Source organism: Diceros bicornis, chromosome 14 (assembly GCF_020826845.1).
Source record: "Diceros bicornis minor isolate mBicDic1 chromosome 14, mDicBic1.mat.cur, whole genome shotgun sequence".
NCBI lineage: Eukaryota > Metazoa > Chordata > Mammalia > Perissodactyla > Rhinocerotidae > Diceros > Diceros bicornis.
In genome coordinates, this window is record NC_080753.1 from 4364633 (window position 1) to 4436721 (window position 72089).

Here is a 72089-nt window from a genome sequence, read left to right on the forward strand (position 1 = left end):
TGAAAATATTGGAATAGGAACTTCCCTGTGGCTTTCAAAAGTGATGACAGCAAGGTATTCCAGGACCCAGAAGGGATTTGGTGAGAACAGACTGAAGGATTCCTCCCACTCCCATATTCTGGACGTAATCTCTACACCTGCATTCTTCATGAGGGCCTGTGTGGGCACCATTCAGTGCCTATCCTCCATTCAAGTGTTAAACAGGAATTGGTTGTATCACATACGCATCTTCCAACCTGTTTCTCTTGCATGGAATTGTGAAATAGATTTTTATTTTGCCTCTATTTAGTATAGATCAGATGGTATTACTGTACTCAAGCCCTCACTTCATTTTCAAACATCATCACTAATATTCAAAGTAACTAAAATGCCAAGTTAAAAAAGAAATATTAACACACACACATACTATTTTCAATTAAGGTGCCTTTTTACTGCTATTTTAATAGGATATCTTATGCATATCCACAAAATTTGTGGAATTATAGAAGAAAAATAAATAGGAATATTTCTGTAATCTTCCTGAAGCAGGAATTTATATTTTCAATGAACGTATCATGCCTATATTTTTGCATAACTCAGCTCTAATTTGCAAATTTCTTCTTTGTGTGTGTGAGGAAGATCAGCCCTGAGCTAACATCCATGCCCATCTTCCTCCGCTTTATGTGGGACGCCACCACAGCATGGCCTGACAAGCGGTGTGTTAGCGCGCGCCCGGGATCTGAACCCGGGCCACCAGCAGTGGAGCACACGCACTTAACTGCTACACTGCGGGGCCAGCCCCCTAATTTGCAAATTTCTTAATCATATTGTTATACAATAGCTACACTGTACTTAGTGCTTCTTCTCTGCCAGGCACTCTGTTGGTATTTTCCATGGTTTAACTTATATAATGCTTATAAAATCTTATATGGTAGCCAAACTATCGTCACATGTTGCAAATGAAGAAACTAAGATGACAAGTTAAACAACCTGTCAAGGTTTCACAGTTTATAAGTGATAACGTCAGGAATAAAATCCAGGTCTGGCTGACCCAAATTCCAAGTTCTTGATGATTTTGCTCCTACACATGCATCTCATAAGGTGTTATATAAGTACTTATTTTTATTCTCATTGAGTGTCCTTTTGGAGTGGCAATTCAAGTCAATATTCTCCTCACGTATAATTCAACACTGAATTATCAATTCAGGGGCAAGTATAGTATATGTGGGAAAAAAACACAACGTTGATTAATTATCTATCCAATACATTTTCACTTCTTCTTGCTTACTAATATAACATGATTTCAACAAGGATAACAGTGTGCCTAGCTAAAAAGAATACATTTTCCAGTCTTCCTTATGATTATCTACGGTTAAATGAAACAACTCTAAATCATGAAATGTAAGCAGAAGTAGTTGGATGGGATTCTGGAGTGACTTTATAAAGGGCAATTTTTCATCTTACACACACATTTTTAAACCTTTACTCTTCTCTTTCACCTAGCTTGAAACAAGATATGATGTCTGGATATCTGGCAGCCTTTTTGAGAAAATGAGAATGAGTATCAGACCACATGTCAGAGCTTAAAGAGCCTGACTGTCTGCTTTTGGGTTTCTTTTTTTACAAGAAATAATCAATTGCTGTTTTAACACAGTTGAAACTACTGTTTCTGGGTGTCTCAACAGTAACTGAATGAAACTCCTACCTTATGTAGTATATAAAATTTTGTGTTGTTAGTGCCATCAAGTGGACTCTGACTTCTAGCAACCCTAGTGTATAGTAGAGCGGAACCCTGCTCGGTCGTTTTGTGCCGTCCTCTCACCTTCTGGTATTCTGTCAGACAATGCTGCACTGCTATTCATAGGGTTTTCATGGCTAATTTCTCGAGAGTGGCCAGGTCCTTCTTCCTAGTCTGTCTAGACTGGAAGCTCCACTGAAACCTGTCCACCATGGGTGACCTTGCTGGTGTTTGAACTCCTGGTGGCACAGCTTTCAGCATCACAGCAATATCAGTCATCACAGTATGACAACCGACAGGTGGGTTGTGTGGTTCTCTGACCAGGAAACGAACCTGAGCCACAGAGGTGAGAGCCCCAGATCTTAATCACTAGACCTCCAGAGAATATAAAACTAACCCCATAGAAAAGTTATTTTTTCCTAGGGAAATTTGATTCATCTTCATTATTTTAATCCTTAGGCTCTTAGAAGGTAATAGTGTGTGGCAACAGATATTACTTTTTTTTTTTTTTTTTTTTTTTTTTTTTTTTGTGAGGAGATCAGCCCTGAGCTAACATCCGCCAATCCTCCTCTTTTTTTTTGCTGAGGAAGACGGCCCTGGGCTAACATCTGTGCCCATCTTCCTCCACTTTATATGGGACGCCGCCACAGCATGGCTTACCAAGCAGTGCGTCGGTGCAAGCCCGGGATCCGAACCAGCGAACCCCAGGCCGCCGCAGCGGAGCGCGCGCACTTAACCGCTTGCGCCACCGGGCCGGCCCCCAGATATTACTTTTATTGTTGAATAAAAACATTTTTCCCTATGGCTCAAAACTCTTTTGATTTAAAAATTAAAATAATGAAAAAATTGGTTTTGAAAAGAGAGTATGTTGAAAATTAAACTGTTCCAATCTCATTAATATTTCAATTGTATAGTCATTTGAACTGATTCTGATATATATTTTTTTAATTTTACATTTCATGTCTCTAAGATAAAGGATACATTTTTAGATAAAATCTTAAGCAACTCCAAAATCACATCAAGTGATCAAATAAAAACATGGTTAAAATTTATATTATTTATGAAAATATTGAGGGAAGAAAGGACGTGAAGAAAGACAAAAAAAAGAGAGAGAGAAAGAATACATCAGTTAATGTACAAATAAAACCAGCACGACGAAATACTCAACTTTAGTTCTATTCATGTATTTTATAATATTTGCAGAAATAAAATAAGACTGACCTGTTTCAACACTTACTATTTTGCTAAAAAATATTCTATTTCTTGTATAAATTGAAGCAAGGTAAGCTTTTGTACATTGGAATTAATTCTGAAAAGGAGACATGCATTTTCACATCTGTTCTTTTTTCATGATTTTCATTAAAATCATTTAAAAAATCAAAGCTCTAAAAACAGTAGGAAATAACTTTCACAAATAAAAAAAATGCCAATTGAAACATATATTATAGAGAGCAAAATTCCTAAATCTATTTTCTTATAAAAGAAAATAACAAAGTGTAGTGACGATGATTCTGTAAGATGTATGTGCGGTGAGGCTAAGGAGATATGCAAAGGGAAAAGAATATTAAAATAACTGAAATTAGAAAAGTGAATATCAACTATTCTCATTTAGTACCCATATGGATAGAAAAGTTTATCACACCACTCAGAGACTCTCAGTTCTGATTTTCCCTGTGATCTGATTGTCTTTTCTCCCTATTACCATCAAAGAATTAGATGTTTCTCAACAATGAAGTTTCAGAAAGTGGCTTCCTATAGGCATTCAATTCTTTTCTTCCTCTACAGTAATGACTGACAGATGGAAATTGATTGAAAGGTGACTCTGGGGTATAATCCTCCAGGCCCAGTGGTACACCTCCACACTGAATCTCAACATTGAGACTTTTCCAAGACCCTTCCAAGGATACCGTGGATCACCCCAACTGAACTCCAGGGGGCTGAGCTTAATTTATTTTCAATGCTTGGTAGCTCCCAGACTAGAGAAACCGCCTTAGGCCCAGACACAACATGAAGTTGTGGAAAGAAGGAGCAGGAGCCAAGTCAGGGGATCTAGGCTCCTGTTGCATCAACATACCTGTCCTTCTAGGTACAGAAGATGAGCTTCATGCTTTTGATAGTGGGTGGTGCTAATCCCTCTGCCTGGAGTGGCCTTCCTTTCCTCATTCTCTGTTTTTCTGTGAAGTTCTGCATTCTTCTGAAGTCTAACTCAAAAGTCTTCCTCCCGAAGAAGCCTTTCCCAGCCTCCCACGTCATCCTCTGAGTTCCACACTATTTTGCTGGGCTCTCCTATCGGCAATTCTATTAGTCCTTTATAATAGATGTTTGCATATGTATATGGCTACTTAATGACAAAATAAGTCTAATTTTCTCTTGCATCTCCTTTTTTTTTTGAATTTAAGGATTGCACAGTTTGTTATGTGAATGAAAGTATCTTGGCCCAATTTACAAAACCCCTCCGTGTCTACTTTCTTTTATACAAACTGTGAATAATAAATTATGCCCTAGGGAAAATCATCGTTGAGATAATCAAGCATAAATGTGTTTTGGAAGTCATACAGTTTGAGGCTCTATATAATATCAATTGTTAATAAAACAATAACACATTTGGGGATCACAGATAGTATATTACTTAACACTTCCCTGGGCTTTTGTAAAATGAATAGCATGAAGGCAGAATAGGGGCCCTAGAGATTAGGTCCTACCTGCCTTGATAGTCTGTAATTTATAAAATGGGACTTACTATTGATTGGGAGTTGTAGAAATTCCTCCCGGGCCTGATTCACTCTGTCTCCAAAAGTCTAGAAAGCACAGATATACCAGGCTTGTGGGAGAACAGCACAAGTATTTCCCAGTCCAGCTACATTTTAGCTTCTGAAAATGGCTCTGAGAGTGAAATTAGCATATGGCCAATTTGCTGGCTGCCCAGAGGTTCCTGGATCATGCTGATATATCTTTATCTACTCATTAGGATTATGGCCTGAAATTTGGTTTTATTGAGTTTATGCCTATTACTCTTGAAGTATCATAGATAAACAGTTCATTCACATTGTGTTTCCCTTTCTCCTTCTGTGAAACAGATTAATTAACACCATACTAAAAATATGCTTGGTAAATATGTCAACTTATATCCAATTATATGTAATGTGTTCTCAATGGGCAAGAAGTGGGACATGATCTTCTAATTACACATACCTATAATGCTTTCTAAAGATTTTTGTTATTACTAGGGCAACATTTAAACCAGTGCACAGATGATTAATAGACAGTGTGTTTGCTTTTATTGTATTTATGTATTAATAAAATCTCTTTCAGGAAAATTTAATATATGTGTACCCTTAGCATTGAAACCAGCTTGTTGAACAATCTCCTTTTGATGTGATATGAATGAAATTAAATTTTGCCTTCCATTTCCCATTTAAAAATCTACTTTTTTTTTTTTTTGTGAGGAATATCAGCCCTGAGCTAACATCCATGCTAATCCTCCTCTTTTTGCTGAGGAAGACTGGCTCTGAGCTAACATCTATTGCCAATACTCCTCCTTTTTTTTTCCCCCAAAGCCCCAGTAGATAGTTGTATGTCACAGTTGCACATCCTTCTAGTTGCTGTATGTGGGACACGGCCTCAGCATGGCCAGAGAAGCAGTGCGTCAGAGCGCACCCGGGATCCAAACCAGGGCCGCCAGTAGTGGAGCACACGCACTTAACCGCTAAGCCACCCGGCCTGCCCTAAAAATCTATTTGATGAGGAACATCTTCCTTTGCCTCAGATAAAACTTGGGCAGGTCTCAAAGATTCTTTACTCATCTGCTTGCTCTTAAGAAACTGCTAGGTTATGGAAACATTCTCAATTCAGAGATTAAAATACCCAGTCCTGTGCCATAATCAGATTGCAATCTCATACAAAGAAGGGAGTGGGGGAGGGGAGAGTGTGAGGGAAATGGACTCTTACTGCTGAGGGAAAGGAATAATAATAAGTTTATTCTGATATTGGCGTTGGGAAGGTTGTTAAATAAGGTCATAAAGGGAAAAGGCTCTGTGGTCACTGGAATAGTAATTGTCACTTAAGGAGAGACATGATTTTGGGGAGTGTCGCTTGACTGGAGATGTACTGGGAACCGGAGAGCACAGGCTTAGAAACATCAGCAAGACTAGCAACTACTTTCAAATTTTTTAAGGCAGATTACCAGGCTTAGTCAACTGTGGGCACACAGAACAAGACTCTACAGAGGTAGGATTTAACGGTCTAAGGAACACCAGATCCTGGAAAATGAATTCCAGCACAGAGATGAAAAAGACAGTTGGGAGACTGCTGGAGATAAAGAAATATGGAGAAATAGCAGGTAATTGAGATTGGAGGAATTGTAGAGCCATAAAGTCTGCACGTAGAGTTTACTGTTATAAATGCGAACAACTTGCAACATTGGAAAGAGTCCCAAGGCAAAGTTCATGTTCAGTTTACTCTGGGGTTGCAAACACAAGGGCCAAGGTAGAGGAAAAAAGAGGAAATTAAAAAAATATGTATATAATGTACATTTGTTGTTGTTAGTGCCGTGGAGTCAATTCTGACTCCTAAAGACACTGTGCACAGCAGAGCGGAACCCTGCCCGGTCTTTCTACACCATCCTCTCACCTTCTGGCGCAGTATCAGACAATGTTCTGCTGCTATTCGTAGGGTTTTTGTGGCCAATTTTTTCAGAAGTGGGTGGCCAGGTCCGTCTTCCTAGTCTGTCTTAGTCTGGAAGTTCCAATGAAACCTGTCCACGTGGGGTGACCCTGTTGGTATTTGAAATCCTTGTGACAAAGCTTTCAGCATCACAGCAACACACAGCCACCACAATATGACAACCAACAGATGGGTGGTGTGGTTCCCTGACCAGGAAATGAACCCAGGCCACAGCGATGAGAGCACAAGATCTTAATCACTAGACCACCAGGGCTGGCTATAAGATATGTTCATATCCTATATATACATATCTTAATGTCCCTACCATATATATATATGTTTACATAGGCATATGTACATTATTTATATTATATATATTATGTATATTATATATATTTCCATGCACCCATATGTATGTATATTCATATATACATATGTATGTATATTCATATATATGGGTGCATGGAAATTAGGAAAGAGGAAAATAATGAGACTAGATTTAGCAAATATATTCAAAATTCTGGAACTATTGCAATTGTGTTTCAGGTTGTAATCTTATAGAAGGAAGGCAGTATGAATAGGTGGTCAAATATGCTAGACTATGGACACCAGCGGCTGGCAACCCTTAAACAATTAACCTTTTTTTTCTTCCTTTTATAATTTCCATCATAGATCATAAATAATGTTAGTTTACATTAATTATTTACAGCTAATTACAGTGGAGGGGAAAGAGTTAAAACAGCTGGACCTATGATCTTTTCTTCCCTAATTATCAGAGAAATTCTTCTCAGCAAAAGAAAAGAAGGTAGTGACACAGTCTAATCTCTTCCTAAACATGGTCACTGGACCTCTAGTTAAGTGGATTAATGGTATTTGTAAAAAGGATAGTCCTTACTTGTGAAATGCTCTTAATAGTATGTCTCTGGTTTAGGACTGCTCATGGTTAACACACTTAGAATATGTAGATTTATGAAACATAGCTCTTTGGAGAATGTTGCACGAACTGTATACTCATTGGGGTATAAAGTGGTGATATTTCATAAATTAAACACTCCCTGCTCTATGAGATGACTAAGAAAGCGCACTAGAGACCTCGTCATTACTCTAGCCCAGAGGACACATGTCCAATGTGGGAAGAAAGGACCTGATGCCACACATGAAGTTTTAGACCTGCCAGCTTCACCTGTGCCTCTTGAATAAAGCTTGAGACTGTATTTCTGAATGGATGATCTGATATATTTATGTCTACTCAGAATGTGCTATGATCAGCATTGTCCTTCAGCCCAATGCATCAAGATATTTTAGTAAGAAGAATGAAGGGATGGAAAAATATGATGAGAATAAAACACTTCATGGTGGCTACTCATTCTTAGTTTAGACTAGTGAAAGATTCGAGGCAAATTATTGGGAGTAAGTCTTACGAATGGAATTTAGAGCAAAAAACATCTCCTGGGGTGAACGGACTAAATGGATTGATAGTAAATACAAGGCTAAAAGAAATGTATATATATTAATTTGCTGTTGTCAGCAGCTCTGGTAAAATGTAGATCAGAATTGTCCAGTAGAAATACAGTGAGTCAAAAGTGAAAGTCACATTTGTAATTTGAAATTTTCTAGTACCCACATATAGAAGAGTAAAAAGAAACAGGTGAAATTAATTTTAATAATATGATTTATTCAACCCAATATATTTCAACATATTATCCTTTTATAATGTAATCAACATAAAAATCAATAATAAGCTATTTTATATTCTTTATACTAAGATTTTGCAATCCCGAGTGTATTTTACACTTACAGTGTATCTCTATTTGGAGCAGTCACAATTCTAGTGCTCAATAGCTACATATGGCTAGTGGTAAGTATGTTGGATAGAACAGGCCTAAACCTTTGAAGAAAAAGAGAGAGATGAAAGTAAAAGAAAAATCTGAAAGACTAGTTTTTTCTATCATTGAAAAAAGTCTTCTTATGCTTCTTTTGCTAAGAGACTTATATTCACCTGTAAATTAAAATGAATAAGGCCAATGATTACCCAAAAGACAGTACAGACAGCCAAGACCGAATTCATGTAACTATTGAATGGAGTACAGTCTGTTAAACGACTCAGAAATTTTTAGAAATAAATGCCAGAAGACACCTGTTGAATCATTATTGCCCTGGATTCTTAGGTTTAATGATAGAGGAGTGTGGTGCTAATTTAGATACCATTGAATGGAAGGGATGACTTGGGTTGAAGATAGCTCCCAAAGTAGCTGCAAACTTTTGCGAGCAGATGCTTCTGGATGGTAAGTCAGCTGATGTACTGCAGACAGAGTAATAGTTCTAACCCTCAACCACCTGCCTCAGTTGGATATTCCTTCTTAAAGTGCTTGAATGTTATTTGTATAAGTAACTACCTTTTTGATGACTAGAGAGGTACACTAATTTAATACCATTATTAATTTAAACACATTGACATATAGATAAAGCTATGAGGTTGAGGCTAGCACTCCCTAGTCCTATGCACTGTGTATAACTTTGTGCCTGGAAAGCTGGTGTCTACAAAAATTTGTACTATGGTGTGTGGTATATAGTTATGTCCAAAAATCAGTTGAAATCCAAAATTTACTGAAGAATGACTTCTATTCACCTTTATGGCTGCTGAGAACACATGGTGCATGGGAAAATGTCATGACTTTCGGGCAGAAATAGCATTGCAATTTTCACAGAAACGTGTTACGTCAAACATTAATTTCTCTGCCTCAGTTACATGATGTATCAAAGGGTTTGTAAATACACTGACAGAATTAAATCCGACTATGTCAGTGACGATACCTAGGATAAGAAAGTATTTTTGGAAACTTGGTAGCAGCTTATTTGAAGCTTCCATTATATGAAATATCTATGGAAACAGATCAACTGGGAAATGTGAACTAGGCCGTAGAAAATTATATATGAAAACAAATGTCTCATCAATACATGAAAATAGATTTAAATGACTGTGAATGATGGAGGAAAAGAGTGAATGACCTGGTCAAAAAATATCAAAAAGTCTATGGAGGGATATGGTCATAAGTGACATTCTCTTAATAAAGAGAATGCTTATTCTCATTGGATGGTCCAAATTCTGATGGTCATCTGGGAGTTAGTAGACATATTATTTAGGATAAATTATTGCCAAAAGTGTTGTAGAATATCTGTAAAATTTTAATAAGGAGATATTGACCAAGGTCAGATGGTAAACGAGGCAGGAAAAAGTTATAACGGCTGGCCTGCAGTCAGTTTCTTCCATGACTGGTGGGTGAGGGGACGCTTTGGAGGAAGGAAATTGAAGGTGAAGAGGCATATTAGATGAATGAGAATAAAGAAAAAAACAATTCAAGAAGATCTAGGTAAGACTTTTCTGATACTCAACTCTGTTGAGCTCCTTCCTTCATGGATACAACTGTACCCCTGGTTGAAAACAGTTCGACACTTAAGCCCAGTGGGTTACAAATAAAGAACAAGAAGTGGGGAAACGTTGGCTTCTAGAAAGAGTGTAAGGTGTCTTCTCCCTTCCATCCTTTGTTGGAAACATAGGTGAGCTCAAGTGAGTGGTAAGTATTGGGCTCCTATTCTGTGGAATCTGTCATTCTCTTGTTCCTCTTTGTAATATCTCTGTATCACCCACGTGGACAATTTGATAAGACCATCCTCGGCTGCCCTTTACTCTTTGGGAAGAAACCCCATCCTGGGGAAGGTTTGGGTATAGATATGACTCATTTTGCTGTGAATCTTATTGCTTTTCTCCTTCTTTATATCTTCTATCTTGGGCCATGTGTCAATCCAGAGCATCCAGATTCAGGGTGCCCTGAGACCACTCAACCATTTCTGCCAACTGCACTCAGTGTTACTCAGGTTTTGCCGACAAGATTGGGGTATCATGTCTTATTCTAAAAAATAGAGAGATTTTTTGTCTTATATACTTTTTCTGCATATCTCTTTTGCAAATCTGTGACAGGAGTAGGCAAATGATCAGGGATTTTGGTTTTCAGGATTGTGGTTCCTAGCCAAGTATTATTTCATCCTAACTAACATCCACGTTGTGTTTTATTACCACCTATGACACCGTCCGTTTGGGTTGACTGGGCAGCTCAGGGTGAATAAGTGAAGCACCAATTCTATACTTTTGCAAACATTACATCATTTCATGAATATTTGGAAAAGTCAGGGTGAGGGTGCTCCTGGTGTAATATTTCCTTTTCTTGTGGCAAAAAGGATTCATCAATGTAGATACACCTGTTAGCTGGGAATGAAGCCAGTGTCATTGATTTAAGAGTTCAGCATGTGCAGATGCTGCTAGGGGTCTCTCTTGCATCAATTATTATGGGAGTCATGACTTCAAAAAAAAAAAAGCATCGTGTCTCTTAAATCAACTCAGTTGGTGGCAATAAACAGTTGTAAAACTTATCCTTTGAGTAAACAGAGGGTAAGAGACTGTCAATTCTGGTTTTTCATAAGAACATGTCAGTTTGCTATAATAACTATTTAAATCCCTAGATTCATCAGATGTGTCGAGTTAGCATTTGAAACTTACACTTAACAGCAGTCACTTAACTCTAGTGTAGTATGTGAGAGAGGAAAAAAATAAAATTACTTACCCGATTTGTTTCCACAAGAGTTCAGAGTATGTTGTGTTTTGTGACTCTGCTCTTCCTAATAACTTTGAGTTATCTGGAATGGGAATAAGAGCAATTTAGAAGTGGGTAATCGTGTGAGTTACCAAAACGACTACTGTCATTCAGAGAAGAGATATAAATACAAATAATTCAGGTCTAACTTCCACTAATTAATACCAAAAACACTCTTTGAACCTTTTAAATAAAAATGCATTTAAGATGTATAATGTCTCTTATACTCTTTGCAACATTTTTCTTTTTATTCTTTTATTATTTTAAGAATAAGTCAAAACACAATTTCCCTCCCTTTACTCTGTTCTGTCTCTCTCATCGGATGAGAGTTATAAGAAGAGATTTTTACCCCCTCAAATTCAACACTATAAGTACTAACTGATCTTTATCTTACCTAATTCATAGAAATGTTAAAATATAGATAACTGAAACTGATTTAATTTAAATCCCTCTATACTGTGTATTTACTTGTCTGAGGTGTAGCTTTTCCTTAAAGTCTGAATCATGACGATCTGAGTGCTGAATATTTGATACATATTTGCATTCCACTGCATGTTGATCACATTTTAGGTACTGATGGATACAGCCATGAACAAATGAGTCTTAAGTGATTGTTCTCATGGAACTTATGTTTCTCAATTTGGTGGGAGACAGAAAATAAGGATACAAATATTGGATATATTTTCAGGTAGTATGTGATCAATATTATGAAACAAAATAAAGGAGGTAGGAGACAAGGGAATCTCACAGGAGTGCCATTATAGACAGGATGGTAAAGCGAATTTTGAGGAGAGCCCTGAATGAAGCTGATTATCTGAGGAAAATGCATTCCGGATATTGGTAACAGCAAGGGAAAAGTTTTGAGGCAGAAGCACTCTATGTGGTTGAAGTGGAATGAACTCGAGGAAAATCAGAAGACAAAGAAAGGGAGAAGACCAGGAGTGTGATCACGTGGTTCTTTGTAAACCAAGGGAGAGACTTTGAATTCAATTCTGATGTGATGAGAGAACATGGCAGATTTTGAGTAGGAGAGCAAGATAATTAGAAGTGTTGTTAGCCCTTCCATAATATGATAACAGCTATAACTATTATCACACACACAAAAAGCAGAATACAGAGGAAGTTTGTTAGACAAATAATTTTGAGAAATTTTGGCTTATGAAAGGTTTCTTTATAGTAAGGATTCTGAGATCATTTAAAATACTAATATCTTGGAGAGGGAGACTATACATGTAGTTTATTAAAATTGTTGATCATAGGACTCTTCCCTCACAGATTATTCTGTGATTTTGGGGGATACATAATCTTCTACATTTACTCTCTCTTCTCTAAAGGGCATTGAAAAACATATACATGTGTAATCAAACTCTCTTTGGGATATGTATGAGGAATATAACACTATCCAAAGTCCTAGAAGACGTCAATAAAAATTACATTTTACAGATGGCTCTGATCAAATACATTTTGGAAAGTGGAAATATAAGGATCTCTTTAAAGAAATTATAGAAAAGTCTTGTACATACACATAAAAATGATTGGGATCCCAAATCAATTAGATTAGCTCTCTGTACCCTGAATTTTATTTGAAAATATTTAGCTTTCAACTTTTACTTGTTTCACCTAAAGATAATATCTCTCTGTCCAATGCCTTACATGATATGAATAAGAACCCATGACACCAGGACTTAACTGATTCACCCAAAAACATTGAAACATCATTAATTATAAATTAGAATAATTAGAAATGTTAATTAATAAATTAAACTTTGACAAGGTACACTAGTGGAAGGCAAACATTATATTTGTCCTTTCTTCCAATCATACAAACGTGTAAATTTTTTATAGCAAAAATGATGAAGGAATAACCTGAAAAAGCAAAGATGGGGCAGTATGGTCTTATAATAATAAAAACAAAACATTTTATTAAATAATAATACAACAGTGCAGTAAATCTCTCATGCTATATCCCTGTGCAATCTTTGCTCCTCCTTTGTATATTAAAGTGCCGAGTAATTATATTCTCCAATATTCAAATATAACTTAATAATAAGTTATCATATTTAAATAGCATTTCTTAAATGTATTTAACATATTTAAATTAATTCTCTTATTTTAACCACCTTGTAAAGTTGGGAAAGCACTTCAAGTTATTCTCATATTGAGGAGAAAACAGAAGTAACAAATAAAATAATGTATATTTTAATTCTAATGTAAAATATACTTAGGCTGAAATGTAAAATTCTTCACCATCTAGTTAGAACCTTCTTTTTCCAGCTCCATCACCATTCTTTGCTAAGGAGTACATGGTCTTGTACATGATTTTGTTCTTTCCCTGACATTCAACACATGCTCATGCCTCGGGCTTCCGTGAATTCAGCCACGTTGTTTCTTTTCCTAGAACGCCTTCTTTTCCTGGGAAAATCTTACTCATCTTTAAGCTGATTTATCATCAACTTTCCTTCAAGTAGAATTTATCACTCATTCACACATTCTGATGAGATTTGAAAATGAAATTTACTTTCTGATTCATTTATTTAAAATTACTTATCAAATACCTTATAAACGCCAGTCGCAGTGTTGGAGATAGAATGGTTAACAAAATAGGCACAAATCCTGCACTACGAGGTCTTCATATTCAGATTACATACTTTGTGCACTGGGTTATGATGTGTTCTTTACCCATGCCTCTACGTGGAGGTGTTGAGGGTATCTCACGGTTAGAGGGCTAGAGTTTCTTGATCATCTTTGTATCTCCAACACCAAGCATGGTACTTGTCAAGTAATAGCTACCTAATACATTTTTAAAATTTTTAAATGAATATTTAGTCGCTTTCCCAGTCACACATATCTCAGAAATAGCAGAGTGAGAAGCAAAACCTAGATTTCTAAGTCCTATACTCTTTCCACTGTACTGTAAGGACTCTAGTGGGAATTCATTAGCGATAACAGTCATTCCAGTAATCTACTTTTGATACAAGAATATTTTTGAGTTCACTGGGTGAAACTCACCAAAGATTTTCAAACAACTAATTTAGCACTAAGTATAAAATAGGCACATAAGTCAGGAGCTGCCATTATCTTCTTTTGCTTAAAGCTTATTGGTAATGATCCTATAAATTGAGGCTATGTTCTTTGGAGTCAATTGGTTTCATTCGTTCCCTGGTCCCAGAGGGAGGTCAGACACTCCTCTTTTGGCCATGGAGGGCACTAGATCTAATCTAATAGTGTGGATCAATAAGCAAACAGTATTAATTATTCCTATAAAAATTTAATATCCATCTTGCCTAAAAAATTGCACAATTCCAAAAAAATGTCAATACGTGTGTCTCCCATTTGAAAATAGCACATGATGATAAGGATAAGGATAATGAAAATAGTTTGAAAGCTTTTTACGTAAATAGGAAGCGCTGAAACTGGTATTACAAGCAAGTGATGAGTGAACCCTAGAGAGACTGAGTATTACATCTGAGCTACATTCATATACCTGTGGTATTTGCTTATGCTAGTTTTTGTTGAGCTACATAACAAAAATTTCAAACATGTATCCAAGATGACAATGAAGTTTGTCTTTCTAGTGAACAGATTAAGATCAAAAGTTGCAAGGAAAACTTGTCTGCCAATCAAATTAACAATAGATACAATTGGAGAGAGGCTCAAGATAAATATCAGTTGGAAAAACAAAAGTTTTTTGATACCAGAATGGTTTAGAAAATTGCTAACATTGACGATAAGGAAAAATGGTATCTTTTTAAAAATCTTAAGTTCTTCTGCTGTAATTTACTGAAAATATTTAGTTTACACAAAAATCATGATTGACGGTACATGGATAAATTTTTTTCAGGTTAGTATGGCTTTTACAAGTAACATTCACCTACTTCCTTTCAGGTGCCAGGCAAACTACGTAAAAGAGATTTCATAGCAACCTCCTCCCCTTTCAGTACAAAATCTCTAGTCCTTGAACTTCACCTGCCCCGCTACACATTGATCTTGTTACTCATTTTCTTGTTCCATCTTGAATTTAATGCACAATGCTGTCTCCCAATTAAGTCAAGTCTCTCTATAACTGTGGCATTAATCTCTAGACGATGCCTTAGATAATTGAATAGTCCTTCCCCACACTGACCTCCCAGCTTCCTTTTCCTTAAGAGTGGCTTTCCTAACAGTCTTTTTCAAGTCTTTCTCAGGACACACAGATATTTCTACCTGCCTTTGCTTTCAACATATGTATTGACTTGACAATATAAAATTTTCATTAGAAGCAAAAAAAGGAAAGATAATCCTAAAAATCTTGCCCATTAGTGTGTTGTGAATAAATATAAAGGGGATTATAAAAATGGCAGAAAGTAAGAGGCAGAGAGAATTACAGTAAATCAGTACAGGTCAGTAGAGTGAGGGAGGATATATCACAGACTCACTCAAATTGAGCATAAGTGTCTGGCACACTGTTAGAGATTTGCTTTACGCTAAACTTTTGTGGAATTGAATTTCCTGGAAGTCTGATATCACAGTATTTTCTTCAAAGTTATTTTGTATTTTCTGTGATTTATTTTTATATATCTTCAATATCAAGTCTATGGTCAAATATCTAAATGTGGCACTTAATTGTATGATCTTAGGCAGTTTATTAAACATCTCAATAAAATGTGAATAATGGTAAATTACTTCATAGGGATTTCATTAGGAATAAATAGAATAATATGTGTAAATCCTAAGAAAAGTACATAGAAGTATTTAATACTTGTTAATCTATTATTTTAAAATATATTATCATGAATGTTATCAGTATTATTACATTATTATTATTGTTATGACACATTTTTAAGAAAAATTGCTAGACCGCCTCACATAAATAGTATTGCTCTTTAGGTTAATTTGTATCATATAAAGGTACATTCTCTACACCATTTTTTACTATTGTAAGGTACCCGGTTCCCTTGTTTAATGTTTATAGGATATCTCTCCATCCTATCCACTTTGCCGGTAGCCAACTTATTCGTTCCTTAGTGTTAGAACAGGATCTCAATAAATCTTAACAAAAAGATGTGGAAATTAAGATTAATAAACAATGTTTAGTCAGCTCTTACTATATACCGATACTTATCCTAAAACATTTTATATTTTTCTCTTTTCTTTACTTAAAACTATCCTATCCTGCTTTCAACCTTTTTTATTTATGAAAACTTAGACATGAGGAGGTTAAATAAATTTCTCATTGCACTGCTGTTGATAATCCAGAGATCCAGAATGTGAGCTCATGATCAGTCTCCAAGATTCTTTAAGTATTTTGCTATGCATCCTCTTTCACTGTGTTTATACTAATTTCTTAATTATAATAACCAAAGTTATTATTTTCAAATGTTCATGCCATAACAAAAACAAGGAAGCAACCATACAAAGAAACCAAGGAACATTTGATTTATGCGTGTATACTTTCCTAGTGTTTATTCAGAATTAATTTCCTCTGATATTCTGCCTGAGAACTAACTGAGCAAGAGGCAGCTGTCCAAAACCCGTATTCCGCAAGTTTGGCAGATGTTATTAATGATACAGTAAACAAAAAGAAAGGAAAGTGCAAATCAAAGATTGATATTAAAACCCAGTAAAATAAAAATACTTATGTTACAAGTTTAATTTTGTGTTTTTTGTGGTTGAATAATGTTTGGAATTAATGAAATTAACCTTTTAGAATCTAGACTTAGATTCTAAACCTAAGTTTACACTGAATGACTCCCTTCTGTAAGTTTTGTTTGGTTATTTAACCATTGTCAGAAAGTCAAAATGACTTCAGGATAGTTCAACTGAAAGGGACTTCTATTTGAACTGGTTACTCCAATGTCTTTGAACTAGTACCTCAAATGTCTTTGAAATTACAACAAAGGGTCATGTAAGACCTACATTTAAATGATGGTAGAGTCTCATGCCTTCTCCTGCATTCTTACTAACTTCTCTCTGACGGTATATATGGGGAGATATTCAGACCTACAAAGAGACAAGTAAATTAGAAAAGAGGGAAGAAATAGACTTTTATCACTTACTATTGTTTATTTTCTCATCAAGCATTTTTAATATTTAAGAAATTAGAATGCAGCTATTAAAGCAGTCCTTAGGTTTTTCAGATTTTATATTCCTATATGCTTAACTAAACTACGTGAATGCTGGTTTGCCTGTTTGTCTGCATCTATCTATTTGTATTATAGTCATTTTAGGAAGAGCAAAACTTTTGTCTTTTGGCATATGTTAATTCATTTTAGATTTTATCATTACCTACTAAGTAGGCAAGATAAAAATAAAATTGAAATTGGCAATTTCTCAAGAGTAAAAATATGTTAAATTATTAGGAATATTACTTTCATTTATTATTTTTCTGTTTCATGATTTTTTAAGACATTTTGAATGGTGGGAAGAAACTACATATATATACAGAAATGTAAATATGAATGTATTTATATTAATATACAAAATATATAGAGAGAAGTATGTGTATATATGGAGAGAGAGAGGGAGATGATATATACATAGACAGAGATGCTGTCTGTATCCATATATCTATATCTATCTATCAGTAGAGAGAAAGGGAGAGAGAGTGAGAAAATAGTAAGCTAGATTATCCTCTAGTGCCTGGAATAGATCCTCAATGAGTAGATATTTAGAAACCTGCGGTGTAATATAGGTTTCCAGCCGTACAGAAACAAGGAAACACATCAGTAATAAAGAAGAAATAAAGAGAAGAAAAAGTAGTTCCCCGAAGGGCAACAAAACATGAATTTTAACAAAAGTGGAAATTATGACTTAGAGAATTAATATCATAATATATGGCCTAATTTATATTTATACAATAAATAATTTACACTCAGTTCATTGGGAAAAATCAATCAAATAACAAATAATTTGAAATAATTTGATTGGAGCCTTTCAAGGAAGCTTAGAAGAGCAAGTTAGGCCTGATTTCAGTGCTGCAGAATTCATTTTGCTTACAGCTGTCACTTAACTACCAGAGTTTGTTTCTGACAAAGAATGATAGAAAAGCCTCTTTTACGATAGATTTTCTGGTGGATTGACATTTTTATCATTTATTTTCCCATGTAAACTTATAGTGAGGTATTTGCTTCATCAGAGTCAGCAGGGAAAATGAGCAGAGTGACCATGGACTAAATATTCTGGACTCCCAGCTCTCCACTGCTGCTGCAGAGGTGAGTCATTTAAAGTGGATGTTGACAGTGGACATAGCCTGTGCTATGTTCTTTAGATAAATCTCTCACCCAGTAGCTACATTTTATACCTAAATGTTGAAGGGCTTGCACACCTAGGGACAGCTGTTTGTTTTAAATACACCGGTGACCGAATAGCTAGAGGCCACAACAGCTGTCCTGTAGACTAAAATATCTCAAGGCAGAAAAGCTACTTATATGGCTGGAGGGCTCGACCACACACAAAATAGGCCGCTCTAGCAGTAGTTTCCAAGCCCGGTGAAAAAGACGAATTAAGAATAAAAGACCATGCACAACACTCTTCTTTGTAAACATTTGATTGTAAAAAAGAAACACTTATAAGTTGAAAACTTCTTTGTCTTAGATAAGAATTAGTTCATATCTTGCTATGTTCAGTCAGTCTTATCTTGAGAATACGTCTTATACTAACACAGGTACTTTTCCCCCACATACATTTATGGCACACCTTCTCCATATACTGTTGGGTATAAAGTCAAACAATAGAATCTATTTTTTATTTAGAATTCCTGCAGAAGCTTGAGTCTTGAAAGCACTTCTCATGAGGATAATATAATCCTCAGATCGCTGAAAAGGGACCACAGCTGAAGTGTGTTCATATTCCAGAGAAGAAGCTGTGCCACGGCCCAGCTTTCCCCGGGATCTATGACTACACACCCAACGATAAAACAATTAAAGATAATGCACCAAACAGAGGTATAAAGACATGTTAATGTTAGTGATCCCTAGAGGAACTCAAACAGAAACCAACCGTTGCAGGACACATCAGTTTACTGGCAACAGAAAAGGTGTGGGAGACAATGAAGCAGAGAATATTCTCAGAGACCGGTGCTCCAGTTACACTGGTTAAGTCTCTTTTGAGAAGGAATAGTTTATTTTTTTTGGTGTTTCCTAATAGTTTAACTTACAGTTTCTTCTATTTTTTCTTTCCCAGAAAGATCTCTCATCCAATTCTGATCATTCTTAAGTCTCCAAAAGCTACATATCCTACTACATAGTTGAGTGTTACGGAAGAATACAGAGGTGAAGTGTCATTTCCATCACGTCATATCCAGGGTACATACTGTCACCAGGTCTTACCACACATGATTTGTCGCTGTTGAGGGAGACCTTGAACACCTGGCTGAGATAATATCTGTCAAGTTTCTCCTCTGTAAAGTTACTGTTTTTGACCCACTTTTCATACTCTGCTCTCTGGAGGGAAGTCGCCATGTACAGTATACACTTAAGAAATGGAGAGTTATGCTCCACCTCCTTGAGGACAGAACATCTACGTAAATTATTTGAAATCCTTCTGCAAAGGAGATCTTTCATTTATTTATTTATTCAGTAATTTATATCAATAGGAACTCGTGGATATTTATTTAAAGGTTAGGTTATACTCCAATACTGCATTATTTATTTTGTTGCTCGAATTTTTGCAGCTTTGGCCATTAGGAGTTCTTCCTGTTGGCTCTTGTGTCCCTTTGACATACCTCTATTACTGTGTGTTTTTAAAAGTTTTTCTAAGAACTTCTTTACTTTCTGGAACTACAAGATGCTCCAGGCTTATCTTATATATTTCCTTCCCCAGTCCTAGAATAAGCCATTTTTTTAAGAAGCCTTGGTTCCTTTTATTTAAGAATGAGATTTAAAAAATAAGATCTGGGTGTTTTGTGTGCTCATTGCTACTGTGGTATTGTTGCTTCTAGATGAAAGAGCAAGGACATCCATATGTGCATACTAACCCCAGGCATATTTCTATACGTAAGCACTTGTATCTATACTAAGCTAAATGTGAGTTTATACTGATATGTCCAACTCTAATCCGTCACCACATGAATCATTCCAACCCCTTACTCTTGCTTATGCGTGAACTTCCATTCCACCAGTAAGAAACATGGCTTCTGCTATCCACCATTCGCTTACGTAAAGGTCTCGTTCCTATATACACGAGTATTGGGATCAGAATTGTCCACCAACACCCTGTGGAAAGAACTGTGTCAACCAGAGGAAAGTGTCTGTGTTCAGCTCCGTTTGCCTTTGGTTTGACAGACTCCACTCATTCCAAAGTTGCTCAGGCCAGCATCTTATTCTCCCACCCACTTCAGTGAAGTTGTCTCATATATCTGTAATACCATTAGACGGTTTTGTCACATTCTTCATTTCACCTTGGGATTCCTTGCTCTCCTATTTTTTTTTCATTTGCGTGCATTATGTTTACCCTTTGTGTTGTTAATTTCAAGGGGTATTTACAACTGCATAATATCATGTGCCTACAATTATAGTATCATATAGAACAGCTTCATTGCCCTACGATATCCCCTGCCCTTCATCTACTCCACCTCTCCACCCTCCCCTTGAACACTTGTGATCATAGTTATTTTAAATTATCTGCCAGATAATTCTAAAATCTGTCGTATTTGAGACTGATTTTGATGTTGCTTTTTCCACTCAGTTTGTGTTTTTCTTGCCTTTTAGCGTGTTTTGTAATTTTTGTTGAAACTTGGACCTGCCATATAAGGTAATAGGAACTGAGGTAAATGGGCCTTTAGTGTAAAGTTTTATGTGAATCTGGCTATGAGTTGAATTTTGTTTAATATTTCCTGTGGCTGTAAGTGCCAAAGGCTTCCAGTTTCTCTGCCCTTGTTTTATTTTTCTGTCCCCTCAAGTCTTCAGACGTCCCCAAGGACACTTCCTAGATGAGAATGTGCCTCTTCCACTTGTGTCCACTGTTGTTACACTGGAACCCTGTTGGTGTATTGGTCTTGTGTTGAGTGCAAGAAGCATCCTATCGTCTTGTGATTAAATCTCAGTCTTTTAGTGGGATTGTGTCTGGGTAGTGACGTTTTACAAGTGTTTCTGAGTTCCATCCCTCCCCCTCTTAAGTGAGACAGGAAGGCTAGAAAGTTCTGGATTCAGGGAAAAGCCTTTCTTCAGGTGGGATAAGACTCTAGTAAAGTATCTTTCCCTACAGAGTTGGCCGTTTTTATGGAGGACACTCTGGGCTTATTCACAACATTTACGTCTTCAATTCTACCAGAGCCAAGAGGAGGTCTTTCTTGTCTCTTCGGTGTGAAAACCTCACAGAGTTCCTGTAGGTTGAAGCCATAAAACCATGAGAGCCCCTAAAGACTGTAGCCTCCGGGAGATTCTCGCTCTCAAGGTAGTTCATATTCAGCCTCCAGTCTTTCATCCAAATTATCATTTAAGTATTTCTATCAGTTTATGTTTCCAGAAGTTTCTGCTCCATCTAAGCAGATCTCTGTTGTAACTTTTTGCCTCATCCAGATTTCTGGATGGTCTTTTAGCCTGAGACTTCATTTTTCTGATGGGTCCTAGAAAATTTGTTGATTTTTAGTTTGTTTAACTTTTTTCTTGTTATAAGGACAGGTATGTTGACTTCCAAGTTGCCTTGTAAAATTATAAATCAGATGGTATCTCTCCCATAAACTTAGCATATGACCCAACCACCTCCACCCCACCTCTTAAACTGAAATTATGACTTTTGCTCACATACACATCTATATACCTATGTTTATAATGGTTTTCTTAGTGATCACCCCAAACCAGAAAAAATCCAAATATCCTTCAAGTGGTGAATTGATTAAAAACTGAAACAAACAAATAAAGGAAACAAAAATGACTATGTTACATCCATACAATCAAATGTCCTTCAGCAATAAAAAAAGAGAGAAACACTGATACATAAGACAAAAAATGCATTATGATAAATTAAAGAAGCCATACTCAAAAGTCAACATACAGTATGATTTCTTTTATATGATATTGTGTTATAGGCAAAAACTCTAGGGGCAAAAAACTGAATAGTGATTTCTAATGGTTTTGTGTTGGGGGAGGATTTGAATTAAGGGTGCCTGAAGCAATTGTTGGGGGTGTCAGGTGTGTTCTACATTTTGACTGTGTTGGTGTCACATGACTGTACGCTTTGTCAAACATTCAGAAATATACGCTAGAAAAGTTAATTTTATTATATGTAAATTTTACCCTAATATTATATCTTTTTAAAAAATGAAAAACAGAAGCCACTCTATTTTACATTATAAAAGTTCAAGCCAAAAACTTCCTTTCCTAACACTGATTAATTCTGAATCTTATGTGTGTCATCTCAAACACAAAGGCTTAAGTGGTGGGGAGTCTTTTTATTTGCATTTCATTGATTTTTCAAACATAAAATTGACTCAGTAAAATTTTTGCTTCCATGCTGACTTTAGAATATAATCTCTGCCTAAAAGACAACCCTTCTGGAAACAAATCACTAAATCATAGTTTGAGTTCTATGATAACCTTGAAATGATCATATGGGAAAGGCATTTTTCCTGCTTCTGGTGATTGGGAACAGCAGCGACAAGTCATGATGGGTAAAGAGAAAATAGTCCATGAAAGTGGTTGGATGTTTCTGCAAAAATAAAAGATTTGCAAATATATAGAGTAGAATTTATTGTGAATTTGGCTGCTGCAAATGAGTTCAGAATTCCTGCAATGCAGAATGTTATGAAGGACAGCATAGACGTCATGCCTGGAGAAGTAATGAGTCAGGACCATGACAGTCATCAAGTATATCCTCCTTATCCTTTTTCTGTGGACTATTTTGCTTTCCTCATTATCCTTTTGCCACCACTATGGCTAACACAACGATAGAAAGAATTTTGTTTTTGAGGACAAAAAGGCTGTTCCCCCCACACATACACGGCTGGTGACTTAATTACCATATGATCTACTCCAATACTAGTGTTTGGGGAAAAAAAGGTTATATAAGCTAGTTTAACAAATCCAGTTAAACAAGTTGGGGCTAAAGGAAATTATATATTATTACAAGTTAAATACCACAAAATTCCTAAAAGTAGCAATTAAATTTATTTCTCATTAAAATATTTAAAATCATTTTTATAAGCAAACTTGTAGACTCTGAAATTAGGTCTGAAGTTAAAAAGCATGAAAACTTTTACTCTAATGTCAAATAGCATCTCTGTTGCATTTAAATATAATTGCAAAAGATATTAGCATTTTATGGAAAAATGTCTCTGAATTCTCTATTATTTTTATAGCAATTAAATATTTTTAAAGAACAAATTGAGGTTTTTAAAACTTGTAAAACTTAGTTTAGAATCAGTATTAGGTTTCATCAACCCTTTTCAAAATTTTATTTTGATAGCTTTTGGAAATTCTTCAGATGTTTATCAATCTGCCTTTTAATTTTGTTACTTCAAATCAGTTTTCAACTACCATCTCAAGCTATATAAAAACAATAAGATGTTGTAACTGATTGTGGAATAAATTGCAGCTGTTTCCTTTATAAAATTTGTATATAAATGAAATAAATATCTTTCAATATCAAGGTAGTCCATTAAGGTTTAATTGTTTACTTTCAAATTGCCTTCCAGTAACTAATCTTTTCTGTTATTTGTATCAACTTTAATAATAGGTATGCTATAGAGAAAAATGTCTAATCTTTAAAAGTGTTTTTATCTAATAATCATGTTTTCAGATTACCTCCACTAAGTAAACATATCAATAATGAGCAAAAATTAAAAAAAAATGTATTTTTAGATATATGTATCAAGTGTTCTCTGCCCTCAGGTGCAGCTTGTAGTTGTCAGTGGGCTAGGCAGCAAAAAATGTGAATGATGCTATAGCAATTGAAATTTGGCTTTCACGATTAAATGTTTGTCAGCAGAGTTGTTGGGGCTGTTTTAAAAAGCCAATAAAGAGAATTAGGAAGGCTGGATTAAATTCCATCATAGCCAACCAAATATGCAGAATAATAAAGAGCTTAATGAAAGCTACTGTGGGTGTGTGATAATTTTCAATAATTGTGCTAGGCAGTTGGTTCCCAACACAGACTACAAACTATATAAGCCCAGGACAGAGATTACGTGTAGGCTGTCACACTGTCTTTCTTGATCATTATTAGGAGTTTGAATCTTTCTTCTACATTCACGATAAAGTATCTTTACAGTTCTGAAATGAAAGCTTTAATAGAAATTTATTTTTTTTTCTTTTTCTTAGTGTTTTTACTTGGAAAAATATAAAGACTGTCACTTAAAAAAAAATCACTAAATCCAAAAATGTTGTAGCAAAAAAGGAACAATCAATACACTTCTTCCTTTTTGGAAGTCAATAGAGTTACAGAAAAATAATCTGGGTTGCTGTGGTTTTCTCTAAACTATTTATTGAACAGTCTAATATAAGAATATTATAAATAAGTGATAATATTTAGTATCCCTCAAAATAACTTGTTCATATGATTTTTTTTAATTGAAGCATTTCAGGTGGGATTCAAATTAAATAAGGCCAATTGCATATACATTTATCTCTTCTACCTTTTCCCTAAGATGTCATTCAATAATTTTATAGAAAAGGAAAGTATATGTGTTTACAATAGCAAAAACAATTGGAAAAGGAAAAAAATCAGAGGAGATTTCAACATATTGCAGGAACACTACATGAAGATAGAGGAGTGCCAACTGATAAAATAAGTTGGCAGAAGCTGCAGCGTAGAATACTTACACAGTTTTCCTGGAGGAGAAGTCAGTGATCCTGCCCAAAGTAAACCTGGAAAGGCTTTGAATTTGGAAACACCAGGAATGACAGAGGTAAGTCATGAGGTTGAAAGCCTGGGAAATTAAATTGAAGCTACACGAAGCAGTTAAACTATCAACTTTCCTCTCTCACTTTGTGTTGAGAATGCCAAAGGGCTGTAAATTGACATTTTTTCTTAAAGAAATTGAATGCATCCAGAGCAAAGACTTCCACTTTCTGCCCAGCAAAGCAGCAAGCTCCAAGACCAGACACAGAAAATGAAGAATGACATTGGATAGATCCTGCCCACACATATAGAATTCCTCCCCTCAAATTCGAGGCGTTGTTCTCAAATATGAATGGACTGTTCTGGATCAACGAAAGTTAGGGAAAATGCACAAAATGAAAAAAGGTAAAAAAAGTGATTTAAAAAATAAAATCTATGACTGAAAGAAATAGAAATAATTCCAGGAGCATAATAGAATTTTTAGAGATACTCTTATTCAAAGAGTCCACAAGGAGACATTAAGGTCATAAGTGCAAATAGTGTCATAAAAACGTAATAGTAAAAGCATTAGAAAAATACTTTAAAATACTTGTGTATATATATGTATACATATACATACATTTAAATTAACAGGTAGACTTCCAGTTTCAGTTCTAATATGTAAAAAACTCGGAAATTGTCAGAACGTAACAACAAGAAGAAAGCTAGACAAACTAAAAATCAACAGCTTTTCTTAGACTATAAGAAAATTAAGGTCGTAAGACAAAACCCCATCTAGATATCTGAAGAGATAGGTGAATCCAGAGACCAAAAGCTAGATCTTAGAAAAGATTGACAAAATTCATAAAGTGGTAAAATTTGCAAACTTCTGACCAGACTAACCAAGGTGAAAAAATGAGAAAAGACATAGCTTATCAATATCAGAAATAAAAGAGACGACATCACCACTGATCCCATGGACATTAAAAAGATAATAAGGGAGTGTACTCATTGTCAACAAACTTGACAACTTGAATGAAATGGCCCAGTTCCTTGAATGATGCAAACTTCAGAGCTCATGCCGGAGAAATATATAATCTGAATAGGTCTAAATCTATTAAAACAATTGAACCAATAGTTAATGACCTTCCAAAAAACAAAGCACCGTACAGTACAGATGGTTTCACCGGTGAATTTTACCAAACACTTCAAGAATAAATGGTGCTAATTATCCACAAAATCATCCAGGAAATATAAGCAGAAGGAACATTTTCTCATTCATTTTATGAGGCCAAAGTTACCCTAACATCAAAGCTAGACAAAGACATTACAAGAAAGGAAAAGTACAGACCAATATCTCTAGTGAATATAGATACAAAAGTCCTCAACAAAATATTAACAAACTGGATTCAACAATGTATCAATAGAATATATTTTATGACCAAATGCGATTTATTCCAAGTATGCAAGTCTGATTCAACATTCATAAATGATCTAATATAATTCACCACATCAACAGGCTAAAGAAGAGAGATCATACAATCATATCAATTGATGCAGAAAAAGCATTTGACAAACTCCTACACCCATTCATGATAAAAATTCTTAGCAAACCAGTAATATAGGGGAACTTCCTCAACTTAATTAAGAACATCTATGAGAAAATCTACAGCTAACAACATATTTAATGGTGAGAAATTGGATGCTTTTCCCCTAAAATTGGAGACAAAGCAAAAAAATCCCCTTATATCATTTCTATTCAATACACTGGAAGTCTTAGCTAGTGCAATGAGACAAGAAAAGAAATAAATGTATACAGATTGGGAAGAAAAACATAAAGCTATTGTTGTGTGTAACAGACATGATTGTCTATGTAGAATATCTCAGAGATGTGATTAAATAAAAAAGAAAACTCCTGAAAATAATATAACAAGTTCACAGGATACAAGGTTAATATACAAAATCAATTGCTTTTTTATATACCAGCAATGATCAATGATTTGAATTAAGAACACGTTACCATTTATAATAGCACTAAAAAAAGAAATATTTATATACAAATCTAACAAAATATGTACAGGGACTATATGTTGAAAACCATAAAACTCTTGAAAGTAATAAAAAAAATCTATGTAAACGGAGAGATCATATGTGTTTGTAGATTGGAAGACTTCATATTCTTAAAATGTCACTTTTCCCTAATTTCATCTGTAGATTGCACCTAATCCCAAAAAATATCCCAGTAAATAATTTTAGACATCAATAAACTTATAACGTTTATATGCAAAAGCAAAAGACTCAGAGTAGCCAACACAATACTAAGGAGGAATAAAGGTGGAGGACGGACACTACCTGACTTCAAGATTTGCTGCAAAGCTACAGTAAACAAGAGAACGTGGTATTGATGAAAGAATGGACACACAGACAATGGAACAGAGTAGAGAGCTCAGAAATAGAACCACACAAATATAGTCTACTGATCTTTGCCTGAGATCAAATCAAAGCCAATCCAATAGAGAAATGATACCTTCTGGTGCTAAAGCAATTGGTGCTCAATGGTGCTAAAACAATTGGACCTACATATGAAAAAAAAAAGAATCTAGACACAGACCTTACACCTGTCACAAAAATTAACTCAAAATGGATCCTAGACCTAGATGCATAACTTAAAGTTATAAAACTTTCAGAAAAAAAGCAGAAGAGAAAATCATGAAGACCTTGGGTTTGACGATGAAATATTAGAAACAACACCAAAAGCACTATCCAAGAAAGAAAAAATTGGTAAGTCGAGATTCATTAAAATTTATTACTCCATCTCTGTGAAAGGCACTCTTAAGAGAGTGAACAGATAAACCACAGACTAAGAGAAAGTATTTCAAAATACATATCTAATAAAGGACATGTATCAAAAATTTTAGAACTCCTAAATTTAAATAGTAGGAAAAATCCCAATTAAAAAATGGACAACAGATCTGATTAGACACCTCACCAGAGAATGCACACAAATGGCAACAAAGCATGTGAAAAGGTGCTCAACTAATTTGTCATTACTGAATTGCAAATTAAAATAGCAATGATATTATATATATATATATATATTAGATTGGCTGAAATTAAAAAAAAAATGACAATACTAAATGCTAGTGAGTGTACAGACCAACAGCAACTCTCATTCACTGCTGGTGGTAATGCAGAATAGTACGGCCACTTTCAAAGACAGTACGACAGTTTCTACCAAAGACAAACATACTACTACCAAGTGATCCAACCATCACGCTCTGCCGTCCTTACAAATTAAGTTTAAAATATATGTCCACACTAAAACCTACAGGCAAATGTTCCTAGCAGCTTTATTGATAGTTGTCAAAAACTGGAAAGAACCAAGAAATCTTTCAATAGGTGAATAGATAAACAAATCATGGTACATTCATATAATGAAATATTATTCTGCAATAAAAGGAAATAATCTATCAAACCACAAAATAACATGGAAGAACTTTAAATATAAAGGTCATCAAAACCAAGACAAGTCTCAGAAACTCTCACAGCCAAGAGGACCGTAAAGAGATATGACAACTAAATATGAGGTTAGTCCTGGATGGGATCCTGGGACAGAAAAAGAACATTTGGTGAAAACCAAAGAAATGTAAATATATTATGGTTTTTAGTTAACTAAAAAAAATCACTCTATGATTCTAATAATATGACATTCTGGAAACGGAAAAACTATAGAGACAGTAAAAAGATCATTGGTTCTCAGGGGCTCTGGGAGCGGGTGAGGTAAAGCACAGGAGATTGTCAGGGCAGCAAAACTCTTCTGTACGATAATGTGCATTATGCCTTTGTCAAAACCCATAGAACTTTACAGCACAAAGATTTAATCTTGTTGTACGCAAATGGAAAAAAAATCCATCTGGGTGGCTGAAGGATTCCTAGAAAGGAATTGTAGATTGTGACAAAAGAAATTAACTATATTATAAATATATGAAACAACCACAGTGTAGGAGCGAGAGAGAAAATACGCTGACTGAAGTCACTTTGGAAATGAGTAGAGCCCCTAAGATTACAGGAAAAACTAACTGCACACAAGTAAGGTACAAACGCAAGCACTGTCGATAGTATGTTCCCTCCAATAGTACGTGATGAAGTTGATCAAATTGTTTCCCACGGAGGTGAGGATGACAAGTCTGATACGATTTATATATATATATATACACACCAGACTTGAACAGTTACATAAATGGATGGCAGATGGTGGGAGCTAGGATTCTTACTGTTGGAGATGGAATTTACTGATAAGCAAGGAGAGGCCAGAATGATCTATATGGTAATGGATTAGAGTTGGAGACAGCATAAACTCATGTTTAATGTAATATAAATGCAGATATTTACTTACAGAAAGATTTAGATATGTGTATACATATGAATTAGTATATGCGCGCATATATTTCCTTTCTCTTTTAGCTGAGAGGGCCTAGAAGCACTGACAATCTAGTGACAATGAGCATACCTAGTACCTAGATCTTGGTTTCTAACAACGTTCTCTCAGAAAAGAAACTGAGGCTCCTTGGAGAAATGGCTGATTCCGGAACTGGGTCTGGAAATATGCAAGATGAGCCTGGAGCATCTCATTATGCCAGAAAGTAAGGAAGTGCTAAAAAAGTATCCTTGATGGAGGTATGTCAACAGGACACAGGAGGCAAGTGAAAGAGCTGCCAGTGGCCACAGCTGGAACTATTCATCCATAAAATGAATTTTCATTAAATTATAATCCAAAGTATAAATCAAATATTCATTAGTCCATCTGATGTAAATAAATGATTAAAACAATTAATAAATGGAGGGGAAAAGACACATCTCCCATGCAGAAGAATGCCAAATAATTTATGTAGATAATCTGTCCTCAGGAGAAGAGGTAGCATAAATCAACACATCCTAAATGCTATCTGTGCATAGTTACGTCCTTCCAAAGAGTATGGTAAACAGAAGGGGAAAAAAAGAAACTTCACAGTGGAGAAACCAGAGAACCACTACCTCACCCAGGTACTCAAGGTCAACATCAGCAGTCATAAATCATGTTGATAGTATGTACTCTTGAGATGATGTGATGAAAATACACCTTATCTCTGTGTCCTTCTCTCAAATACCTATAATTCCAGTCTAATCATGAGAAAAACATCAGGCAAATTCCAACAAAGGGACATTCCACACTATACCTGATCAATTCTCATTAGAACTGTCCAAGTTGTCAAAAACAAGGAAAGGCTGACAAACTGCCACAGACAAGAGAAGCCCAAGAAGATGCGACAACTAAATGTAATGTGGTATTGGAGGTAGGATCCTGAAACAGAAAAGACATTAGACAAGACCTAAGGGCATCTGAATAAACTATATACTTTAGTTAATAATAATATATCAATATTGGTACATTAACTCTAGCAAACGCACCACACTAATATAAAATGTTAATAATAGGGGAAACAGTGTAAGATACATAGAAATTCTCTATACTGTTTTCTAAATTTTGCTGTAAATCTAAGACTTTAAAGTATTAAGTCTATTTTTTTAAAAGTGAAGGATGGGGCTGGCCCAGTGGCGCAGAAGATAAGTTCACGCGTTCCGCTTCTGATCCTGGGCGCAGACCTACTCACCACTCATCAGGCCATGCTGAGGCGGCATCCCACATAGAAGAACTAGAAGGACCTACATCAAGGATATACAACTATCTACAGAGGGCTTTGGGGAGAAAAAGAAAAGAGGAAGATTGGCAACAGATGTTAGCTCAGGGCCAATCATCCTCAAAAAAAAAAAAAGTGAAAGAGAGATAAAAAGCGAAGAATTTCATTGCCAGTTGACCTGTCCCATAAAATTCTTTGAAGGAAGTTCCTGAAGTAGAAGAAAATTGATGCAGTTTGGAAAATTGGATGCGTATAAAGAACATCAGAAAAGGAATACGTGAAGTAAAATATAATCTTTTAATTTACTTGTCCTTAATTGCTCTAAAAATAACTTACTTAAAGCAATAATTGTGAAATGTATTGGATGTTTACAGCATATGTACAACTGAAATGAACCACAACAACGGGAAGAATTGGGATTATGCTGCTATAAGATACCTGCACTACATGTGAAGAAGTATAATCTTATTTGCAGATAGATATACATTATTTCAAAATACATATTGTCAATCCAAGGACAACAACCAAAAATATTTTTTTTAAAGTATAAATGAGAAGTTCAGAAAGGAAATTAAATAGAATCATGTGATACTCAATGAAAACCAGGGAACGCAGAAAAAGAAACTAAAAATAAACAAAAACTAAAAGCAGTGAAGGACAACAATGACAAAACAGTAACATGGAAAATTTCAATCTAACTATATCAATAATCATTTTAAATGTAAATGAAATAAACATACCAGTAAAATGACATGAGATTGTCATATTGGATTAAAAAAAACAAGTTCCAACTATAGCTGTCTGCAAGAATCCCATTTTAAATATAAAGACCCACTTTAAATATAAAGATATAGGTTAAAAATCAAGAGATAAAGGGATGAAAAAGATATACCATGATAAACCTAATCAAAGAAAGCAGAAGTAACATTAACTTCAGATAAAACTGACTTTGAAACAAGGAAGATAATCAGGGATAAAGGGAAGCATTACATAATGATAAAAGGCACAATTTTCCTAGAAGATATAACCTACCTAAATGTCTATGCATGTAACGACAGAATGTTAAAATACACGAGGCAAAAAACACAAAACAGATGTGGACAAAAATCACAACTATCCCTGGAGACTTCTGTGCCCTTCGCTCATTAACTGATATATCATACAGGCAGAAAACCAGTAAGGATAAAGATGATCTAAACAAAAGTCTCAGTCAGCTTGACCTGATGAACATAGAATTTCTTAACCAGTTTTTTTGCTGTGAAGCACTGTGGAAGTCTGATAAGTCTATGGATTCCTACTCAGAATAAACTTTTTAAATGCATACATGAAATACATAGAGTTACAACAAATCTCAGTTATATTAAAATGCAGTTAGCAAAATATTAAAATAATGTCTTTTATATATAGCAATGTGTTTCTTAACTAAAATATTAAATAACAATATCTAGTAATTGATCTAACAATTACTATAATTTTGCAATGAGTGTAAAAGATATTTTGAGATACGTGTAACAACTTTGATGGAGGTGACCAACCCTCACATCTCAGGTACTGCCAACACTACTCTGATTTATTACCTACAAACAAAACTGATATGTTGATGATATTGATTAGATGTTATTGGTTGACTAGTTAAGCAATAAAAACTGAAGAATTTCATTGTCCGCAGACTTGCCACAGAAAATACATTGAAAGAAGTTCTTGAAGGAGAAGAAAATTAATGTAGTTTAGAAACTTGGATACATATAAAGAAGAAGATCAGAAAAGGAATACTGATTATTATTGATTAGAGGTTATTGGTTATTAGAGGTTATTGGTTAGAGGTATTGATTGACTCTTGAAAATAAGAAAAAAACACATTTTTTAAAAATATTTCTCCTTTGAGTCAACATATCCTTTAAATTCTATTCGTGAACCCCAGGTTAGGAACGTCTGGTCTAAAATCTCTGAACAAGCTAAACATCATCACACCAAAATTGACCTAGGTTAAATCCTAAAGTGATTTTGACAGACCAAGATGTAAAATTTTCTATCTTTGACCCTCTGAACTGTGGAAGTGCCTAGTTTGCTAGTTGGAGTCTCCAAGAAAGACTTTGTGAGATGATGGAGGTTATTTATAGGTTTAATTGGTTTGCTGAGGATTTAATAACTTATTTGCTTAATAGTATTATTATTTTAAAATTTTATATTAACCTATAATGATTACCCAGAAATAGAAAATAATTTTTCATTGACATGTAAAAGTTTATAAATGTGGTAAATGTGATAATTTTATAGGCTTTATCAACATATTTAAAGATTCCGGTTAGAATTTTTTCTGTTTTCCATTGTAGGCTCTCAGAAGTCTGAGTTTCAAAGTGTTATACTAGCACGTATACACATACACAGAGTTAACTTTCAGGTCACCAACAACTTACAGTGTATCACTAAATCCTTAGTATAATGAAAGAATGATTTTACTCTGTATTGGGCACCTAAGGTTTGTCTTATTTATTTATTTATTATCACAGCTAGTTTTTAGAGGAAGAACTCCAGTTGAAGAAATATTTGTTAGGAAAAAAATAATAATGATTCATTAGCCTCCTATGGATAAGCAGTATTATTTTAAAAGTACTAATTTTTGAAGTTTCTGAACCACAGAAAGAAAATCTCTTCTTGTAGAGTTCTTGCTAAAATATTTAACCATAGAACCCCGGTTTCTTTAAAGATTTAGCTCCAGTGGAAGCACTATATTACTATGTTATACTCCGTGGCTGTTGAATTTTCAAAAATGAAAGGTGCTTTTCAAGCACAGAATGCTATAACTATGGGTCACTTTTTATTAAAACTAAATATAAGTGATCTTCCTGGACTGCTATTTTCCACTTGTTAATGAAAACCAATTCCATTTCATGTAGATGACATTTACTTTAATGAGAGTAAATTTAAAAGATATTTTTAAAGTGGTAGTTGTTCTTATGAATGAATAAAAGCGTAATTGAAAAAAGCAACATTTGAACAACTATTAACCCTTTTTCTAGGAAAGAAAATTGCATATATAAAACTCATTACTTTTATTTATTTTTCTCACATTTTGAAATAAGTCATCATTCCTTTTATAAACGTAAGTTCACATATTCACATAAAATCATGTATATAATTTTGATGAACAGTCTTATCTACAAGAGACTGCCAAATAGGCTGTTTTCAGACTAAGCAGATTATTTTCTCACTTTTAAAGTTTTCTCATTGATGGTTTCTAGTAAGAATAAGAAATCCCCTCTGGAAATTAAAACATAGTTAAAAATGGTAGATAGGTATTTCAAGCATAAAACAATATTAAAAATAAAGAAATACATATTAATATAAATACAGATATCAATGAAGATTTATTCATGGACGCAAACTCAACTATCTCTTCAGAAATTTGAAAATATTTTATAAAAAATTTATACAAATTCAATATTTTACATTTTTCCTACTGTTTTTTTAAATAATTACATAATTCGGAAAAAACACAATGCATCAGTATGCCATATTACACTATCCTCTTCTGAGTATGTCACCACTGAATGAACACAGACAGGAGGCAACACTCTCAGCAGTTACACGCTGTGCTCCTGTTCCAGATCAGTAGACTGACTACCCATAAGGGAACTCTGAAACTTTGGGGTCCTTCATGTCACCAACCTATTCTATTTGAAACTCTGCCTTTGATGACATCCCTCCCTACAACAATAAAAAATTCTGTAAGAAGAACCCTTGCACAGTCTTTAAATTAGTGGCTTGCAAACACCCAAAATCATGGGAAAAGAGGGAACAGAAACCAGGTGACTTTTAAAATAAATTAGCATGGCAGGAATTAAAACTGCTCCAGCCTAGAAAGGAAGGGAGCTATAGGAGAACTTCCTGTAGAAGCACATGAACAAGGCATTTGGGAAAGAAAATTTCCATACGGATATAGAAAGACCAAGTTCTGCAACTGGAGCTTGCTTATTGCTGGAGGAGTTTAAAACAGTTTTGTGTCAGGGTCATATTAAGCTGCTACTTATTATCTATAATATAATAATTATTTTATATGATATATATTGATATCATAATATGTAATAATTGTCCTAATTACTTTCATACATTGACATTTAATTTTCACAACAATCTTACATTATAGTTAATAAATTCTCTGTTGTGAGCTTGAGGAAATTAAAGCTTAGAGAAGCTAATTGAGTCTTTCTTAGTGTCAGTTTTTTCTTATATCCCACATCCAATAAATTAGCAAAGACTGTCAGTCAGATCATCCAAATACGTCTTGAAACTGGCATTTCTCTCTACTTCTACCAGTACATCTGTGGTCTGAACCACTGTCTTTTATTGACTAGAGTCTAGACAATTAGAATAGTTGCTAATTAGTCTCCTTGCCATTGAGCCTTGCCTCCTTTTCCTACCCTCTCAGAGTTTGTTCTTTTTATAGTAGTGCTATGGACTGAATGTTTGTATCCCTCCAAAATTCATACCTCAAAGCCTAATCCCCAAAGTTATGGTATTTGAAGTGGGGTCTTTGGGAGGTAATTAGGTTTAGATGAGGTCCTGAAGGTGGGGCATTAGTGATAGGACTAATGTCTTCGTGAAAAGGGGAAGAGACCCGAGCTCTCTCTCTCTTTCCATGTGAGGATGCAGTGAGAAGGAGCCATCTGTAAATCAGGAAGGAGCCCTCATCAAGAACCCAATCATGCTGACACCCTCATCTTGGACTTCTAGCCCCCAAAACTGTGAGAAATAAATGCTTGTTGTTTAAGCCACTCAGTCTACGGTATTCTATTATAGCAGCTGGGGCAGAAGACAAGTAGCCAGAGTGATCTTTTTTAAAATGTTAGATAAAAAATTGGAGTGAAATTCAAATTCAAAGTGTTCATCATGGCCCAAGCTCCAAATGATGATTCTTGGTTGCCTCGCTGACTTTCTCTTCTCCTGCCCATCTCCTTGCTCGCTCTGTATCAGCCTCACATACCTTCTCTCTGTTCCTCCTACATGCAATTCACTCTCCCATCTCAGAGTATTTACACAGGTTGTTTCTTCTGACTAGAAGAGTCTCTTCCTAGGTGTCTGTAAGTTCTCTCTCCTTTCCTTTCTCTACTAAAATGTCTCGACAATCTATATTATCTCGCTTTTCTCAATCTGTGTATTCTTCTTCATATCTTATTACCACTTAAAATGTAATTTTTTGTTTTTATATTTTCTTATTCTTCCATCAAGTCAATGTGAGCAGGGACTGGATGTTTTTTATTCATTTCAGCTACCCTCAGCTCTTAGAATATTGCCTCACGTTGTTGCTGCTTAATGAATATTTGTTGAATGAATGAATAAAAGTTCACTCAGCTCAGCTAGCAAGTGTCAGAGCCTGAATTTGGTCCTAGGTTTCTCTGATTTCTAACCCTGCATGATACTGAATTTATCTTTTTTTCCTCTGTAGGTCTAAATAGTTCACAAATATTTCTTTGGTGCCTGTGAGGAAAACAAAACAAAATAAAACAAAACAAAACAAAAACAAACTTGTATAACTGTCATCAGATTTCAGTCCAGATATTTAAGTTGCTCTGGAAAGGTTAAGTTCAAGTGTTCTTACTATGGCAAGGCCGAATGGGATGTTGTAACTCAAAATATTATAAACAAAGAAAGTAATTGAAAGAACCAAAACAATACAAGTGAACTATTTACAGATCTAATAACCAGGTATTCTGGGTATCATTATAACTATTTATGATGTCACACAAGTTTGGGGATAGAAGAATATAAAACGGCTTAAGATGGGGAAAACGGAAGTCTCAGTCATAGATATTGACCTCATTTTGGTATTTTTTCTAATCCTCGTTGGATTGGTTTTTTGTTCTATTGTAATATTGTTCTTAGAACAAAACTGCAATACTTCATTACTTATCAAGCCTCTTATCAAATTATCCTGCCCAAGTTTCTCATCATGAGAGGCAGAGTGTCATAACCACTACTTCACTAATCTGCCTTTGGTTACACTTTTATTTTTCATCTCCCTCTTTATCTTTATTTTATTTCACAAAAGTGTGCATAGTATGACATAGCTGAGTGAGCTAGGCCTTTATATCTATAAATAAGAACAGCAAATTTATCATTTTGTATATTGTATTTTGTAGAGCTGTGCTGTTAATGTTATTGCATTTATTGTATTTTGTGGAGCTGTTTTTTAATTTTCTACAAATCACTCTCTTTTCTGGTAAGCTGGCTTGTATTCAGTTTTTATTGTTTTCTTTGCATGTCTTTATCAAGCCATGTTTTCTTTTTGATTGCTTTATCCTAAGGACATAGCTAAAATGTATATACCAGTTCTCCAAGGCATGGATTTCCAAACATTGTTGAGTGCATTCAACAGATTAAAAATATATTTTACATTATTTCTGCTTATACATGCACACAAATTTGCAAAACTAATAAATATAAGTGAAACAATCTTTCATGAAAAACTAATTGCCTCTACTCACATGATTCTCTCTCTGTGTCTCTCTGTCTCTCTCTCTCTTTCTCTCTCCAAATAAAATACTTTTAAAAACATATTCCCAGGAGCAAAAAAGAGATTGCTTTGTTTCAAGGACCCTTTTGTTCCCAAGAATCAACTTTTATCCTATATTAACAGTTATAAATAAGAATTCATACTTAACTTCTATCTGTTAGTAGAAAATTCCACTTTAATATTTTTAAACTATTTACTTTTTAAAAATTTTTGGCTTGATAATTTGTCTTAATCATCTTTTATCGGGGTTGATTGGTTTCTAAATCTGATACAGATTTACTCCAAATAGCCAGTTAATAAAATCTCAGCTTAGTGAATTCACGAAAGTTATTCCAAAGCAGTTTCTGTGTAGATCTTTGATTTCCATATTCTCCCCCATCACAGCTGTGAATCAACTTGCATCATGCTGAAGACTCATTTGTGAAATCTTCTTTGCTATCCTAAGATTAAAATTGGGTTCATTAGTAACGATTATTCATTTCCAAGAAATTAATGACTTCAATATGCTTTAACCTAGACTTTAGATTTAAATATTTATTAAACCTCTCCTTCATAAAAGAAGAATATATTTAAGAATACACTCATTGATAGTCGAAACCAAAAGGCCGAGAGGGCAGCTGTCAAACAAGTATACTCTTAAAATACTTGTGTATGCATATTCAAGTCTTTGTGATAAATGTGGCTAAATATTTTTGAAAACTCTTCTGTCATTTCCCCTCTGATTAGAGAAATTGGTAAAATGTTAATCAGAAGGCTGCCAACTTGCTGCAATAGAGAGAACAAATTACAGTCACAAGACTTTCCTCTATGGCGTTAGTCTAGTCCACAATTCTTTTAAATTCTGATGAAATTCAATTTTTCATGCACTGACACTGATGGACGGTTGCTATTTTTAGATGCAGTGCTGTCACAACAAGTCACCAGTGTTGGAAGTGCCCTGGCTAACATGGTGGCCATTACAGATTTGATGGAGATCCCTCCTGACACAGGTCAGGCAGAGCAGTACACCGGGTCGTGCTGTCCTGGCAGCTGGCCTCTCTCTTGCCCTTGTGCTCTGAAGAAATATGAACCTAATCCAGACCAGGCAGCATTGTGGTGGTAATCATTTCTAATGGAGTGTTGTTACAAGATGTTGTGGAAATACATATATCATTCCACCCCAGTAATACATCTTCTTTCCATAGAGCAAACACTGCCCTATTTAACAAGAATGGCCACATTCATCTTGATCTGCCTTGGGTGTTCAACTTTACATGGTTGCTGAACTGATTTCCTAAATAAAAAGCAGTAGAATGCTAAAACATGTTGGAATAAAAACGAACACAAGGTTTCTACTTCTATAAGGATTGAATGTCAGAGCTCTTTTTAAACATTTTCAGACAAGTATCCAGTCACTCAAAGAACAAATTCCTTTGTTATGCTTTGTTTTACCTGTTTTTTAAAGACTGTTAAATATTAGTGATACCTCTTTAGAGGAAAAAAGTGGAATAAAACCTGCTAAAATGCTTTCTTCAAAATTTAACTTGCAAGTATTATAATTCGTTCCTCCTATTCAGGCTGAAAAGGAGGCCACAACAGATGGAAAATGTGGTCTAATCCTTGGTGGAGAAGGACGGCTACCCACTCAACACCCAGTCTCTTCCTCTTCCTTAGTAACACAGCACCAATTTTACCTCATGCAGCAATGTGTCAGCTAAAAAACCCTATATTTGCAACAGCCTTGGCCATTGGGAGTGAAGGAAAGGTAAACGGAGAACATCGTGAACGCTGATGAGACCACTCTTGCAAGGGGCCCTGATTCAGCCAGCAAGCCCTTTGTTTCCCTCACTGTCCCCCCTGCTCCTTCCTGGACCCCAGAAATAATGTTTGGGTCTTCAGTAGGCATCTGGGACAGGGAGGTGGCCTCTAGCAGGAACGTCCTATGCTAAGGATGTCTTGGCAGAAAGTGGAGCGGCCATAGACTGACTTCCCCTTGATTTCTTTAGGAGAGACAAAAATACAACAACCTGTGTAGGTCACTCTTATTGACAATCACCTTACTAGCAGCAGAATTTCATTCCTACGTGACATAACTCCAGAGTCTGTGAATGGAAAGTTTTTCTTCTTATATCTACTCATGAGAAATTGTAGGATTGCTTCTTTGGTATTAGATTTTCTCGGAGAATTGTCCGGACTCACTATGACTAGACAGACCATGTTGACAGGCAGATGAGTATCCTCCACATACCTCGCTCCAGGTAGCAACCACTCCTTACCTTCTCCCTGTAGATGGTCGTGTATTAACAATCTGTATGTTTGTTTAATAATTCCTTGCCTGTGGTTGAATTTACATGACGTGATTGAATTTCACCAATGCCGGTGTTGTAAGATACTTCACAATCTCTCTTCTGCGCATGAAAGTTATGGAATAAATGGAAATTTCGGCTGAGAAACAAAATATCTACTTTCTTTGAAGTAGAGAATAGCAACGGGGCCAAAGATCACATGTCGGGGGGGACAGCTGGACAAAAATTGGAACTTTTGGTTCCAACTCAATTATTTTGCTTCTTGCAGATTCTGTTTGCATGTCTGTCTTAATTAGTAATCACCTGAGGGCAGAATTGTATCCATTGTGCTGCTTCTGTGATTAGATGCGTCCTTGGAAAAATATCTCTTAATTTTGGAAACATTTTTTGCATATTTGGTAAAAGAAATTTTATATTGGAAAATATGTAGATTCAAAAATTTTTGAGCATGCTAGGCAAAGCGAGAGTAGCAGCAGCATAGTTTAGGAGTATCCCTAAATCATCTCACAAAAATAACACAACAAAGATAAACAAAAATTATTACAGCCAACTTACACAATAAAAACAAATGACAAAGCAACTCCATGAGCCCCAAAATACAGTCAGAGGAGTCCAGGTCACTGATAGCAACAATACTGGGAAAGTATTGTAAAAGGATATCTGATGGCCTAACCATATATTTAATAAAAAATGTCCAAAATCTTGAGGAATATTGTAAAACAGTCCTATAAGATACAAAACTACCTTAAGAAAATGAAAAAGCATATCATACTCTTGAATAAGAAAATTCAACACGATCGAAATGTCAGTCCTTCCTAAGTTAACTTAATGCAAAATCAATAAGAATCATTAAGTTTTCATTTTTATTTGTCTGCTTATTTTGCTTGAGTCAGATAAATTCGTTATAACAATCAGTTTGAAGAACAAGAGTAAGCAAGAGTAGCCAGGAAAATATTGAAAAGGAACAGCAATGAGGGGTGCTATTCTTATCAAATATTGTATTTAAATATTTAAAACCTCAATAATCAAAAAGAATATGACGTTGGTGCATAAGTAGACAGTAGACCAAATAGACCAAGTAAAATAATATACAAACCAACTTGTATATGTAAATATAATATGCAATGAAGTTAACTTCTTTAATTTGCAGGAAAAATTGTCTTTTTAATAAGCCTTTTAAAGGGATAACTGGCTTACTATAGGAAAAATATACAATTGGACACACTTCTCAAAATCCACACAAAATTAATTAAAACTTGATCAGAGATTTAAATCTAAAATCTAAAATAGTCAAGTAATAAAAGAAAACATGAATAACTTTACCTGTTACTTGTGAGTGGGATGAATTTTTCCTACTTCAAAATGATGATTCAATATCCAGATGCAGAAACAGAAAGATTGATAAATTTAACTCTAATATAAGCAAACGTTTGAATAGTCAAAAATATCTTAAGCAAATTTTATTTGCCATTTATATTAGAGACTAAGGGTAAATATTCTTAATACATTCTTAATAAATTCTAAATATATTCTAAAATTATTCTTAAAATATTCTAAAAATGGAGAGAAAAACCCTGACAACCTGATGGAAGGAGATAAGAAATACGAAGAGTCAACAGAAGAAGAAATGCAAATTGCCTTAACCACATAAAAAGAGACTCAACCTCATTCATAGTAATAGAAATGCAAAATTAAAACTAGACTCAGGAGAGCATTTCCCATTTTATAGACGGGGAAAATTGGGAAGTCTGACCACACACTTTACTGTTGAGACTGTGCGTAAATAAGCTGTTTTACACATTGCTGCAGGGAATGTAAAATCGTTCAACCAGGAAGAGAGTTTGACCATATGTAGCAAAGCTATATATGCATTCATCTTTTGATTCAACAATCTCACTGCTAAGAATCTATACCAAAGATACACTAGAAAAAAATCCAAAAAGACAAATGCACAATTTATAACAGCAAATGAATAGAAATAAAACCTAATAGAGATTTAATTGAATATACCACAGAACATCTGTACAACGTCATATTGTGTGCCTCAAAAAAAGAATGAAGAATGTCTTGAAATACTTCCATGGAAGACTTTCAGGTTATATTTTTCTAATATAAAATTAGAAAGAGAAAAGTATTCATATTAGGTTTCCATCCTATCTACACAAAGGAGTTAAAACTTAACTCATTATATAGTTAAGTTCAATTTTTATTTTGTCTTTGATACCCAGTAACCGCCTTTTTAAAAAGTTCATTCTGGGGGCTGGCCCGGTGGTGCAAGTGGTTAAGTGCGCACACTCTACTGTGGCAGCCCGGGGTGCGCCGGTTCGGATCCTGGGTGCGCACTGATGCACCGCTTGTCAAACCATGCTGTGGTGGTGTCCCATATAAAGTGGAGGAAGATGGACATGGATGTTAGCCCAGGGCCAGTCTTCCACCACAAAAAAAAGAGGAGGATTGGCAGATGTTAGCACAAGGCTGATCTCCTCACAAAAAAAATAAAATAAAAAGTTCATTCTGATTTAAAATTATGTAAATTATTTGTGTAGTTTAAAGTCAAGTCAACAAAACAAGATCTATTTAGAGAAAGCGTACTTTCTGTCTTTGCTCTAGCCAGCCTTTTGTCCTCTCTTCCCTTAACGATAATTTCATTATTTGAAGTTTCTGAGATTTAGCTTTCTATCAATTTAAATACAAATAAATATGTAAATGTGTGTACGTATATGGGTGTGTACATGTGTTTAAGTGTTTGCACATGTATTGCATTGCATGTATAACCATAGAGAAAACAATTATTAAAAATTATTTTTTTTTCAGTTATAAAATGTGTTTACTTACAAATGCATTTGTCCCAGTTACCTCACATTCAAGAACAGTTCATCTCAGCCGTGGTAATAATAGTAATAGTGCTTATTACATACTTAATACATACTTGACACTTTTCTAAGTTCTTTCTACATATAAGCTGATGCAATATACTAGCCCGATGTAACAAGTATTATTATCATTAGGCCGATATTTTACAGATTAGGAACTGAGGCACAGGGAGGTTAAGCAATTGTCTTGGTGTCACCACACATAGTAAATTGCAGAGGAGGACTCAAACACAGGCACTCTGGGCCACATTCCACGTCCCCACCTCCATGAACACTGCATGTTACGTCATGGGTGCAACTGGCCATCTCCACTGCTGAAATCTTTGGAGAGAGAATTAGGAATCTTAAGACTTTATGGGTGGGAAGAAAAAGGGCTCAGAATAATAACCAAGAACTGGAGACTCTACTCTAGTCCCCCAGACATTAAGGTATTCACACAATTTTGGAGACTTTGGCATGCAGAGTTATTCCAACATTTGTGGCTGTGGCAAAGAAAGAGAGGCATTTGGCAATAATGGTACGCTTACTTTGCATGGGGATTTATTACATATTTAAAGTTGTGTTAAAACACAGTATTTGACTGCATTTCCATAGTGAGAAATACCCTAAGGAAAAGAGAAAAAGATAAGACAATAAAATCTTTTTTTTTAAATTTTTTGTTTATTGCAGTAACAGTGGTTTATAACATTGCATAAATTTCATGTCTACATCATTATACTTCTATTTCTGCATGGATTACCTCATGTTCTCATGTTCACCACCTAAATACTAATTACAACCCATCACCACACACATGTGCCTAACTATCCCTTTCGCCCTCCTCCCTCCCCACTTCCTCTCTGGTAACCACCAATCCAATCTCTGTCTCTATGTGTTTGTTTGTTGTTGTTATTATCTACTACATAATGAGTGAGATCATATGGTATTTGACCTTCTCCCTCTGACTTATTTCACTTTGCATAATACCCTCAATGTCCATCCATGTTGTCACAAATGGCTGGATTTCATCGTTTCTTATGGCTGAGTAGTATTCCATTGTGTATATATACCACATCTTCTATATCCATTCGTGCCTTGTGAGCACTTAGGTTGTTTCCAAGTCTTGGCTATTGTGAATAACGCTGCAATGAACCCTGGGGTGCATGTATCTTTATGCATTGGTGTTTTCAAGTTTTTTGGGTAAATACCCAGCAGTGGAATAGATGGATCATATGGTAGTTCTATCGTTAATTTTTTGAGGAATCTCCATACTGTTTTCCATAGTGGCTGCACCAGTTTGCACTCCCACCAGCAGTGTATGAGTGTTCCTTTCTCTCCACATCCTCTCCAGCACATGTTGTTTCCTGTCTTGTTAATTATAGCCATTCTGACGGGCGTGAGGTGATATCTCATTGTAGTTTTGATTTTCATTTCCTTGATAGTTAATGATGCTGAACATCTTTTCAAGTGCCTGTTGGCCATCTGTATATCTTCTTTGGAGAAATGTCTGTTCAGATCTTTTGCCCACTTTTTAATTGGGTTGTTAGTTTTTTTGTTGTTGAGATGCATGAGTTCTTTATATATTTTGGAGATTTACCCCTTATCAGATGTATGGTTGGTAAATATCTTCTCCCAATTGTTAGGTTGTCTTTTCCTTTAGTTGATGGTTTCCTTTACTGTGCAGAGCTTTTTAGTTTGATGTAGTCCCATTTGTTTATTTTTTCTATTGTTTCTCTTGCCCTGTCAGACATAGTGCTTGAAAATATGTTGCAAAGACGGGTGTCAAAGAGCATACTGCCTATGTTTTCTTCTGGAAGTTTCATAGTTTCAGGTCTTACATTCAAGTCTTTAATCCATTTGGAGTTAATTTTTGTGTATGGTGTAAGGTAATAGTCTACTTTCATTTTTTTTCACGTGGCTGTCTAGTTTTCCCAACACCATTTGTTGAAGAGACTTTCCTTTCTCCATTGTATGTTCTTGGTCCCTTTGTTGAAGATTAGCTGTCCATAGATGTGTGGGTTTATTTCTGGGCTTTCGATTCTATTCCATTGATCTGTGTGTCTGTTTTTGTGCCAGTAGCATGTTGTTTTGGTTACTACAGCTTTGTAGCATATTTTGAAATCAGGGAGTGTGATACCTCCAGCTTCGTTCTTTTTTCTCAGGATTCCTTTAGCTATTCAGGGTCTTTTGTTGTTCCATATAAATTTTAGGATTCTTTGTTCTATTTCTATGAAAAATGTTGTTGGAACTTTGATAGGGATTGCATTGAATCTATAGAATGTTTTAGGAAGTATGGACATCTTAACTATGTTAATTCTTCCAATCCAAGAGCATGGGATATCTTTCCATTTCTTTGTGTCTTCTTCAATTTCTTTCAGCAACGTTTTATAGTTTTCAGTGTACGGATATTTCACCTCTTCAGTTAAGTTTATTCCCTGGTATTTTATTCTTTTTGTTGCAATTGTAAATGGGATTGTATTCTTAATTTCTCTTTCTGCTACTTCCTTGTTAATGTATAGAAATGCAACTGATTTTTGCAGGTTGATTTTGTATCCTGCAACTTTACCATATTTGTTTATTACTTCTAAAAGTTTTTTGGTGGATTCTTTAGGGTTTTCTATACATAAAATCATGTCATCTGCAAAAAGTGACAGTTTCACTTCTTCCTTTCCAATTTGGATCCTTTTTATTTTTTTTTCTTGCCTGATTGCTCTGGCTAGGACTTCCTATGCTATGTAAAATAGGAGTGGTGAGAATGGGCATCCTTGTCTGGTTCCTGTTCTTAGAGGGATAGCTTTCAGGTTTTCACCATTGAGGATGATATTAGCTGTGGGTTTGTCATATATGGTCTTTATTATGTTGAGGTACTTTCCTTCTATCCCCATTTTATTCAGAGTTTTTATCATAAATGGATGCTGTATCTTGTCAAATGCTTTCTCTGCATCTATTGAGATGATCATGTGATTTTTATTTTTCATTTTATTAATGTGGTGTATTACATTGATTGATTTGCGAATGTTGAACCATTCCTGCATACCTGGAATAAATCCCACTTGATCATCGTGTATAATCATTTTAATGTATTGTTGTATATGATTTGCTAGTATTTTGTTGAGGATTTTTGCATCAATGTTCATCAGTGACATTCGCCTGTAATTTTCTTTTTTTTGTGTTGTCCTTGTCTGGTTTTGGTATCAGGGTAATGTCGGCTTCATAGAATGAGTTAGGGAGCTTCCCCTGCTCCTCAGTTTTTTGGAAGAGTTTGAGAAGGATAGGTATTAAGTCTTCTTTAAATCTTTGGTAGAATTCAGCAGGGAAGCCATCTGGTCCCGAACTTTTATTTTGGGGGAGGTTTTTGATTACTGTTTTGATCTCCTTACTGGTGATTGGTCTATTCAGATTCTCTATTTCTTCTTGATCCAGTTTTGGAAGGTTGCATGATTCTAAGAATTTATCCTTTTCTTCCAGATTGTCCAATTTGTTAGCATATAGCTTTTCACAGTATTCTCTTATAATCTTTTGTATTTCTGAGGTTTCTGTTGTAATTTCTCCTCTTTCATTTCTGATTTTACTTATTTGAGCCATCCCTCTTTTTTTCTTGGTGAGTCTAGCTAAAGGTTTGTCAATATTGTTTATCTTTTCAAAGAACCAGCTCTTGGTTTTGTTAATTTTTTCTATTGTTTTTCGTCTTTATTTCATTTATTTCTGCTCTGACTTTTATTATTTCCATTCTTCTACTGATTTTGGGCTTTGTTCTTTTTGCAGTTCCTTTGCGTGGATTATTAGATTATTTATTTGAGATTTATCTTGTTTGTTGAGATAGGCCTGTATTGTTATAAACTTCCCTCTTAGAACAGCTTTTGCTGTATCCCATAAATTCTGGCATGTCGTATTTTCATTTTCATTTGTAGCCAGGTATTTTTTGATTTCTTCATTAACCCAATCACTGTTCATTAGCATTTTGTTTAATCTCCACATATTTGTGGCTTTTCTGGTTTTCTTCCTATAGCTGATTTCTAGTTTCATACTGTTGTGGTCAGAAAAGATGCTTGGTATTATTTCAATCTTCTGAAATTTATGTAGACTTGTTTTTTCGCCTAATATGTGGTCAATCCTGGAGAATGTTCCACGTTTGTTTGAAAAGAATGTGTATTCTTCAGTTTTTGGATGGAATGTTCTGTATATATCTACTAGGTCCATCTGTTCTAGTGTGTCTTTTAAGGCCAATTTTTCCTTATTGATGTTCTGTTTGGATGATCTATCCATTGGTGTAAGTGAAGTGTTAAAGTTCCCTACTATTATTGTGTTACTGTCTATTTCTCTTTTTATGGCTGTTAATAATTGCTTTATATATTTAAGTGCTCCTATGTTGGTTGCATAAATATTTACAAGTGTTATATCCTCTTGTTGGATTGTTCCCTTGATCATTATGTAATGCCCTTTTTTGTCTCTTTTTACAGTTTTCATTTTAAAGTCTATTTTGTCTGATATGAGTATTGCTACCCCAGCTTTCTTTTCATTGCCATTTGCGTGGAGTATCTTTTTCTATCCCTTCACTTTCAGTTTGTGAGTGTCTTTAGGTCTGAAGTGTGTTTCTTGTATGCAGCATATATATGGGTCTTGTTTTTTTAATCCAATCAGCCACCCTATGCCTTTTTTGGGGGAGGAGATCAGCCCTGTGCTAACATCTGCCAATCCTCCTCTTTTTTGTTTTTCTGAGGAAGACTGGCCCTGTTCTATAATTTGTGCCCATTTTCCTCCAGTTTATATAGGATGCCGCCACAGCATGGCTTGCCAAGCAGTGCGTTGGTGTGTGCCTGGGATCCGAACCGGTCAACCCCGGGCCGCTGCAGCAGAGCGCGCACACTTAACTGCTTATGCCACCGGGCCAGCCCCAGCACCCTGTGCCTTTTAATTGGAGCATTTAGTCCATTGATGTTTAAAGTAGCTATTGATAAGTGTGTATTTACTGCCAGTTTTTAACTTCCATAGTGAGAAATACTCTAAGAGCTGTTTTGCGTTATGTTCATCCTTATAGAAGTTCACAATACCAGCTATGTAGTAAATATGGTCTACAGCTGATCAAGACCCTGTATCTAGTTGCCAATTTACAGGAAATTCAGGTGACAGAGTAAGAAATCAAATGATCAAAAAGCCAAATTCAGTCATCATGATAATTCTCAGTACAATGATCCTATGTTTTTAACAAAGTGCAAACAGAGGGAGCTGTAGGTTAAAGGAGACATAAGAGAAATATCATCAAATTACAATATGTGGGTGTTATTATGATCCATATCGAAATAAAGAACATATTAAAAACATAATAACTGATGAGCCCATTGGGCAAATTTGAACACTGACTCAATATTTTATGATGTTAATGAATTGCTATTATTTTTTTTAGATGGAATAAATCTGGCTTTTAAGATACATGCCAATTATTTATGAATAAAATAAAAGGAAGTCTGGACTATGCTTTAAAATTATGCTAGGGAAAATTATAAAGGGCATAGGTGAATCAAGATGGGTGACGAGTTTATAAATGTTGAAGTCAAGTAATGCGTGCTTGAAGGTTCATAATGCTGTTCTCTCTGCTTTTGTAATATTTGGATTTTTCTCTAAGAAAAAGTTTTATAAAGTTTTATGAATTAGAAAAAAATTCTTGGCATTAAACCTATAATGCTGTCATATCTCAGCTATAGGATAAAATTGATAGTTTTGGGAGTCCATATATCCAAGGCCACAGGCATAATTGATAAATTGAAAATCTGCATCTTATTTCACTGAGAGAATGGAAACTATCAGACCAGAAAAATCTCAATATCTCTTTACTAAATGTACTAAATTTAATACGATTGTTACCATGTGCTCCATCTCTCTTTCTGTTATTACAATATTAAACTCTCCCTCCTTCTGTCTAGACTAACCTTATACTCCTCTTCACTCAAGAAGCTTGCTCCTAGCAATATTCCTTTCTTCCAAATCCTGCCCTCCACTTTGAACCCAGCCCAGTGGTATACAAACATGCTGAGGCTCAACAAGCAAACTTGAAAAACACAAAAACAACTGCAATGTCCCAACCACAGCCCCCTCTGGCTATTCCCACTTTTCTCTCCTTCCCATTATAGCATTATTTTATCATTTCTGATTCAGGACATGATGGTTACTGGTACTGGACTTGTCCTTATGTCTAAAAAAGACTGGCTAAATAGGAAAATTGTGATGACAATAATCAGCTCGGTCATCAGGTATTGGAAGATGGACAGTATTGGCCTTCGATCCTGAGAGAAAGGACCTCAGTGAACGGAGCCCCATTATCACCTAGGCTTCTACATGGAGGCAGTTTCCAGACCGCGGTGCAACAAAAGGGGATGACCAAGCTGAGGATGGCAGTCTCACAGAGCTGAGAAGACAGATTGGAATTCAGGGAGACCATGACAGAGGGTTTGTGGAGCACGGCACCAGAACAGAGCGGGCTCTGAAGAAAGAACTCCAGAAACCTGCATACTGTTTTCCTGGAACCTTGAATTGAATAATATTCTGCAAATATATGGGGTAAAACTCCACGAGGCTAGAAAATAAACGAAATGTGGAGAGCCACAAGCTAAACTTCTAGAAAATAATATCAGATAAAAAAGGGAGAACTTCCAGACTCATGTTATGAGGCCAGTATTACTCTGATACCAAAAAAAATAAAAACTCATTAAAATAAAAAAAGATATCTTAGAGATCAATTTTTTCATAAATATAAATTTAAAAATCCTTAACAAAATATTAGCAAGTCGAATACACCAATACATAAAATGATTGTATATTATAACCAAATGCAAATTTGGCTTATCGCTCAAAAATCAATGTAATTCATGATATTAACAAAATAAGGAAAGTCCTATGCTTATTTCATTAGATGCAGAATAATCCTTTAACAAAATTCCACATCCGTTCATAATATAAACTCTTCGCAACCTAGAGATATAGAGAAATACACTCAACCTGATAAAGCAACACTCCAAAAATCCTACGTCATTGTTATCCTTAGTACCAAACACTGAATATTTTTCCTCTAAAATTGGAGAAAAGTGAAAGGATATTTGTTCTCACCACTTCCATTCAACATTGTACTAATGATTCCAAATTGTACAATAAATCAAGAAAATAGTATTTAAAATATTTTGGAAAATATGAAGTTAAACTATTCACAGACAATCTGGAAAACTTTACATAGAAAACTAAGGAAACTACAAAAATAATGACTAGAATTATAAATAAATTTAGACTTGTCTCAGGATACATATAAAGTAATGCAACAATTCATTGCATTTGTGTGTGCTATCAACAAACTATTGAAAAACGAAATTTTAAAATAGTATTTAAATAGCATCCCAAAACATGACATTTAGACTTGATCAAAAGTCCCTGAGTGATATAATATGCAGCAAAGTTTGAGAACTACTAAAAATTTTATATTTAATACCTGTAAAAATACTGTCTCCTTCTTTTTTTTCTTTCCTTTTCTTTCCATTTTTCTTTTGAAAACTTTCCATTTTTTTTAAACATTTTTTTTTCCCCCAAAGCCCCAGTAGATAGTTGTATGTCATAGATGCACATCCTTCTAGTTGCTGTACGTGGGACACGGCCTCAACATGGCTGGAGAAGCAGTGCGTCGGTGCGCTCCCGGGATCTGAACCCGGGCTGCCAGCAGCGGAGCACTCGCACTTAACTGCTAAGCCACGGGCCGGCCCAAAACTTTCCATTTTTTTAAGCAAAGAAAAATGCCACTAACTTAGTCATTCTTGCATTCCCTTACTTGAAGCATCATCCCACATTTATCTGTTTGCTTGCTTATTCTTGCTGTAGTACTTCCTCAAATAGTTTTTTCCAAAGCCTCAAGAACTCTCTCACTCTCCAGGTTCAAGTTTCAACTTTATTATTTATTAGCTTGTGAGCATGGGAGAGTTAGTTTTGTTACTTTTTCACTCAATCTCCTCACATGAAAAATAGAAATAATGATAATAAATACTTTGTAGAAATTATATTATGACTATTAAATGAACTAAAACATACAAAGTTTAGAAATGTAACTGGCACATTATAAAAAGCTTTCAATAAATGCTATTAATTATTATTATAATCTTCACCATTAAAATGGTGCTGAGTGGTAAACCTTCTACCCATTATTTTTATTTGGCTATCCAGCACCTTTGGAACATATTTCCTACATTTGAGGCCTCTCCTACTTTAAGAAGGTAGAAACCAGACACTCACCTTCTCAGCCTCCCTTGGAGAGAGGGCTTCATCATGAGATCTAGGCTCCACCCAAAACGTACGTCTAGATAAGGCTTCCAGGTGGAAGCAAGGGTCCTGCAGTGTCTATTCTGGCCAGGGTGGTGTCAAAAGCATTTGGTATTTGAGAGTGGCATTCACAGATGATCTGGTGTCCAGGGCACAGTACCATGGTATCAGGTGAGCTACCCATGCCCAACTAGTGGTGATAGTTGGTGCTCCCTTGGAGAAGTCTGCAGTATGGTTCTGTGCATATATGCATATGTAATATGATTCTTATTATTCACAGTTGTCATGTTCTATAAAGTCACTGCCAACACTGACTTGGAGAATATTGATTATAGTCTCTGGGGAAACAGAGGGTTAGTTTCCTGCAAGCCTCTAGTCACAACATTTTCATTAACAAACCAATGCATTATGTTGTTTTTTAATGTGTTTCTGTTTAAACAATCTTATTTAATATATGTTTCAACTCATTGCTGACAGCGTTATAACTTATGCTGGAACGAAGCGGATTTAGCCACATTTTCTCCATAAGGCACATCACAGCCCTCTTGTGTTTAGGAAAACTAGACAGCACTGCAGCACTGTGCTTGGGGGGTATTTTAAACAGCAAAATCCCTTCACAAGGTAAAACACCCCACAAAAATGCAAGAAAAACCCTGCAAAAAGGTGGACTGACTATACTGACAAAAGGCCACTTGTTTACATTATGGTCTCCTTGTTAGACCACAGCTGGTTACTTGCACGGTAGCTGACTCAAGTTTTCTGCTGCTCTGTGCATGTCCACAAATGATCACTAAAGTACCATGAGTATTGATTTTGAGATTTCAAATAAATTTTAGTGAGTAGGTGAATTTGAAAATATGGAATCTGCAAATTATGAGGATCTTCTGTTCTTTAAATCTGGCTTTCTAGCGCCATTGGAGATTCTGTGTGCTACCTCATGTCCACTGATTCATTATTTCTGCTTCATCAATCTAGAGTGGTGCTAGCCTAGTGCTGTAATATTTGGAAGACTATTGCAATATGGCATTGACACCATAGTACTGTCTAATTCATTGGCATCTTGATAAAATTTAAAAAAATCTTTTTAAGGATTTATTTATATTTTTCTCTGATATTTATGGTTCATGTTATTTTACATTTACTGAAATTGCTAGTCTATTCTGTTTTTGTACTTCGTAAAAATAATGGGAAGGGAATTAGAACTAATGTCTATGAAGCATCTACCATGCTAGGCAATAAGTTAGATACTTCACTGTATGGTTTCCAAAACTCTGTAAGAATGATTTATATTTTTAAAGTTATCCTAGGGCTTTTTAAACTACATCCTATGAATACTTTCCCCAAAACAATCTCTAAAGGAAACTCTAATTAAAAATGAGAATAAATATACATATATATTTTATATTTGACACATAATTTACCATTTTTATCATTCTTCATTCCTCTGACTCATCCACATTTATTTCAGATACCGTTTTCCTCCTACCTGAAGAATATTTTTCAGAAGTTCTTATAGTGTGGATTTGCTAGTGATTAATTTTCTCAGCTTCTCTTAGTGTTGTGAATCTTTATTTCACATTATTTTTTTAAATATATTTTCACTGGCTATAGAATTTTAGACTGGCATTTTTAAACATGTTAGTAAAGATGTAGTTCCATTATCTTATAGTTTACATAGTGTCTGATGAGTAGTCTATTGTAATTCTTATCTTTGTTTCTCTATAACTAGTGTCTTTTTCTTTCTTGCCTCTTTTTAAAATATTTTGTCTTTGTCACTAGTCTTTAGAATATGATATGCCATTATTATTATTATTATTATTATTACTATTCTACAAGCGGTTCATTAAGCCTCTTTGATCATTATATATCTATATCTATCTTTATATCTATACCTATATATTCACAATGGAAAATTTCCAGCAAATATTTATTCAGTTTTTTTGTCTGCCCGCTACCTTTTCTGAGACTCCTACTATACATATTTGACAATATAGTATTCTGCAATACCTAAGCATAGTGGATACTCAATAAATATATTTATAGGACATTTGATATGTCCTAAACTTACTATTACTCTGTTGATCTGTTTTTAAGATTTTTTTCTTTTGATCTGTTTTATTTTGAATAGTTTCTTCTGCTGTTTTTCAAGTATATTGACCTTCTTTTCTATACTGACTAATCATAAGAGAATTCCATCCAGAGTATTTTTCATTGTATATATTAAATTTTTTGTTTCTAGAAATTCTGCTTTTGCATATTTCATATCTTCCATTCATTTCCTCATTCTGTTCATATTTCCTTCTACCTACATAAACATATGAAGACCATTTAAAATAGATTTTTCACTATCCTTGCTTGCGAATTCGATACTTTCAGTCATCTTTGGGTCTCTATCATTTTACTGAATGATATTTTTCCTGATTAGGGATTATATTTTGCAGCTTCTTCATATATCTGGTTACTTTTGATTGGATGCTAGACATTGTGATTTTATGTTGTTTCATGCTGGATTTTTGTTTGTTTGTTATTTTTGGTGTTACTTTGAATGGTGCTGGATTAGTCACAGCTCTCAGTTAAGTTACTTGGGGTAGATCAGATCTTTTTGTGGCTTGATGTTAAGCTGTTTTGGGTCCAGAGAAGCTTTAGTCAAAGATCAATTTAGCCTTATTAAGGTGATACTCTTCTTAGGACTCTACCCAATGTCTCATATGCTCTGAGGTCTTTACACTCTTGCTGGTGTGAACATGAATTCTTTCAAACCACATGTAGGTACTTGAAGTTATTGATACTATCACTATTTTTTTTCCCCCCAAAGCCCCAGTAGACAGTTGTATGTCACAGCTGCACATCCTTCTAGTTGCTGTATGTGGGACACGGCCTCAGCATGGCCGGAGAAGTGGTACGTCAGTCCGCGCCCAGATCTGAACCCGGGCCGCCAGCAGCAGAGCGCGCGCACTTAACCGCTAAGCCATGGGGCTGGCCCTGAAGTTATTGATTTTACTAGTTTTCAATAGTTTATTCCCCAGCCTAGTTTCTTCTCATGCATGCAAAGAGTTGAGGACTTCCTTTTGCAGATATCTGAAGCTGTCTCTATAGTTCCATTATTTCTGTTACTTTTCCCTGAAAATTATACCTCGCTTAGTCTCTCTGGTCTCCCATCTATGTCTTCTAAACTCAGTTAGATTGCCAAGTTCTGTTGAGATTCCACCTTTCAGCACTTCAACCTAAAACTACACCCAGGAAGTAAGCTGACGGTAGGAATTACTTCTTTTTTCCCTTTCTCTTTTAGTCTTGTACCATCTATTGTCCAATGTCTAAATGACATTGTTTGGTATATCTTGTTCAGTTTGCTAATTAAGATAGGAGGGTAGTGAAGATTACTCCAGCAGACTTGGAAGCAAAAGTCTAGAACCCTTATTGATAAAGCAGACTAACATGGATGTGCTCTGCTTGAAGTGGGAGTGAAAAGCTGTGGTTGCTGCCAACTAAGCATCTTCTCTGCCTCATAATATCTCCATTGTAAAGTACTGGACCCATGAACTTGGCGGAGGTGGATCACAGTCTGAAAATAGTCCATCTAGGAATACCATATCCACTAAATAAACCTTAGTAACAAGTGAGCACTTAAAATACATGTTCATTAATTCCGTATATATTTACTAGGTATCCACTATGCTTAGGTATTGCAGAATACTATCATGTGCTTAGTATGCTCTCAGTCTAATAACATAGAGACATATGTATGAAAATAATTACAAAGCAGTAATTATAAATAAGTGCTAGAAAGAGTTGTATAATGGAAAGTTGTACATGGGAGAGTTTGAGAAGGTTTCACTGAAGGGATAATATTTGTGCAGTTTTGCACGAACAGTGGGAGTATACCAGCTGAATAAGGGCAAGACATCTTAGGCAGCGAGGAAAGACAGGCAAAGAGCAATAACTTGAAACAGCCTGGGTTGCTCTGGAGGTCACGAGGAGCCACAATAACTTGAAGGTGCTGGGTGCGTAGGTCATCCCGGAAAGGAAGGCAGGAGCCGGGGACGGAATCTATTATAGACTTTAGATTTTATAATTCAGTTGATATTGAGCCATTGATTGTGCTTCATTGCTTACGATTTGTAAAATAGCCTAAGACTAGGGTTCCTAACATTCACTGCAAATTACAATCTTCTGGTAGTTTTTAAAAATATAGATGTCTAGGCCTTGCTAGCTGGAGACTCTGACTCTGATTTTAAGTCCTGGTCCAGGTACAGTATTTATTCAAACCTTCATATATTCATATAATTTGAGGCAAACCCTGAAAATAATGATTATAAGAGAAAGACCAGTCAATCTGAAAGTTACGTACAGGCATAGCTCATTTTATTGTGCTTTGTAGATATTGTGTTTTTTACAAGACCTTTAACCAGCAAAAAGATTACAACTTGCTAAAGGCTAGGTGATGGTTAGCATTTTTTAGCAATGAAATATTCTTTAATTAAGGTATGTACATTGTTTTTTTAAGCTTAATGCTTGCACACTTAATAGACTACAGTATAGTAGAAACATAACTTTTATATGTACTAGGAAACCAAAAAAATTGTGTGACTTGCTTTATTGCGATATTTGCTTAATCATGATGGTCTGGAACTAAACCCACAGCATCTCCAAGGTATGCCTGTAATGTCTTCCTATTCTGACAGAATTGACAGGCAACTATAACCAATACAAAAGCAAGGCAGTAGGCAAGGAGAGTAGGAAGCAATAGGCAAGGAGGCATTAGAGCCATGGTTCTCAAAATGTGACATGCATGTGAACCACTGGGATATTTGTCTAGAATGCAGATTGTTTAGGTCTGTTTTTTCAAGCCAATCACATTTGTATATTTGGGATAGCATACATTTTCACAAAAGAGTTCCAGGTGATTCTGAGTTGGGAAGCTTGAAGATAACACATCAAAGGGAAAAAATGTTCATGACATACTTAGAAATTTGCGGCTTGGATTTTGGAACTATAAAATTCAAAGATAGGTTACATACTGTAGGTTCCAACTACATGACATTCTGGAAAAGGCAAAACTATGGAGACAGTAAACAGATCAGTGGTTGCCAGTGTTGGTGGAGAGGAAGGGATGAAAAGTCAGAGCACAGACAATTTTTAGGGCTCTGAAACCATGCAGCACTATACTATAATGATGGATACTTGTCATTATAAATTTGTCCAAATTCATAGAATTTACAACAGCAAGAGTGAACTTTCCTGCAAACTATGGACTTTGAGTGATAATGGTGTGTCAACATAGGTTCATCAATTGTAACTAACATACTACTCTGGTGGAGGATGTTGATAATGGGGGAGGCTTTGCATGCATGGGGGCAGGAAGTACATGAGAAATCTCGGTACCTCTTGCTTAATATTTTTCTGAACCTAAAACTGCTCCACAAAATAAAATCTATTAAAAAAATTCAAAGTTAAAATTTTCTTACATCATAGAAAAGCCTTTTTATGTACTAGAAATGCATAATACAGAATAAAAATAACTAAAAAGTGAAAGAAATTCTCTCACACAAGTTTTCTCTGGTTAACACACACATGTTTTCACAAATACACAGATACATAGAGAAATAAATATTCTTCTATGTAAGAGTATCCTTCTATTTAATAAACACAACATGTAAGTGATTGACTAAGTTGATATCTCTGTTTTGCTAAAGTCACTGTATTGATTGGTTTTTGACAAATTTATTTTATTTACTTCATAAGATTTTCTTAATAGTAAGTCATTATTCTAATCAGTACATTAGAAAGATTGAAACTTTATATTCATAAATCTACCCATATTAATATTTTCTTCCCAGAAATAGTAATAATGTCAGGAAAGATATTTTTCTTTGGTAGCATTAAATTCTCCCATGGTACATAGTATTGCAAAACAGAAATGCTATTGATTTAAGTACCCTACTTTTAAGATTAGATTGATGAAATCTCAAACTCTATTTTTCAAAATGTTTATTCAAGAGGAATTTATTAGATTTCTAACCATGATGTACATGTTTGGATTATCTTCAACTGTTTCTCTCTCTCCATGGTTTTCGCCAATCTTGCAACTTCCTTGCTTCTTCAGAAGCATCAGTTATTATTTTTGCTCCAGTGTTCCTCTGTGGGAAGGGGCCTGTCTGGTAAAATATCCTTGAGAACAGATGTACTTGGAATGATTTCAATTAACTAGAAAAGACTCCCTTCTTTGTAAAATGCTTAATCTACCATGTGGGAAAATAAATCAAGTAGGAAGTAGGGAGAATCCAGAAAAAAAATAATGAAGAGGATATATGATTTAGTAGGAGTCTACCTGCTGAAGAAAATCAATAATAGCACACTTATTCTACCCATAGGTACATGAGTTAAAATTAATGAAACTTTAACAGAAAATTACACACGCAAAGTTACTGAAGATCGATTATTTATTTCATCCTTTAAAGTGACACTTCCCTAAAAACTTTGTTAAATAGCATCTGCTTGTTTCCTATGAAGTTCAATTTAGATAGATCTGTCTAACTAATGCTAGGTTACTTCCTAACATTTGAACTTTTGCTAAAATGTATATGGACATGAAGAGGATGCAGGACCAGAGGGAAAAAAAGAGAGAACTAAATGAGTGCCCATATTTAAACTGTTACTAAAGGAAAGGTTATAGAGAATTTAAAAAAGGGTAGACAATGCATGAAGAACAAGACAGAAAGAAAAGCCCACTGGACAAAGTTCAAATTGTACAGACGTTTTTAGCCTCTCCATCTAATATACAGCTCCACTATCCATCATTCCATTAAACGGAAACATGGTTCTCCATCAGTTCTCCTACTCCAAACACAAGAAGCCTTTCTCAGAAAGAAGAAATCACCAACCTCTACTCTTCCCTAGAAATTAATTCTCTAACTGGGGGGTAGGAAAATTATATGATCCACAGGCTAAATGCAGTCTGCCATTTGTTTTTACATTTTGAAATGGTTGGGAAAAATAAAAAGAATACTAAGAATTCATAATATGTGAAAATGATACGAAATTCAAATATCAGCATTTATAAATAAAGTTTTATTGGAATACAGCCATGCCAATTTGTTTATGCTAATTTTCTATGGTTGCTTTTGCATTACAATGGCAGAGTTGAGTGTTTGCAACAGAGACCTTATGGCTTACAAAGCATAAAGTATTTATAATCTGTCCTTTTGCAGTAAAAGTTTGACAACTCCTGTTCTAATTCGACAATATTTCTGAGTGTTTAAGTAGGCCAAGGACCTTGCCAGGAAGCCAAAACTTAGAATCTTAAATATGGCTAGTTCTACACTCTATAGACCCATTCATCATTTCCTCTGTAGCTAATGTTAATTCTCGTTTGTATATATATCTTCTTTCCTCTCCACACCATGAAAAAATATTTGCCAGTAAATTCTAGGCCTTATATGTATTCTAGTTACCTTTTTCTTCAAAATTATCATAGCCCTCACGGTTCATAGGCCCTCAAATATGTTTCAAGCAGATATGTGAATATCGTATTTGATTATAATGGAGACAAGGTAAGGATGAACTAGCTCTTTCTACTCATAATTTTATCATTGGTTTTTGGGGCTAGCGTTCTCACAAAATGAGGTTGAATAAATGATGAATAAAATGGAAAATGTATCTTAATACACTTCATTCTTTCATCATGTTTGTGTTTTTTTAATTTTTTTTCCAAAAGCAAGTTGCTTCTCATGCTTTGCTATCTTCCAATATTTATGTCCTGATTTGTGATGATAATTGTTATCGAAGTAATTTAAAAGTATACGTGAGAAGAGAAAACTATTAATTTATGAGTCCAAAGACTTCTTTTATGTTACCTTCCACTCTCACAAGTAAAGAGAGATGAGAATATTAGGAGAGTTCAATGCCCATATTGATTCTCTAGAATAAATTGTTGAGACGAGAAGAAAAATACTTTCCCTAGCTTCTGCACACTGCAGGGCATAGTGCTTCCAGTTCTTCATTGATCTAGGGGGTTCAGTGTGGCTAGTGTGTCAAAATTAAATCTTTCGGGCAATTTCTATCCTTATAATGGGTGACATGGGGGTAAGAGAGTGCTGTTTTTCCCACAAAATATTTGAAATGAAGGTATTAGAACATTGGTAATGCAAGCGATGGGAGAGATGAAGAGACGACTAGTATTTGGACAAGGTTCCCTTTACAAATTTCTAAAAATACAAGTAAAGGTTTTAGCTTGGAATAGAAAAAGTAACAGGAGCCAGAAAATTATGGTTCTATCAGCATTAACACCCGGGTTGTGGTGGCGGAATTTGGACCTAGTACTTAGCTGCGTGTGGGAACATTTCACCATAGCTTCCTGTCTCTTGCACTTATGCTATGATGCACTAAAACAGGATGTTGTACAAGCTGATATGATTCTTCAAATACCACCAGAAAGATAGAGGGATATTATAAAGTTCATGCTGAATTTGAAGTTACTTTTTTCTGCTCTAGAGAATATTCAGTTTGAGACTGCACGTTCCAGAGGGAAAAACAGAAGTAGATGGTAAATGTGAGTCAACTAAGCAGAAGCGGAAAGACACGGTTTGGTGAAATTACTGGTTGAACTTTTTCTTTTCTTTATTCTGTCCTCAAAGACACGAAGTTTTGAAAGAAAGTGGAGGCTATTCTGGGAAGGGAGACAAGGTCAGTGACGGGGCTTTGTTCATTGCTCTAGCGCCTTCCTGTCACCAGAGCTTGAGAAATCATCTGACGAACTGAGCGCCTGTGGGCATGGTTCTTGGACAGGAGTCAGAATGACTAGAACAGAAAACATAGGAATTATTATGCCACGGAAGTGAGAAAGGAACCTTGAGCTGTGGCAATATGCACCACTGAGATGACAAAAGATAGCTGAGCAGTAGCGACCTGTCTAAGCTAGGCCTGTGGAAGTCTAGGAAGCCCTACACTAAGACTGTTCATGGATTTAAAGCTCCATAGAGTAGTGATTCTATCTGGAACGGCTTACTCTTCTTACTGAGAGCACTGAGACTCATCATCATGTGTCAGTGTCTGCCTTGCAAGTCTGGTAGGTAAGATTGAAAAGTAGGTAACATACACACACAAGAAACTCTGACTACTTTCCGAGTTTAAGACAAGCAATAACTCAAAGCATGTGAAGATTACATTTTGACCTTCGAGCTGCACTTCTTGGATTTGACACCCCAATAGCAAGGAGCCTCCAGAGACCCGGCTCCATGAGGGTTACATTTACTTTTTTTTTTTTTTTTTGCATACCTGATGTATCAAGCTTGATTCAAACTCTTTACATACCTTTTTCCATTTAATTCTTATAATAGTCTCTGAGATACGAAATACTCTAATTCTAAATTTTACAGATAAGAAAATGAGGTTTGTCAGAAATTTTGATGTATATCTCTTTCATTCTTTTGACCAAGCCTTTCACAACTATGGCATTTTACTGCAGAAAACGGGACCCAGAAAGGAAGAATTATAGCACTGAAGAAGACCTTTCAGAGGTCAAATTCAAACTTACTTTTTTCTAAGTGAGAAATTTGAGTTTGGTGCGACATTAACTGACTTGTTCAAAGTCAATGGATGATGCAGAACTAGAGCTCAAGTCTCCTGAATCCTGCATGCCCATCTGACTGTATAGGCTACTTATATTTGCTTTCATAACAAAATATCTCTTTTATCCATTGAACATCATCATTCTTATTTGGCTAACTTTCAAGATACTCAGTGCCCACAGACCAAGTAATGTAACTTCATCAGATGTTTATTTAATGACTGAATCTTTTTTTTTTTAAATAGGTCCATAAATTTTCAGTGAACCTGTCTTGTCGTTGTTACTGACATAGCAACATCTTAATTTCCATGTAGCTGGTTAAGGGGATATCATTACAAACCACATTAAACGCTATCCACGCACTTGAAACTAAATTGATTCCCATGCCCCTCAAATCACCAATCTTGAAACAAAGTCAGAAACTTGGCTGGATAAGCTTAAATTCTTAAATGAAAAGACTCAAACACTACAATCTAGATTACAGACCTCTAAAACTCTCTCAGGAGTTTTAATTAAGGATAATGCTGTTCTCTTCAGGAAAGAGAGACACCTTTTAAAACTTTATGGGGAAAAAAAAGCAATAGATCTTAAATCCATGTGAGAACTCAAAGAAATGATATATACTAATCCTATGCTGTAATTGAAGCTATTTTGAAGATTTAATTCTCACGCTTCCCTCTTTGCCAAAGGCTAATGCTTTTGCATGACAATGATAAGGCTCAATACCCTAGGAGCTCAGAGATGTCTTCCTTGGGGCTTTAGGAAGCAGCGCTGTAGATAGAGATAGAACTGCCTCTATTGTACCAGGAGGAATTGTGTCTGCAGTAGAAAGTGCTTTCTCCTGTTAATTAGCCCCTTGCTTTTTATTCAAAGATCTTTGAGCCTTCTCCCAAAGAGGAAGGATTTTACCTTAGACAACCCTTTCCATTTTCATCCACTGTGACTAATTTACCACACCAGTGAACAAAAAGTTTTAAAAATTTAAAAATTAAAAGGAAACATTTTTCACAAGACAACACAGTAGACCAGACCTCACCCGCAGTACAAAATTGGCCCGGAACTATGTTGTTTGTATCATGGAGTGTAAAAAAAACATGGTGTTAGGTTTTTTTTAATGAATAACTAACATTTAAGATGGAAGATACCAGATTTCAATAATCTGAATTTCCAGTTTGTCCTTAAAACATCAGAAGCTCTGCTAACACTCGGGCTGTATTTCTGCACAGAAGCAGTGGCTCTTACATCCGGGTCGTCAGCAGTGTCTCCAGGTCACACATATCCCAGTCCTTCATACTAATCCAAACATCTCCCACTGGTTCTGTAGGCTTTTGAGCTTTTCACACCTGCAGTAAACTTTACCAGTTATGCATGTGATATCGATTGTTTTCACTATCTGCAAGCAAAACTCACAGCCCGGAATAGGAACTAACATTTCACTTGACCCCAGACGGAGTTAACTTGATATCTGCTGTAGGACAGCGGGCAGGAGCAGGTCATTGAGTTAGAGTGGGCATAGCCCATGTCCATCTTTGTATTTCATCCCAATTTTGTCTTTCTCAACTCATCATTGCATGTTCAATAACTTAATAAAACAAAAATAAATGAACAAAAAGAAAATAATAAAGCAATAGTTTTACTTTGAAAAATGACCCTATAGAAAAATCCAAATTCAGTTCTCCTTACGTAAACGAGAAATAAAGAATATATCCAGACAACGATTGTTTAATAGTGCGATGTTATATTCATTAGAGGGCTAGATCTGCATCGTGATGAAACCACCATGGTCATTTTTGGAAAAGCTGAAAAAGCAATTTTAGTAGTATTTCTATTGAATGTTAGAGGTAAAGCAAAATGATTCATTAAGTGAAAGAGAAACATTAAGTGGAAACTGGAATTGTACTTTACTTGGGATGTGAGTCTCATGCACAAGGAATATATATCCCTCCCTTGGTTTTAGAAAACTCCAATAGACTGCACAAATACTCCATAAATTACCGGGAGATAAGTGTGACTAATAGGGTATTATTTCAAGTAAAATTTAATTGGAAAAATTTAAGCATTTCCTTTCCCTAATCTATTCACTTATACCACAAATATTTATTGAGTGACTATTATATGCCAAGTAGTTTTCTTTGTTTTTATGACTCTTACAGTCTAGTGGGGAAGATAAACATTAAACAATTAATCATACAGTTATATAAATTTCACTGAAAGATGAGTGGCTACCAAGGGTTGGGGGAGAGGGGTGGTGGGGAATAACTGTTAACGGATACTGGTTTCTTTTGGGGGATGATGAGAATATTATAAAATTATATAGTGGCAATGATGGCACAACTCTGTGCATATACTAAAAACTACTGAATAGCACACTTTAAAGGGTAAAATTTACATCAGTTATATCTCAAAAAAAGCTGTTATTAGGAAAAAGAAGAAAAGGATCATACCTCTTCATGGCTCAAAACCCACCCTCCAATGACATTCGTCAAGCTTAGAAGAATACTTAAAGACATTTCTACAGCCTTTGAGGACCCAGAGTCTAAAAGACTGCCTCTTTAACGCGATTGCTACCGTTCCCTGCCTCACCAACCAGACTCCTGCTGTTCTTTAGAACTTACTCTTGCCTTCCCGACTTCATTCTTTGTGTTCCTCTTCCTGGAAAGCCACTGCCCTGGAAAATTTCACAGTTCACTCTTTTCTTCGTTGAAATCTCTATTTGAGTGAGAAAAATTTAGAAGTGACTTTCCTGAACACAATATCTGAAATAGCCCAGTTTTTCCACCTCCATCACTCATCCGTTTGCTACATTATTTATACGTCCTTATTTTTATAACCCTTATGTTTTACAATATTTTAAATATAATTACTTGTTTATTATTTATGTCTTTCCCTGTAGAAACAGAGGTTAAACCTCTGTTTTATTTACTTATATGGCTTAGGTATTTTTGAATGAGTTAATGAATGAATTAATTAAATTTGCTTAGTATATTAAGCATGATAATTAGACCTTAAATCTTAGTTTTCTCATCTGTAAAATACGAATAATAGTATTCCATGTTTGAGGACATTTTATGGTTGAATAAAATAATGCGGGTAGAACACCTTGCACATACTCTCCTTAACTATCCTGGAAGGTAGAGGTCCAAAGCCAGCTTTTTCTCTGTAGAAATTATAAGGGTTCTGAATTTTGTCATACCGTCATCAACACGATTACATAAAAGCACTAATAATTTGCTTCATCTTAAAAATATCTATACTTAAATTCCAAGAAATGAAAGAAATAAAAGAGAAAGAAAGTAAGAAGCAAAGCACGCAAGGTTTAACTATAAAAAACTTTGAGTCTGGAAGGTGGGTATTGTTAGCGATTTCCTGAATTGCCTCACTTAATGTCACAAAAGCCCCGGGAGTAACCGGATTACTTGTCCCACGGTACTTACGAAAGGAGAGAGTTATTCAGGCCTGCTGATTTTTCCGTAGAAATCATCTGCAGAAAGAGGCCTTGAGTGTGGAACCAATTTTATGCTGTCAGCGTCTAAGAGAGCTGCTGCCCAGAGGACGCTGTGAAAGCAGAGGGTCTGGAAAGTCTGTGCTTTTTCTTGCTTTTTATTAAAATAATAACCACGGTGCTGCGCTACAATTTCTTCCCAAGAACGTAAAAGAAATCTCAGTTTTGAATGAAAGATTACCAAGTGGGCAGGCGGGAACCTGTATTAGAGGGCATCTGAACTGTCGGGTCATTTACTCAGGTGAGAAGCACGTGAGGAGCGCCTTGTGTTTCTAGGGCCATGCCTGGCCGGAGGGCAGCAGGGAAGAGTGACAGACAGACCACGTCTTCACAGAGATGAGAGTGTCCCAGGGATACTGACCTTAAACAAACTCGCCAAAAATATTAAAAAATAAATATATACTTAAAAGTATTATATGTTAGGAAGAAACAACAATTACGTCTACATTCCAAGGAAAGAAAAACAAAAGTACTGTAGAAGAATTTAACTTAAATTGCAATTAGGGCATATTTCTTAGAGGGAGTGAAATTGGGGTAAAGGCCTAAAAATTTATTGGGAGGTAGCCAGGAAATATGAGGCATTATGAGTTTGAACCCATAACCAAAAGGAGCAGCATGCTCACACTCCCGAGGGAAGGGCTAATTGATCCTTTCTGAATAAAGAAGTGTAGCCTGGCTGGGAAGCAGACCTGAAGTGGGCTCATGTTCCCTTCTCAGATGGGGCTAGAGGGATAGGTAAGGACCAGAACCTGCAAGACTTGGCTTTTTTTTTTTTTTTTAATGCATTATTGAGTTGTTGTTTTTTTTTCAAATCACTTACGGAGTTGTTTTTGGTTTTTGGTTTTTTGTGAGGAAGATTCACCCTGAACTAACAATTGTGCCAATATTCCTCTATTTTGTATGTGGGTTGCTGCCACAGCATGGCTTGATGCGTGGTGTAGGTCCGCACCAGGGATCCGAACCCAGGAACCTGGGCCACCAAAGCAGAGCACGCTAAACTTAACCAGCATGCCACCAGGCCAGCCTCTTCTGTTGTTAATAGTCTTTTGTAGGAGACTCCCTCAATCAGGTTTGTATTTTAAAGATTATTAGTGTTTTTCTTTAGAAGGCTGTTGCTTCATTCTCGGTAAAAGGAGAGTTGATTTGGACTGGGAGTTAGGGCAGGATCAATGGATAGAAGTGGATAGACTGGAGATTTATTTTTAGAGGTTGAATTGACAGAACATGAGGGGAGAGGCAAAATGAATCAAAAAGCATTTAAAATTATTTACTAAGAAATGTGTATGGTGGAGGCTCATGTGGTGTCTCTGAGAACAACTGCCCTCCATAAACACTATCCAAGACTTTCAGTTAGATCAAGAACCAATATTCTTGCAGCTTTCCCAAAGATCTAAGCAGTAATAATAATAATAATATCTATTTCTGCTAATTATTTACATGCTATACTCGTGTATATATATATGCTTCTTGCTCAATATCTCATTTGATCCTTGAAAGAATCATTTGGAATAAGTATCTATTTCCACGATTTTATAATGGAGACCAGGGCTCAGAGAGTTTGGTTACCTTGCTCAAGGACTCCCAGGTAATATGTGGCAGAATCTCCACTCTAATCCACATTTGTCTGATTCAAAAGCCACTATGGCCCCAATTGTCAAACCTAAGTCAATACAAGCATCACCTAGTTAAAATGCAAATTCTGAGATCTCAAACCCAGTTTTCTGATTCTGTAGATAGGAGACCGGGCCTAGGATTCTTTATGTTCAATATCCACATCAAAAGGAATCCAGTGAGGACCACACTTTCATACAGACTGATGCCAGCTAACAGGTTATTTGGAGAGTGTGGATGTGTGAGGTCAAGGGTTGCAATCCTCCATTTCTGTAACACCCCAAATCTTACTTGGCCCGCTGCCTCCTCTCCACCTTGTTGTGATACACAGGAGACTGCTCCAGCCTATAAAACTGGTATTCTCAAGGCTCTCATTTGCCAAAGCATATCAGTGCCCCGGCATCTGGGAAGCCAGGGTAGTGGTGAAAGCTTCAGTGTTCAGGTTTACTCTCATTGATTTTCCTAGAAGAGATGTTGCCTCCTGAGAGAGAGACAGTTTAAAAGCAATGGGAAAACAACAAGCTGGATTCCAGGACTGTGTTAGAAAGAATATTTCAAATAATCAATAGCTACATGAAGTAGATGTGGAATATAAATTCCATCTTGTAGTATTATTGTCAGCACATTCTTTAGCCTTAAGACTTACCCTAATTCTCATATGCAGAGGATCTCGTTACTGTAAACTGTGATGGGATCTAGAGCTATTGTAGTGTACACTCATGTCAACAACTTCTCAGTTAGATGAAACTTTCCATTTATTTGACACATAGGTAATAAACATTGTAGCTAGTAATAATAAATGATGTATAAAGTGTTCTTGCTCTGGAAACTATAATCAATAATATTCCAGAATGTTGCATTCTCCAATGACAAGCCTATTCTTAGCTTGTGCCACTCACTCCATCATGCTTAAGTCCAGGAATTCAATCATTATTTTAATCACTAACACTCATTCTAGAAACCGTAATAGAAGATAAAAAAAGGGACAGTTTATGTTTCAAAAATATATTAATATTTAAAACAACGTTTTTCAACATCTGGACTTGTTCAAACTCATTTGTGTGACTTTTTCTACTTTATACATTTGACAAATATCAAAGTAACACTACTACTACTACTAGAAATAATACCTATTCAAGTAATAACAGTATTATTAACGCATGTATTACTGCAACTATCAATTATGTTGTTGAGAATGGAAACGGTGCACAATAATTCATAAAAAGAAATACTGAATTAGATGTAAATTTTCAAACACCCTTAGCTTCAACATAGCTGAGAAATGAAAATAAGATTCACTTGGGCCACTGTACTACCGGAAAGTAAGTACTGTCCTATTTAAAGGTTAAAGGACACTGGTACCGAACTGTATGTGAGGAATAGAGGATAACTTTTATACAGACAGTCACTAAGGGGTTAAGAACACAGACTATAGAGCAAAATAGAACAAGATTCAAATCCTCGATGTGCCCTTCACTAGTGAGTGTACCTGTACAACTTATCTAGCCTTCCTGAACTTTGGTTTTCTCGTCTCTGTAACTGGGGAAATGTTGTGCTAGTGACTTTATTACAAAAAGTCATGTGAAGTGATGCAAATGAATTCCTCAGCACCGTATTTCACACATGGGCCTCAGGAACAGTTAGACAGGGAGCATGGCTTTCAGGTTCTCAAGTGAGAAGAAGTGGGTTTAAAACCTTGTTCTGTGCTTACCACATTGCAGACTACAGGAAGGTTACTCAACACTCTGACCCTCCTTTTCTTCATTTATAATATGGGACTAACGGTAGCATCCGTTTCATAGGGTGGTTCTGACAACCATGGAACAGAGCCTGATTCAGTGCGGGATCAGTAATCGTGTGCTGTTACTGCTATTGCTCCTGTCAAAGCTTATTCTATTGTTTGAGAAGGCAAATCTACGGTGGCTGCTCGCCTTTCCATACGTATTTTGTTTTCTTTTGTTTCAGGGTCGGAAGCCTGGGGTGGTCGGCCAGTGTCTGGGCTGGCTGCCCCATGCTGGCTTCCTGGAGCCGCGCACCCTATATGTGTATTTTCTGCTTGTTAGGTTGTCTAAACAAAGTTTTAATCCCAGTTTAGTCCTCACTGAGAAATTGTTATAACTTAGACATATTCGTTTTCCCACAAGTGTGTGTTGACTTAGGGAATCTGAAAAAAAATTAAGAAATTAATTTTACTAAGAACAAAATTATGTAATTCATTTTAAGAGTCGATTTTAATACCTTTTAGAATGTTCCTGACATTACTTCTTTTCTAGATTTGACTAAAATTATTAATAATTGTCATTAAGCAAACCCTAACATAATATGTGAATGCATAATATATTAAATTTATTTTATTTCTTTAGATTCACAAACATTTTGGAAGGCTGCTACAAATTCACTGTGTAATTATAGGGCAGCCCTATCAGCCACATCAATCAAAATGGGTGAGGGGGTTCTACACCATATGTCTATAATTGACAGGAACATTTGTCAAGATAACTTCCTCTCTATGCAACGAGTCCTGGAAGAAATATTGCCTGAGGGGATGCAAAGAATATTGTAGGCTACCTAAAGCACGCGTAATGCTGATAAAAATTCTGGTCTAGAAAATAAAAACATTATAAAAACACTAGGAAGATTGTTATCAGATAGGAAGAAGGAGATACAAACAAAAATACACATTCAGAAACAAAGCTATAGAACAATCATCCATATCACAAGTCTGCGTAATGTCCCTGGAGAGCATCAGTATCTCTGAGAGACTCGCTATAAACACCTCTGTGATATGAAGCATGCATTTATGGACGGTGCCCTTTGACAAACAGTGAATGACATTTTATTTAATGTAACCCAACAAACTAAATGCAAGTATACCTTGAGCTTTTATACAATTTGGCAAAATTTCAAGCTGGGGATGACACTAGCTGTTGACATTGCTCACTTTCCTATAGTTAGGAGAAGATGCAAAAATTCTCAAGCAATTTTAGTTTTCAGAAGACTAGACTTGTAAAAACACTGTTATTGTGAGAGAAAAGGTCACTGGTTTTCTAAACACAGAGACTTAGCACCACCGTAAAAGTGAATTCATTTTATTAAATGAATGATGAGCCAAGAAGGTCACAGTGGTTTGAAAAGAACAATAGCAGGCCATGAGCTTATAAATCTTGGAAGAACTTTCCTTCCTTTAAGAGGCCCAGGATTATTATAGGATTTGCTAAAGTGCAAGAAGCAATAGGAGGTCATTCATGCTGATTCAAGCTACCAATTAAAACTTTAAAACTATTGAGTGTGAATTCTACCAAGTTTGGATCTGAATATATGTAAAAAAAGATCAAAGTATATAATTTATGTCATTTTCCAAAACATAATACAAAATCAGGGGATTAATGAACACATAATTCTTCAATAATGCAGTTTTTTTTCCAATTAGTGTAAAAACAATCAATTCAACTTAACTTTTACATTGCTTATTTGACCACTCTGCTTATTTTTATTTATTTTCTAATTAGTTTGACTAATTATAACCTAAACTACTCCAGTTTCAGTAAAGTAAACGAAGATAGTTACAAATACTTCTTTAACGTCTTTAGTTTGTTTTCTTGTAAATGTTAGATTGCACCATCGCAGTAGGGAATCACTGTTTCAGAGTATCTCTGTGATATTTTATTTAATATCAAATTCTGAGGAGACTGGGGAAATACATATATATATATATATCACAAAATATAACATTTCTTTGTAGTTATTTGTAAATAAATCTTATTTCACAAAATATATGATAAAATTCCATAAAATATAGGGCAAAGATTTTGTATTCTTTAACTTTATACTATGTAGCAAGACATTTCTTTTTCTTTTTTTTTTTTGGTGAGGAAGATTAGCCCTGAGCTAACATCTGTTGCCACTCCTCCTCTTTTTGCTGAGGAAGATTGTCGCTGAGCTAACATCCTTGCCCATCTTCCTCTACTCTATATGGGATGCTGCCACAGCATGGCTTGACAAGCGGTGCGTCAGTCCACCCCAGGGATCCAAACATTCAAACCCCAGGCCGCTGATGCAGAGCACGCGCACTTAACCACTACGCCACTGGGCTGCCCCTGTAGCATGACATTTTTAACATGCTGTATACTAAAAAAAATTTGTAAATTAGTGAATACGGATTAATTTTTTTAGCATTTTTAATTGCATAAAACGCTTCTCAGTGACTTTGAGCATAGTGATTGTTTTCACTTCTATAAAATGTGTAAAAAAATTAACTTCCAGTTTCAGACCTGACATATAAAGAGCTTGGAAGTCATTACTCCTGACCGTAAAATAAACAAACAAAAAAACTGAACACACTAACAATCAATGACTTTCAGAGAATTGAGATGACAGGGCAACTGCCAGCCCTGGACCTGAAGAGAAGGTGAATTCAGAGACTAAGGGGAGATCTGCTTATGGGGAGCACAGCTGCTGGATGAATAAACTGGTAGGAACACTTAACTGGTACTTTTGACAAACTGCTGGAGGGCGAGAGTAGACTAGCAGGCGAGTGAGAAACTACATGGGGCTGCAGTCTTGGGAGAGCTTTCGTAGGTTTAGTGTCCAAAGTCCCCACTAGGTTCTCATGAAGAAAATTCAAAAAAGACCACTTCCTTCCCTGGCGGGGAGAGGGAAAGAATAATCATCGTGAAATATGTTTGGAATATTTTCCATAAGAAAGGCCTACCATTCATGGGAAAAGACCTTAGTAGAGCATTATCCCAACTGCAGCCTCCTCAAGCCTTCTGCCTCCACGTAAGAAGGGGAAAAAGCTATACCATCAGAGAAACACATCTGAAGGTTCATAGACATGGCCTCACTGAAGACTAAGATTTCATAATAAAATTGTAGAACATGTTCCCTCCCTCACACTTTACCACCAAACAACAGGGCTCCACTAGGATAACCATGGATTACAGCTGAAAGATGCAGACTCTGTCAAGGAGAAAGACTTATGGAATTCCAAAGTCAAGGGAGGCAAAATAAAGACATAAAAGGAATTTGAATTCCCTGATGAAAAATGTCGGGAAGAAAAATCTTTCCACTCTCTTAGGTTGTGTGACTGGCCTAAGAATTAAACTGACAAAGCAGATTAACAGGAGCAAAGTATACAAATTTATTTAACATTTTTATGTGCATACAGGAGTCTTTGTAAGGAAAACGGGAACCCAAAGAAGATGTTGCCCCCAAAAGATCACATATCTCTTTATAGAAACAGTGATAAATTGTGGGGATGTGACAAGACAAAGGGGCTTGGGCTAGGGGCAGTAAATTGTGGGACAGTTACTAGGAAATATATGGGGGAAATTAATGGAAGTATAGGGTTATTTTAGGAGGTTTTATTGTACGGGTCCATTTCAGCATCAACTCCCAGTCTCTGGTGATGAGAATGTTCTTCTGTTCTTTGTACAGGGCAGGGGGGCATCTTTCTTATGGGGGATTTTTTGACCTGCTTTTAGGTAGAAACGGGGAGGACAGAGAGCCCTTCCCACACCTGCTGTTTCTCAAGTGCCTTCAGTGCAAAATAATCAATATGCCAAAGCGGCGTATTTTGGAGTGGCGTGTTCTGAATCCCTTCACCTACAAGTACAATAAACCATAAACACGGACCAGTCCCTAGCCATATTACCACAAATTCTGACATTAAAGGCCTTCTTATTTCAGTTCCTATTATTCAGTGCAAAATGTCTGGCTTGTAACAAAAAAATTACAAGTCAAACTAAAAGGCAAGAAACAAACAGTCCAAGTAAGAAAAGCAAGTATCAGAACAAGCCTCAGACATGACAGAGGCATTGGAAACGTAAGACAGGGAATTTAAAATAACTATGATTCATATGTCAAAGGTTCTAATGGAAAAAGTAGACAACACATAAGAACAGGTAGACAATGTAAGCCGGGATAACAGAAACTCTAAGAATTGAAAGGAAATGCAAGAAATCAAAACCACTGTAACAGCAGTGAAGAATCCCTGTGATGGGTCCATCAATAGCCTGGACACAGTTGAGTAACACATGAGTGAGCTTGAATATAGGTCAATAGAAACTTCCCAAACTGAAATGCAAAGAGGCAAAAGAAGAGGGAAAAAAGAGACCAGAATATTCAAGAACTGTGGGGCAATCACAAAACAATGTAACATATGTGTAATTGGAACACTGGAAGGAGAAGAGAGAACAAAGTAGAAGAAATATTTGAAGTAATAATGTCTGAGAATATTCCAAAATTAATTATAGACAGCAAAATACTGATCCTGGAAGATGAGAGCACATCACAGGGTATAAATGCAAAAAAAAAAAAAAAAAATCTACACCACGGCATATCATATTCAGAGTGTAAAAACAATTACAAAAACATAGATGCAATCTAGGAATAAGATAGAAGTAAAAAATTTCACCTTACCTGTAGAGAAAAAAAGGACATATATATATATGTGTATATATATGTATATGTATACATATATATACACATATATACACGTATATATACATATATATACAAACACACATATACATATGGAGAGAGAGACACAGAAACAGAGACAGAGAGAGACAGAGACAGAGACACACAGAGATAGAGACACACACACACTCTCTCTCTCACACACAGAGAGACAGAGACAGAGAGAGAAAATGAATTGGATTCCTGGAGGCTGTCACCTCCATCACTCTGTTTAACTGAGACCTGGGTCTTGGCAGCCAATAAACCTCCTGTGACGCTTCAGTAAATAAATGAATAATTATTTCCTCTTAAAAGGAAGAACAATATCTGAACGTCTAATAACCATATGGCAAAATCTAAGAATTTTAAATTTAGAAGCTTTATACTTTAAAGATTTGACACTTAGAAAATAATATTTCTACAAGGCATTAATATTCTAGATGTAAAATATATCCACCCTAAAAATATCTACACTTTTATAATAACAAAAATTCCCCAAAGGAAACATGTATTTAAAACTCTGTTTTGTGAATGGAGCCTGAGGAGTCTTAGCAAGCTCCCCATTTACT